Here is a 72,089-nt window from a genome sequence, read left to right as displayed (position 1 = left end):
CGATATGGAATATCGGAAAAAAAATCGAAGACTTGTCTTTCTTGCCTGCAACTTAAAGGATAACTCCACTATTTTGGGAAATTAGCTTATTTAACATCTTCCCTGGAGTTAGACAAGAAGATGCATACCTTTTTTGTCTCTGTGCGTGCATTTTAGCTTTGGGAATAGATGCTCCGTTAGCATAGCTTAGCTTCATCACTGGAAGTGAGGCAGGACAGTAGCCTTACAGTGCCTTACAGTGTATTGCAAGGTCTGACATTGACCAAACTTGATATGCATGACCTTGGTGGGCTCTAGGTCAACTCCTGAAAAGGGGGTCAATGTCAGACTTTGCAATCAAAAGTTAGGGGGCTAATAACCCTTGCCATAATTTCAGTGCGCCCCTAACTTTTGATTGCAAGGTCTGACATTGACCCCCTTTTCAGGAGTTGACCTAGAGCCCACCAAGGTCATGCATATCAAGTTTGGTCAATGTCAGACCTTGCAATACACTGTAAGGCACTGTAAGGCTACTGTCCTGCCTCACTTCCAGTGATGAAGCTAAGCTATGCTAACGGAGCATCTATTCCCAAAGCTAAAATGCACGCACAGAGACAAAAAAGGTATGCATCTTCTTGTCTAACTCCAGGGAAGATGTTAAATAAGCTAATTTCCCAAAATAGTGGAGTTATCCTTTAAAGTAATGGCTTTGCTTGTCCAAATGACAATACTGACCAAATTGAGATTTATTTTTCTCGTCCATTTATTTTGTTTGCTTTCTAATTTAAAATACAGTTTGAAACCGTCTGTACACAGTAGGCTATGTGTGCTAGCAGAGCTAGTCTCCAGTCACGAGTCACAGTGCACATGTGCGGTGGTTTGTCCACCAAAAAAGCGCCAAAAGATCGAAAATTAACTAGCAGAGCCAGAACTGTTCAACTCCCCTGGAGCCACAGCCAGCAGAGAAGCCGGTTTACTTTTAAACCAGCTGCAGCCTGAGAACTGGAGTGTGAGGGGATGTAACACTAAAGATGGCGGCAATGACAAAGAATTGCTGCAAAATAAACATACATGTTATTTATTAAAAAAATTAAAATAAAAAAATAAAATTTTACTTATAACAATTTCGATAATTATCGATATCGAGAAATATGATAACATTATCATATCGTTATCGCGATATGATTTTTTGCCATATCGCCACATTTTGCGGAGATGCTCTCTGATTGGCCACTTCATGTGACATGTCCGCCCAATCGTGTGACGCCTGTTTCTACACCGGTTAAGCTTAGGCACTCTTTCGAAGTTGGTTAAAGTTAGAGTTTGTCTTAGGCCCTGTCCACACAAGCGCTGGATTTAATGTAACCGAAGTTTGAAAAAAATAAACCTCTGTCCACACAGGTGAACAACCGCATATAATTGCGTACTCACGCCGGCTGGAAAACCAGCAAACCGATACATGTAGTACAATGTCAAAGCGATACATGTCTGAACAAAGCGATGTTGTTCAGACATTAAGGCCATTTCAACCAATCAGAAAAGGTTGAACGCTCACTACACTTCCTGTTTAGAAACAACATCTTTAAATGTCATTTTGCCAACGGAGGATATATTTTTCAGCAAAGAAAGAAACTGCAATAAAAGTGCAATAAACAAACGGATACATTCACTGTGTGTTCTGCCTCTCATTTGTTGATGAAACAAAAGCATCAGCAACACAATTTACCACCAAGAGCGGATAGTTTAGTCTCACAAAAGACCGCCGGTGTTGTTAGCTACATGCTAATGTGAATGGCTATATCTATGTATAGTATATAGCTTAAATGCTAACGTAATGTGGTAACGTTACCGCTATGAATGGATGCAAACGTTATTTAACACATTGCAGAATGGGTACAATACAATACGGCTCAATACAAACAATTGTTAAGGGGATGCAGTCTGGACTGGGTTCCTTATACAATAACTTGACAACACATGAGTTTAGTTTAGCCGCAGCTACATGTTTACTCTGAGCATCAGGTCAGGAATGCGACAACAGACATCAGTCGATCACAACACTCTTCAACACAGACGATACGTTTCGAACAAAAGTTTGTTACAATCATTTTCATATAACGCTACTTGGGACAGCTCTGCTGTAAACACTGGTGTAGCTGGCTCTGCTCTAATCTCTCTACCCCGCGCTCGGTTGATAACTTACTATTGTTTGACAGTCTGCCGTGAACATGGGAAATAATTGCGACAGCTCTGCTGTAAACACTGGGAATAACCTCGGTTGCTATGCCCACACACAACTGCAAAACCGCAAAACTTCACCCTGGGCTCCGGTTTTCAAGACCGCGTTGCAGTGTAGCAAATCCCCGGTTGTGTGTGGCCGAACAGTGCAACTGCGCACATACAATCATGGTTATATTAAATCCAGCGCTCGTGTGGACAGGGCCTTAGAGCAGGGCGATAGAACACCAGCCCTGATTCCAAACTCTAACCTTAACCAACTTCAAAAGAGTCGCTTAAGCTTAACCAGTGATATAACTACTAGGCGTTAGGTAGTTTGCAGGCTGTTAGAGGCGGAAATGGGCAAAGACACAGCTCGTCACGCGATTGGGCGCACATGTCGCTAATAAAATCAAATGTCAGTGGCCAATCAGAGAGCGTCAGTCAGTGGCCAATCAGAGAACGTCTCCGCAAAATGCGGCTACGAAAAAACGCATACCGTCTCTCTCCATCACTTCCTGTCAATAGTTATTCTAACTGTGAGTCTCTCTTCATAATTCCCTGTCTCTAGTTAATCTAACCGTTAGGCTTGGGCGGTATGATGGTATACCAGGGTATTTCAAAATCCCGTCGGTATGATTCTCAATACCGTGACGTCACAGACTGTGCGCCAAATCACAGATGCATTGCTTGTAGTGCACAGCACGTGCAAGCAGAGGGCAGGGCAGGGCAGTCAGATTGACTTAGTCAGAGCTCAGCAGAGCCACGCGCATGTAACTTTGGGTCTTTCATCTTGCATGTGTGTATTAATCTGCACGACAAATAAAGACTTATTCTTCTATATAGAATGCGGTTATGGACCGGTGGCCGTCCGTTTATTAAGGTTGAATGGATGGACCATGGGTCCACTTCCAGACATTGGATGATTGAGGAATCTGGAAACGGAGCATTTTTCTAACATTTTGAAATGGTTTCGTGCATGAATGTGGACTCTGGGACACGTTGTTTGGGTACCGGTAAGTAAGTTATGTTATGGTTAAGCGTATGGAAGATGAACGTACGGTACGAGTTATGAATGCCGGGAGTGTATGTTTGGTAAACGATTCCAGTTCGACTGTGTGTGTGCGTATTGGCTTGGTGATTCACTACAGGGGTTTAACGGCTTAAGCTGGGTTTTGATTATCAGTTAATCAATGCAGAATCAATTTTGTGCGTCTGTAGTTGTGTGAGTTTGTGAGTCACATTGGTCTAATTTCAGCCTCCGTTATACGTTATTTGTTCCGTATGACTCGTTTCATATGTGTGTGTCTCGAATGTGCGCGCTGATTTGTTTAAGTTGGTAACACAGGTCGCTAAGGAATTTAGGTTTGAGGTTGAAGAAAGTGCACTTTTAGGTTGAAAGAATGGCCCTAATGTCAACGTGTTTCAATATAAGCGTTATGTATGGTGATGAAAAGTATATTGTTATTTAACTTAGCTCCGCTCCCATGCGTTTGCGGTAATATGTCAGCAAGGTATGACTGTATGAAAAAAATTATACCGCCCAAGCCTACTAACCGTACATTTCTCTCCATTTCCCATCTTTAGTTATACTAACCGTACGTCTCTTCATAATTTCCTGTCCCTAGTTATTCTAACTGTACGTCTCTCTTCCATCATTTCCTGTCTCTAGTTATTCTAACCGTACGTCTCTCTTCATCATTTCATGTTTCTATAGTTAATATGTCAGCATGTCAGAAAAATTATTAGTACCATGTTTCAATATACTGAATTTTAAATGTTTCTTTTTTAGACCATTTCTTCCTCCAATGTAAAAATATTGTACAAACCAGGATAAAATACCATCTTCCACGTTTGGAAAAATACAAACCGGAGAGCAGTAAGCAATAAAGGGTGAAACTAGCTACAATGCTGATGGAAATGATCAATGGTAAAAATTAACCAATCGTCAGAAAATATCATGTCATGTTAGTAGGGGTGTACCGACCTCATAACGATTTACGATTATTCAGGCAACGATTCAATGCATCATGAAATCTCTTCATTTGACCACGATTCGATTCGATTAATTTTCTATTAATTTTCTATCAGTTAATTCCCCAAAAAATGTTGAATACACAAATGTGGCTGGGGGAACTGATTCACTCAGCATGAATGGACTATAGGTCAATAAAAACAATACACGCAAAAAAATAAATTTAAAAATATATATTAAAAAAAATAAAAATCGATTATAATCGATTCGAACATATTCATCAATGCAGTTGAATCGTCACATTAGAATCGATGCATTTTGATTCATCAATGCATCGTTAGTACACCCCTACATGTTAGCGTGTTGATTTACCCATTGAATGTAATACAGAATACAATATGGTTATAGTGCACCTGATACATTTCAACTACCAACATAAAGACTGATGGAATATAACTAAGCCACAACGGTGTGGTGGGTTCCAATTTTTGGGCACAGCTACCTAGAATTTCTGAGGTTGAATAGAAGTGCCCTCGTCCATAAAACTACTACCAAGTACCAACTACTACAGAACAATTGATTGCAAGAATCTGGAATTGTACACATCTCGAGTACTGCTATGTGAAGCCTTTATACAGCCAAAATAAGAATTATGAGGCATCACGTTTTTGGACCATACAGGACAGCAACTGGGGTCAGTGGGATTAAATATGGAAAACGTGCATGCCAGAGTCCAAATTATACATATAATAAACGACAAGACAAAGTAGTAAAAGGGTTGATAATCTTGCCATCTTGTGCCTTGCTTCAGTACCTAGGACTACTCAAATATTAATAATCAAGAAGCGTTGTGTCATAGAACTCCATACAGAATTGTAGGGTAAAACTGTGTATTTGTGTCAAAACTAGGTTACAGCTGCCTACTATGCTGGTTAGGGAGCTAGTGTTATTTACTTTGTCCAGAAACATCACTCACCATGATAATTGATTCACCTTTTTACTTTTCTCTACCAGTATTTTCTGACTTGTTTATCAACACAAGAGTTGATTCTTCACTGTGCATACTACATATGGCAAATAGTTGATCCAGAGAGGTCCAGTCAAAAAGGGCTGAATACTTGTGGGCCAATTAAAACAAGCTCTGAAACCACTAGAATAATTTAACCCAAAGATAGGCATTGTATTATGCAGATCAGTTACTATTAGTTCATAATTTCCTTGCACTACTACCTGATATACCTAATAAATCCCACATATACCATCACAGATGCTATATGGCCAATAGATTCACATTTGTGGCAAAGGTTAGGTGACACTAATGCTTAGCCCTATGTCAGGGCACACTGCCTGACGCCTGTGCAGCGACAAGCAAGCCATGGCGAGCCTGACCTACCAACAGAGCAATCACATCACCATCTTGCCTTGTTGGAAAGATAACATTAGAGCTATATTCATTGAATACGGGGCTCAACCAGGCATTCTAAGCTTGTAACATTATGCATGAGCTAACGTTAGCATGTGTTGGTCCAAATTTGAGCCATATTTGTGCTGTGTGCCAGTGTGACTTGGATTATACTTCACCAAAGTTGACAGCTACCCAAGTTAGTTATAGACTGCTAGCTAGCGAACAAGATGTTCCCCCAACCAACCTAGCTGGCTAGTATGTCAGGTAGAGAGCTTGGTGTTGCCAAAACAACCAGATACAGCAGGAGTTGAGCCAGATAACGTTAGCTAATTAGCTATTTTAACATGAGCTGGGTTGACGTTACATATCAACTGTGCCAAGTGTTGCTTTATTATTAAGAGCAAACGCTCGTCACTCAAGTTATAATCTAGTTATTTAAGATAGATATGTCGCTCAGAACACCACCACAATGGGCCTTCTTCGCGTACGAAACGGGTCGTGTCAACGTGCAAAAAAACAGTCACAGTCTGGCTGTATTTGTGATGCATTAGAGTCGAGCGCGTTCCAGAGAGCAGCTAACTAGCTGCTGGGGTTAGCATTAGCATACCAAGCGTCAGCTGTCTGTGGTTAGTTAGCTAACCAGCTAGCTCGTTGTAACGAACACGAAGTAGCGAGCGAGCTTGGTTAACACGCCAACAAACGTCTAAAGCGTGTATAACATATGAACCAACTGTGTACACAAACGAGCCGTGGATAAGATTCCGGCTTCATAATGTCGAGGTAAAAAAAATCTATTAGGCCTCTACGTAGGGTCTCAGCAGGCCAAGGGCCAGGCCAAGTTAGTACCGTTAGCTTCTTAGCTAACACACTAGCTAGCTAGCCGAGAGCTAGCTGTGCGAACCGTTGCGTTTGTTGCAGAGCGAGGGGAGAGACGCTTTATGAGCCACTGACGTTACTCTCTCTTTCTGCCTTTTAAATCGTGCCGCAAAACGTCGCTTTCTCACACACCGGCATTCTCGTCAAACAGTATCGGTGTTAAAAGCAATGGAATTTGTAAAGAAACCGTGCGTTTGTGACCTTTACATAATAAGAACAAGGAGCTCATACCCATTAGTTCACTGCCTCTGCTGGTTCTCCTAGATTGGGATATTGGAAGATGATGGAGCCACAGTGCGCATGCGCGGCTAGAGCACAGATGGGAGAGGGGATGTGTGTGTGTTGCCCCCCAGTACTGTCTGCCTGCGATGATGGATGAAGATCTTCATGTCAAAAGTTGCGGGGATTAAATATCTAAGTGGCATGAAGACGACCTCACGTTGTCTTTGGAAAATGTAATAGGCTAAAACGATCTGAACGACAAGCACACCATGGCAACAGGCCTGTCAGTCAGTGGGTGACATGTAGGGCGGCACACGCTGTCCCATTAGACATTATTACATAAGCATGCCATTAGTTCTTTCCAAAATGCCCCTTCCAGGCCATTCGTTTCCCCCAAAATGTGCCACCAAAGATGATTTATCAGCTAGGGCCCGGGCTTCTACATAACTCTAAATTATGGGCAAAAATGGGCATGTTCTTGGATGTTCTGTGCAAACATTGGCCTTGCAGTGGACATCAGACTTCATCCAGACTCAACTGCAATTTGGTCTGTTGCCAAAATCCTTCTTTGCTCTGGGAGACCAAATGCCCCCTTCACATTTCCGAAACATCTCCTACACATGCAAAGACAGACAAGGAGCTTTTACCAAAAGGTCACACCTGAGGGTCCGTTTTGTTGTTATTGTGTACGGCAGGGTCGCTCGATTATGGCAAAAATCATAATCACGATTATTAAAATGCATATTGAAATTGTGATTATTAGACACAATTACTCATTGATTTGAGAACATCATACGATGACTCAATTTGTTATACCTTTAAAACGAACTGGAGAAACACGCTGTGGCTCCCTCCTCCCTAGTCTCAACACAAGCTGAAACTACTGTTTGGGCTTGGGGGAGGAGGGGTGGATTGCACCGCTATGAAGGAAGGGTGCGCTGCATTTAACATGCAACACAATAATAGTTTTATCTCGATTATCTTGTTAATTAAATTGAAACTCGAATAATCGCCCATCCCTAGTGTATGGGGCACCATAAAGGACACTTTAGTGTTTTTTTTTACAAGGGCAAACACAGTGTTATTTGTGTAGGCCTATATGTGGGATGTTAGGAGTTCCCTTTTAAATGGACTGCATTTATATAGTGCTTTTATCCAAAGTGCTTTACAACTTTACACCCATTCACTCACACACCGACGGCGGAGGCAACCATGCCACGTGGCAATCTGCTCATGGGGACCAGTTTAGGGGTGAAAATGGGGAGTAATGTTGTCATGGAAATCAGTGTTGGTTTCGTGGGTTCAACCCTGTAATTTAATAATACTGTATGTCCTGCTATACACAGTATTTAATAGTAATTAGGCTGGCAGTGTTAGTGCCATGCTATACCCATTGAGCTACACAGGGAATGGAACCCCTAACTCTGGCAGTGTTGGTGCCTTGCTCTACCCATTGAGCTACACAGGGAATGGGACCCCTAACTCTGCAGTGTTGGTGCCATGCTCTACCCGTTGAGCTACACAGGGAATGGAACCCCTAACTCTGGCAGTGTTGGTGCCATGCTCTACCTGTTGAGCTACACAGGGAATGGAACCCCTAACTCTGGCAGTGTTGGTAAAAAGGTCACACCGGAATTCTGACTTATGAGGAAAAATCTAATAAAACGTCTCGTCAACTCAGAGTTCCTAGTCGCAAACTCGGGTATGATTTCTCAACCCCCAGTTTAAGCCTCTGCATAATTTTACGTCTTTTCAACACGGCCACCCACATCATATAAACATTAATGTTGGTATTAGCTGTTTTAATGCTGCATTCAATTATAACTTGGAGGTAGAAAATTCTGACTTCATACTAAGAAAACTAAAATAGAATGGTGCGTCAACTCAGAGTTCCTAGTCGCAAACTTGGGTATGATTTCTCAACCCCCAGTTCAAGCCTCAGCGTCATTTGACATAATTTCAACATGGCCACCCACATCATATACATTTGTAAGTATACTAAAAGTGTCCATTTGTAAGTATATTAGTTATATGTCACTGTCTTTGTGATTTGTAGTTCATGCAAGACAAGAACTGCCAAAAAAGTTTAGCGTGAGCATCCATGTTTTTCCAGCTTTGTAGCTCGAACACACGTAGGTCAGAGATGACGTGTTTCCCACTTCCAACGTCCCACCTCTGACCAGAAACGAATGCAGCAATAGTATTTGTGTGAACATTTTGGAAAAACATGGACGCTCATGCAAAACTTTTTGGTAAATCTTTTCTTACAATTTTGTCTTGCAAGAACTACAACTCACAAAGACAGTTCACAGCGACATATAGCTAATATACGTACAAATGTACTCTTAACACATCCACCGCCGGAAACGCTTTAAAGCGTTATTGTCCGCCATGCTTTGACCGCCAGATCGCGCTGTACAGCGTTATTGAGATCAATATAAAAAAAATTCGCCATGGCATTCATAATTCATATATACACCCGCAACGCTGCAGCTGGACCCTAAAGGTGAAGGCAACGACGCCTGGTGGATGGTCGGGCGAGTTACACTCGAACAACAGGAAGTGGGGGCTGTGTGTCGATTAAATTCATCCGGCCGTCAGATATTGTTGCATGACTCCCGACAGACACAATGTACATAATGGATCGCTTTATAAACTTAATAATCAATATGATTTCAGCAGCCGTCATCACCCACATAATAAACCTCTCCATAAAACAGGGACACATCCCCAAAGACTTAAATTGCGAGAGTGACCCCTGCACAAAAAAGGCAGCAAATTAGACCCAGGCAACTACCGCCCTGTTTCTATTCTTACCTTTTCTACGAACAGGTCGAAAAGTACCTCAACGACCACAACACCAGAGGGAGTACCACAAATCATGTTCAAACCAGATTCGGCTCTAACAAGGGACTAAACACGTTTTGCAATTATGCCACAACAATGTGGAACGCCCCCCCCCCCCCCAATGTACAGTTTCCTCCCAATCAAATGTATATTCTATTTTAGAAACTCTGTCTGTAAATAAACAGTACTTTATATTTGTATATCTTGTATGTCATAAATGTCTGGATTTAACAGTACTGTATATCTGTATGACATGTATGTCATAAATGTTATGAATTGAAAATCGGGGACCCTGATGTAAACAAGACGAAAGTCTTTCTCTCGTCTTCATCCCCTTAAGAGTCCAAGGTTACTAAATAAAGGTCCTATTGAAGATATAACGTGTTGTAATGCTGTTTGCTGGAGCCACTTCACCCACAACAGCACACCCGGGTCAGAGAGCGGACACAGACACCAAAGAACAGTCCTTTGTAGTTTAATGTTGGTATCAAAGGATCAAAGGATGATAGGGTTTCTTCAGTACAGGTGATTTCCATCCAGTTCGTAAGGCTGAATGAAACAATGAGCATCCACACAAGGATGAGAATGGTATTGGGTGAATCTAGCCAATTATTGAGTGAGTGGTTTTCATCCAGTTTGTAAGGCTGGATGAACAGTGAGGAATTGAGTGAGTGATTTCCATCCAGGTTGTAAGGCTGGATGAAGTAGTGAGATATTGAGTGACTGAACGAGTGGTATTCTGCAACAGATAACCAGAACATACAATAATTAACAGAGGTACATACTTACTAATCATAACCTGAACACACACCACTAAAGATGCTATCTAGCATATTAGCATTAGCATTGGCTCAATTAGCTGCATGGACCAAACTCCAAACATAACACAAGTAATTGGCAGAATGCAATGGCATCCAGAATACACACAACTGAAGAGATGCTATACCATATTAGCATTAGCATAGCTCAATTAGCAGCATGGATCAACACAACGTAGGCAGCAAATCAAATCATAGTCACACATGCATGTCACAGCATCTCAACACACAAGGCAGGCTACATATGACATGTATCTATCATTACCATAGGCACTATATTTGTAGGCGAGCCCCAGGCCACTGTCCCGCGAGCCCCAGACCACCGCCCCGCAAGCCCCAGGCCACCATCCCGCGAGCCCCAGACCACCGCCCCGCGAGCCCCAGGCCACGTCCCGCGAGCCCCAGGCCACCGCCCCGCAAGCCCCAGGCCACGTCCCGCGAGCCCCAGACCACCGCCCCGCGAGCCCCAGACCAACGGCCCCCGCGAGCCCCAGACCACCGTCCCGCGAGCCCCAGACCACCGCCCCGCGAGCCCCAGGCCACCGTCCCACAAGCCCCAGGCCACCATCCCGCGAGCCCCATGCCACCGTCCCGCCACCCCAGGCCACCGTCCCGCGAGACTTGTTTCCCGTGCGCCTAAAATTCTACCTGGTCTCGTCCCGTGGGGCTCGCGGGGCGGTGGTCTGGGGCTCGCGGGACGGTGGCCTGGGGCTCGCAGGACGGTCCACACACCGCTATCAGTGTTCTTCTTCCCCGCCAATGAAGTATTCACCCAAAGACCCAATACCGTGCAGACCCGGCGCCATGGGCGGGCATTGGGGGGCCTGGCCCGCCCACTGAGTCAGCTGTGCCCACCCTGAATTTTTTTTTTTTTTTTTTTTTTTTCAATCAAAGTCGACTATCCAAATGCTTAGTCGGGGACAGCCCTAGTGGGCACTGATGTCAACAACAACACTACTGAAGCTAGCACGGCACTCTGTGAGAATTCGTTTTCTACCCTCAAGAACATCTTTACAGAACATCGCCTTAGTATGCTTCATCGACGCAAGGCCAATTTAATTCAGTGGCATTTGAGAAGGACTTAACAAAAAAGTTCAGGAATGAGTGGAGGGCCAGTGTTTTAAGAAGATTTCACTCTGTCCCCAAACGCCGCTTGCCGCTCTACTAATGATGGTGAGTAGCCTGTGGAGGAATTTTGTTTGCTTTTTTATGCACTTTTTTTATGCACTTTTCAAAGATATAGAATAGAATAGAATAGAAATGTATTATCCTGAGGGAAATTTGACACTCCAAATCACTCAACATTAAACATTTAGACAGAACAAGTCACGAATAAGAATAGAATACAATGAAATAGAATAAAAATAGAATAAAAGATACAGTAAATAAATACAGTAAAAATATACTGAAGTCTACAGTAGGTGTAATATTGCACAGTGCTGTTTAAAAAGTAAGAGTCCAGGAAGATGGTAACTGTCACTCTGTGCTCAGTGATGCAGTGAGGCACAGTGATGCATTGTATAGTCTGATGGCTGTCGGAATGAAGGACTTCCCGTGCCGTTCAGTGCTGCATTTAGGTAGTGTGAGCCTATAACAATACATGCTCCTCCTGTCAGCCAAGTCTGTGTATGTATAGTGGGTGGGAGGGGTTTTCCCTGATGGCCTGGAGCTTAGCAAGGCTCCTCTTCTCCGCCACCCTCGCTAGGGCGTCCAGCTACACCCTAACCACGCTACTGGCCTTCCTGACCATCTTATCCAGCCTGTCTGTGTCCCCTGCTCTCAGTCCGCTGCCCCAGCAGGTCTGTTATATATATCCGTTCAGTCTGTTTTCGTATAAGTGAATGTTCTTAAGATAGAGAAATTAGATTTTTCAATTGCCTCTCTGCTGTTTAGTTCAGCACCGTGGGCAACGCCAAGCAAGCCACAGCGCCGTTGTCCTAGCTGAAATGTATAAAAGGGAACCTGTGTTGAAAAACCATTGTGCCCCCTCGAGAACATTTTATGCCCCCCCACTAATTTGTTTCTGCAGCCTGGTCTGATACCGTGGCAACAACTACCGGTAGAATAAGTGCCAAGAACATTGAACATTTATGTTGTGTTGATGGAATCACGTTAATATAGAGAGATGAAAACAATACGTTATGTTGAATATAGAGGGTGTATGTATGGTTGTAACTGACTGTAATTGCTCTCTACTGCCCTCATGACTGCATGTATATCTGTGTCCACTGGAGGGCGCTGTAGGCGGAGCGTCTACTGTCTACGCCAGGTTGGGACTATATAAACCTACTGTTCCTTCTTCTCACTTCTGCCCCTCCCGGAGAGGAGATCATATGTGCTGCTGTATTATGAGACAATGTGATAAATAAACCGCTGCCTGCAGAGCAAGGCCAAAGATAGAATACCATGCCTCTTGTATATATTATTGTCGCCCCATAGCCAAATCTGTTATCATGTTATTTCGATTGATATGAATTGGATAATGCTAGCAGGCTGCATGCTGTTAGAGGTGTTAGAGGCAGAACTAGCGTAACGCGCTGTTTGGGCATAGAGAGAGCGTACGTCAGTGGCCAATCAGATCGCAGAACCCGAACGCGGAACTGCAAGTTTGTTGGTAAAAGACTACACGCGGCCTAACAAGCATGTGGTGAATTGTGAATTATGATGAATTGAAAATGGGGGACCCTGATGTAAACAAGACGAAAGTCTTTCTCTGGTCTGCATCCCCTTAACAATGTATTGAGCTGTACTGTACTGTACGCGTCTATGCCTTCTACAACGCTGTTCGGTTTCCGCGTTGCCGTTTTGCGCTCTGATTGGCCGAGCGCGCACATGCGCATGAGCCGCGACGTGGCCCTCAGCCGTGCTGCGATAAGGCTTTCGCCAGCGGGGAGAGGGGCGCCGTGAGCAGCATCGCTGCGCTCATCAACGACCCTCCGTGCTCTGGCTTTCAACAGCGGGGAGAGTATTATGGGGCTTATGCCGCGAAGCAGTAACACACATAGTTGCAATGCATCTGTCAGTCGTACTTAACTATGTGTTCACTCACTGTTGTGTTACTGCTTCGCGGCATAAGCTCCATAATACTCTCCCCGCTGTTGAAAGCCGGAGCACGGAGGGTCGTTGATGAGCGCAGCGATGCCGCTCACGGCGCCCCTCTCCCCGCTGGCGAAAGCCTTATCGCAGCACGCTGAGGGCCGCGTCGCAGCGCATGCGCGCGCTCGGCCAATCAGAGCGCAAAACGGCAACGCGGAAACCGAACAGCGTTGTAGAAGGCATAGACGCGTATTGTACGCGTCTATACTTTCCACAACAAATTTGTGTTTCCGCGTTCGAGTTTTGCGCTCTGATTGGCCAGGTCATGTGACATGTGCGCCAATCGTGGGACGGCAAGTTTTGCGCCTATTTCCGGGTCGAACAGCCTGCAAACTACCTAACGCCTAGTTTATCACTGGTTAAGCTTAGGCGATTCTTTCGCAGTTGGTTAAGGTTAGAGTTTGGAATCAGGGCAGGCGTTCTATCGCCATGATCTAAGACAAACTCTAACCTTAACCAACTTCGAAAGAGCGCCTAAGCTTAACCATCCAAGCGAATACTGACTCATAACGTTACCCCGTTTCCAACGTTAAGTCGAGTTCATTCATACTACACTAGTACACGTATGATCAATCCAATAATGAACACATATATATATCTTGTCATTTTAAACAAGTTACCATTCATTCATTCCTCCATTATGCGTCACCTGCGGCGAAATTAAATGTTATATAGTTCAACAACAACACGCTGTGTTGAGAGAGCGAGAGAGAGAGAGCGAGAGAGAGAGAGAGTGAGAGTGAGAGTGAGAGTGAGAGAGAGAGAGAGAGAGAGAGAGAGAGAGACAGAGTCGGCGCTAGGACCAACTTAATGGGAGGGCATATTGTACCAGCGGGGGGGCATACATAAATAAAATATAGGCGTCAGAAAACGAATTTCCCGCGAACCAACACACGTTTCAAAACATGAGTGCGCATAAGAGATAAGACATGTCTCTCTCTCTCTTTCTCTCTCTCACGTGACGTCACAAACACACTCACGTCTCACACACACAAATTAAACAGTATGAAATAGCCCGAGGCTGGGCTTAAATTCATTAACAAGTGAAAGTATTATTAATAATAACAAGGGGCAAGGCGGCTTAAATTAAACAGTATGAGTCGTACTGTATGACTTACCCATTAGAAGAGTTGGAGGCGGCGAGTCGTGGCACTGAATCTCCTCAGGACGGTGTCCCACTTTCGCGTGAGGTCTTTTGCAACTTCAAACTCTGCCTCAATTATAGGCGATCCATTATATTATCCATTATTATTATTATGATGACATATTATGATTATAGACCACGCTAGCTTCTGCTGTGACAGATGCAGCTGCAGCGGCAGCACCGGGCGCTTCTTGGCAGACTTCGTCTTCATGACGCCTCACTTACCGAAAGATCTTCAACGTTAGATGTTGGAGGACCGTCACCAGGGAGGAGGCCGTGAAGAAGCCTTAGGTGCTCCCCCTGCCCCACCATGCATGGCATGCAACCATTTTCGTATATATCCATTTTATGTCCGTCTCCAAGTGTTATATTTTACCCACTGACTCTATTGTACTTTTCACGCTCACTCAAGTCACGCAGTCACGCTCTGACTACCCTACCCATCAACTCAACGTGACCAATTACGCAATAACAAATTCAAACACACACACCAATCAGCGTGCGCTCAAACATACACTTCTTTTAAGACTTTTTTTGTTTAATTTCGTTTAATAATAGGCTAAATAGCCTATTTATAAAGGAAAACATCTGACTTTTACTATAATAAAAAAAAATGTATGTTTAATTATTTAATTTTTTTATAACAATTGCCCATGACGTTTGGAGGGGCACAGTGCGCCATCTGGGGGGGCATGGCCCGCGAATGACCCCCCATGGCGCCGACACTGGAGAGAGAGCGCATTAACTCACTTTGTTTAGTTGAAACGTGGTCCAGGAGGGCTTGATAAAGTGTATATGTCCACTGTCCCACAGTCCCAGACTGTTGATGTATATCCACTGTCCAGACTGCATCCAGCTAGCCAAATAGCTTCTTGTTAGCCAGGTTAGGCACCACAACACAATCAATTACTGTGATGAGCTGTGTCTTTGCCCATTTCCGCATCGAACAGCCTGCAAACTACCTGGCGTTCTATCGCCATGCTCTAAGACAAACTCTAACCGTAACCAACTTTGAAAGAGTGCCTAAGCTTAACCGTCGAAAGAACTTGCCGTCATGCTCTAAGACAAACTCTAACCTTAACCAACTTCGAAGAGTAACTAAGCCTAACGAGTGTAGAAACTGACGTCGGCCAATCAGAGAGCGTCTCCGAGAAATGCGGCTACGGAAATTATAGACGCTGCTTGCTTAGATGATATAGATCGCTTGAAAACGCGCCCGGCTTCCATCATATTACATCATATTTCAACGCACAGTGCGTTACGTGCGTTGACCTATTTGATTGGCTGCGAGGATACAGCGATGAAACCAGTGCACGCCCTGCTGTGCGCGATATGTCTCGCCCCGGCCTGAGAGGTAGTTACTAGTGACTTCCTGTGAATGAAAAACGATTATTTATATTTGATATATTAACGTTATATTGTGCATTGGAAACACAAACATACTTAAAATGAGTAAATATTATTCATTTTAAACATGTTTATTTTATTTCTAGGGCTCTAAAAAAAAAAAAAAAAAATCTTCTTCTCTCTTTTAACTATGGAGGGCGGCGCTCTAGCGCCCACTATCGGCCGGCCGCCACTCGTTCCGAGTATATTTGCTTATAAAACGTAATTGTCTAATTCAATTATTTTTTTTATTTCTCCACGTGGTAAATACACAGGTCACAACATGTTTACAGGAACGTTTTGGAGTTGTATTTGGCGTGTATTTGGTGACTGTAGGACTCTGTAGGGAACGTCAGGCTATTGCCCCCCACTTCCAGTGATGAAGCTAAGCTACACTAACGGAGCTACTGTTCCCAAAGCTAAATGCACGCACAGAGACAAAAAAGGTATGTATCTTCTTGTCTAACTCCAAGGAAGATGTTAAATAAGCTAATTTCCCAAAATGTTGGAGTTTTCCTTTAACCAGTGTAGAAACAGGCCAATCAGAGAGCGTCTCCAAGAAATGCGGCTTGGTTTGGTATTCACGGTTCCATCCTAGAGGCTAATCTTTCCTGTGACAAAATGGCATCCAATGTAATCAAAAAAGTCAACCAACGAACGCGATTCTTGTACCGGATCTCCTCTCTGGTAAACAAGAATACCCTGAAGACTCTAGCAGGAGCACTCATTCAAGGGTACTACGACTATGCTTGCACCTCATGGTACCAAAGCACCTCAAAGGCACTAAAAAACAAATTACAAACATCTCAAAACAAGCTAGTCAGACTACTACTTGACCTGACTCCTAGAACCCACCTCACCCCTGCCCACTTTGACAACCTAGGATGGCTTAGAGTAGACGACAGAGTACAGCAACTTGCAATGGGCCTGGTCTACAAGATACACTACGCGACCAAGGTACCCATGTACATGTCAAAATACTTCCCAAAGGTCAGTGAATACCACGATCACAACACCAGAGGGAGCTCCACAAATCATGTAAAACCCAGATTCGGCTCAAACAAGGGACTAACACGTTTCGCAATTATGCCACATCAATGTGGAACGCCCTGCCTAAAGCTGTAAAGGAATGTGAATCACTACCCACCTTCAAAAACACTCTCAAAAAACACCTACGTGAGACTGCAATTCGAAACTGGCCCCTACAAATGTCCTAACCTAGTTGTACAGTAAATGACCAAGTAAGGCTTTGTCAATATTCCAATGTACAGTGTAAAATGTGTGTGTGTCCCCTACCCAACCCCCCCCCCCCCACCTCCAATGTACAGCCCTCACCCAACCCACCCAACCCCACCCCACCCAACCAACCTCCTCCAATGTACAGTTTCTACGCCAAATGTATATACACTCCTTTTCTGGACACTTTTGTATCACAAACAGTACTGTATTTGCAAATCTGATATGTCATAAATGTATAGATGTAGCAGTACTGTCTATCTGTATGTCATGTATGTCATATATGAATGAATGAATGAATGAATGAATGAATGAAAACTTTATTAACAGATTGCAGAATGGGTACAGTGCAGTACAGCTCAATACATACAATTGTTAAGGGGATGCAGACCAGAGAAAGACTTTCGTCTTGTTTCCACCAGGGTCCCCCATTTCCAATTCATCGTAACATATATGACATACATGACATACAGATAGACATATGTTATGATGAATTGAAAATGGGGGACCCTGATGTAAACAAGACGAAAGTCTTTCTCTGGTCTGCATCCCCTTAACAATTGTATGTATTGAGCTGTACTGTACTGTACCCATTCTGCAATCTGTTAATAAACTTTTCAATCAATCAATCAATCACGCAGCTAGAGAGGGTCTTTTCTTCTTCGCTGTACGCGGCCTAGCCAATCAGAGAGCGTCTTCGCAAACAGAGGCTACGGAAAAAATTCCAGCCAACCAATCAGGGGGAAGTTAGCTGCAATCCAATCCGGAAGTGTTATCTGCCTGGTATTCGCGCGAAGATTGAGAGCACCCAGAGCTGTCGAATGTAAGGCACACTTTACTTGTAATTTATATGCTAAGTAGATTTAACGGGTTAACGATACATTGTTGATTTAATTGCAAACGGAGAGCCCCAGGCTTGCACACCGCAGTCACGAAAGGGGCTACCGTTAACGTTGTTTTGACAGCATGGTGTTTTTGCTCTAGATTGCAGTCGTCATGAATAAACGGAAGGCGAATAAAACACAAATGCCACTAGGAGAATGCATCACACAGGTATGTGTTAGACAGACAGCCCTCTCTCTCTCTGAATGAACGAATGAATGAATGACGATTTTATTTAACAGATTGCAGAATGGGTACAATACAGTACGGCTCAATACACACAATTGTTAAGGGGATGCAGACCAGAGAAAGACGTTTGTCTAGTTTACATCAGGGTCCCCCATTTTCAATTATCTCTCTCTCGCTCTCGCTCTCGCTCTCTCTCAAAGCAAGGGACTAACTGTAAATACATTCAGATATCACACATTTTATTTATTTGTCAACATAATATCGGACAAGGCAAAGAACAAACCATGAATGCATTCAGATATCACACAAAGCAACTTGATGGCAACTCAAGGCTATAATTGCATGATTTCTTGTTTCACCTGGGCCTGTCTTCACCTGCAGGCGCAGAAGATACTTAGGGAACGGCTTTGCCACCAGCAGCTCCCGGAGAGGCCAGAGGGAGTGGAGTCCCAGCAGAAGTAGGTTGGCTTCATCCTTTCTTACTGTGTTGCATGCTCACCACATTGGGTGGCAAGGTGGTTAGCACTGCTGCCTCACAGCACGAAGGTCCTGGGTTCGAACCCCAGCAGGGGGCCTTTCTGTGTGGAGTGTGCATGTTCTCCCTGTGTTCGTGTGGGTTTCCTCCAGGTTTCCTCCCACACCATAAAGACATGCATGGTAGGCAGGGACTACAGATGAAAACTAGCTCATTAGCTAATTCTGGCACATTTACATGGAAACTGAAGATGTTGATTAATGTATTGATCCAGGTGTTCTTGGCTATAGGTTAGAGCCTGACCATATGGGTAAAAATATCATATTCATTTGAGAGATTTTGCAATTACAATATGAATATTTGAAGGGATGGTATCTTACACCGTCATTCTTAAAATCTTTGTTGAAAAATGTCTTAATGTTTTTTTTTTTTTATTATTACAAAAATCTTTTTGAATGCTACTTTGCCATTATCACATATCGCAGCCTCCTGTGATTTGGATATTGCACTAGCCCAAGGCCAGATGTTTGGTTTCAACACTAGGGGGCGGGGGGGCACTTGAAGTGAGGGGTCTGGGGGTCCTCCCCCAGGAAACCTTGGGCGTCAAACACTTAATTTTCTGCATCAATTTATGGTGGAAATGTCTATGTAAAAAAAGACAACATTCAGGTAACCGCTGACACAAATTGACCTCTTCTACATGTCCCCTGCACCCCCCCCCCCCCCCCCCCCCCCTAAAACGATGCCTATACACTAGCCCCTGTTGCGATTTCAATAGAAATGTAGATGAATTGTTCACGGCTGCTGCAGGTGCATTGGAAGGAAACGATAGTCAACTTGAAGAAAACCCTGCTCGCTGCTCTCTAGTACGACACTTGCATTTGTTTCAATTGATTTCTTTAGGCCCCAGCTGGACCTTCCTCAGAATACATATTGAGAATGATTTTGAGTTCAGGGACCTCTCACAATCTCCCACAGAGGGATATTAAATGTATCGCCTTGTTATCAGACGATAGACCACTGCACTTCCGCGTTACACTGAGCTCATGGGAGAGAGAGCGGGGGGAGAAAATGAATGAATGTGGATGAGAGCCTTGACACTCCCGAACTCCGCATGCGCAGATTGCCCACGGAGTCTCTGGATAGTCCAGAGTTCTAGGTTTATCAATCTGCGCATGCGGATTTCGGGAGTAGGTGCGGAAAAGTGACTATAGCTCGGCCGAGAAAGGGTCGATCGACTTGGGACTGATCTCTCCGTGTTCAGGAGACTCTGGTGTATAAAAGTCTATTGGATCATGTCTCCAGCACCCCCACAGCCGTAGCTACAACCACTTAATGTCGAGGCTCTCATCCACATTCATTCATTTTCTCCCCCCGCTCTCTCTCCCCCATGATTTCATAATACCGGAAGTGTTGTGGTGGTCTATGCTCTCTGTAAAATGAGCATCATGGGTATTGTAGTCCAGAGTGTGTTTATGTGTTTGTGTTTGTGTGTGTGTGTCTTTGTCTGTGTGTGTGTGTGTACATCCAGACACCTGCTGGAGCTGTTGAGGAGGACTGCTGTGCACGGGGAGAGTAATTCTGTACTTATCGTCGGGCCCAGAGGAGCGGGGAAAACCATGGTAACACAATCTGGCTTCATGCACCACAGACGTGGATAATGGGGCTGCTCGATTATGGCAACAATCATAATCACAGATTTGATATTGAAATCACAATTATTAAACACGGTGGCAGCTGGTCCATAGAGGGCGCTAGGGCGCCGCCCCCCCTGGTGGAAAGAAGAAGAAAGAAGTGGTTTTGGATTTTTCTATAATAGTAGATTTCAATTTTCGATAAATAATAATTACTAATTTTAAGTGTTTGTGTTTAAAATGCACAATAACGTGTAATATATAAAAATCATTGTTTGCGCAGACTGATGACAACAACAATGATTGTTGCAGGGACTCAAGACGAGACAGGATTACAGTTGTCGTCGTCATCGGAAATTGATAATAATCACAAGATACATTCAGACAGTGTTGGATCTAACGAAATGGATTTATATGGACACATTTATGGAAAGTTCAAGGCCGGACCACAAAGCTTCTCAAAGGGTTCGCGCGACACACGACGGCTCTTCCAATTCGTACGTGATGTTCTACCGCAGCAAAAAAAGTTAGTCTCTATAACACACACCTTATCTATGTTTTCTAAACTGCAGCTTCTGAACTGTGTCTTGAGGGATTTGCTGGACGTGAAGGACGTACAAAAGAATGTTTTACAGGTTAATCTCAATGGTAGGTGGGCATTCACATACCCCTTCTATTCTATTTATGGATTCTATTCGAAGGCTGATGTTATTCTATCCGGTTATGATCTGTTCTATTCTAATTATCTTCAATGGCTGATATAATTCTGTTGTATTCTATTGTAAGGTAGACATAACTCTATTCTATTCTAACAGTTCACGTGTTGCTCTAGGTCTCTTGCAGACAAACGACAGAATAGCTCTGAAAGAAATAACGCGTCAGCTCCACCTGGAAAACGTTGTCGGTGACAAAGTGTTTGTAAGTATTATAGAGCACCAAGGGAGTTTTGTTACTTGACTTCTCCTAGAATTAACCCCTCATTAACTACACATATAAATCTGTATGATAACATGTACAATAGTACTGTATATATACATTTATATATTTATTTTTACTGCATATATATATCTGTCTGAATATACCTGCATATAACCCTTCTATATACATTACCTACTTATACACCTGCATATAACCCATATAACTGTATGATAGCATGTACAATAATACTGTATACTATACCGTATACATACCGGTATATTTATTCTTACCCTTTATATCTATCGACATCCGTCTGTACATACCTGCATATAATCCTTTTTACATATTTGTATATACTATATCTGTACATATCCCTTACCTACTCTTACTAGTTACGCTGCTGGCCAGTATGACTTACTATCATAGTGTCTTTATACCTGTCTCACTGTACATATTAATACTACATCTCTGTAAAGACATCTGATTAGCACTATTACTCAGTAGTACTCATTTATATATCTGGGACAGGCATATTCCCAGATCGAATACTTGTGTGAATTACTCAAGTAGTGCTCGAGTAATTGTTTAGGGAAAGACATTTTTAGAACGCATCTTAAAGTGCATGGCAGCTAGGGATGGGTACCTTTTCACATTTGAACCGATACGGTAACCGGTACCTGTGAATCGATACCGGTACCCAACGGTACCTTTTTTCTGTACTTTAGTCTCAAAAAATGTAATTTACCTACCTCAGTCGTAAAAAAAAAATCCAAACTTCAATACTACAATTTCGACCGTTTTCGGCTTGCCATTGCTCCGACTGCTTTGTTGTTGAATCAAGTCATATCCTAGGTAAGCATATATTGTGCGTGTGAACGTTGACATGAAAAGAAAAAGGGTAACATTTTTTATTTTAATTTCTTTTGGTATCTCACTTGAATCGATACTCGGTAGTACCGACGTGTTTCGGTTTGGTACCTTAAAAGTACCGAATTCGTTACCCATCCCTAATGGCAGCAGCAATAATGAGATATTGCACCAGAGTCAAACACATTAGCCTAGCTTAGCACAATGAATGGGCATTGTGCGTACAGTACCAGTTAGCCTTCGGGAGAGGTGTTAGTTGGACAATGCCTATTTTGCCTAGGCTAACCGGCACTGTCCACTTCCATTCATTGTGCAAAGCTAGGCTAACGTGCAGCCAGATAGCTTTCTACTGAACGCACAGATAGGAAACTGGTATCTATCTTCTTGTCTCTCTCTGGAGAAGACGGTAAGCTAATTTCCCCAAATGTTGGTGTGTTCCTTTAACAATGCACAGCAATATACCTGATGCTTAATGCGTATTGTCAGTCAAAGCAGTCAGTTACCATTTGTAATGATTATATTACCTCCACTGTCTGCAGCAGGGCTCTCCGCTCATGGAACGGCATGTCGGTATCAATAGTCTATGAACGATACACAAAGTGGGCGACATGTTGTTGGCACAATTTGGAAATGCACAAACACAAACCACTGTTTTTATCTTTAGGATAACGCTAATCTAGCTTTCAACGCGACAGCGTTTTTATGGTACTATCCATGCTCCACAGCTGACCAGTATTGTCTTCCTCTCAATAACTCATGCCTCGCTCATGCCTCTGTTTCAGTAAAAAAAAATAAAAGGGAATCGAGCACCCTCAAAAACCACTAGAATTCAGTACTCGAGTAATTCATTATCATGCCCATCCCCATTATATATCACCTGTACATTGTATATTACTATTGCACTTTACTGTTACATTTGCACTCTGGTTGGATGACAAACTTATTTTCATTGTACTGTACTTGTGCTGTTTATTTGAATCTAATCTAATCCAATCTCAGTTTGTTATTATTTACTCATTAAAATGTCTGGCCAACCCTTTCTCGATCTGTTTCAGGGCAGTTTTGCAGAGAATCTGGCCTTCCTTCTTGAAGCACTGAAGACAGGTCTGTGTTTCCAGCACATTATCCTCCTTATTCAAAGAGAAGTCGCCCCCCCCCCCCCCCCCCCACACACAGTTAAGGCTGAGATATGCTTCAACGTCAGCTACCGCCAAAATTCCAACGTGCTGGTTGCAATTAGAGATGTTCCGATACCATTTTTTCCTTCCCGATCCGATTCCGATATCCGATACCAGTGCATACATTAAATAAAAATAAAATATATATATATTATTTAAATTATAAAACGTTATTCTTTTTTGTTTCTTAAATTTTTTTGTTTTTACAGCTACTGTTTTATATATACTGTTTTTTAGTAATAACTAGAAAGTAATGCACAACAGGTGATTGTATAGATTAGTATTAGTATCATTAATTGACAACTATGCTCAATGAGTTCACCCACGGAAAGGTTGTTGGGACATTGGTTCCGCGCGGACGTTATACGTTGTTGCACTTGCTAACCAGGTGCTCCGGTTCAGTTAGCTAGTAGCAGAGGCTCTGTTGTGATTTTTAATGCACAATAAATATTCAACATTCTCTTTTGAGACTCCGCCTCAGACTCTTATCCTTTGGCACTAAAAGCTAAACATTGTCACCGGTATGGCTGTCCGCATTATGTCATTAATTGCGTGCATGTGTGGGAGAGGTCGATCAGTGACGACACTTAGGTTAGCCAGTTAACGTGAGCTAGATGGAAATAATGTAACGTTAGTACGTTACTGGTAAAAAAGTGATAATTACCTTGGAATACTCCTTTGCCAACTTGCTGTAATTTGCTTGCAGGTCTGCAGCCATTATTGCTGGATTATGAATAGCTCCAACTTTAGCCAAGGTAACGTTAAGCTAAAACTAGCTCTTCAGCTAATGCTAATAACACCAGCAAGTGAACACATCGGAGCTCCCCGTCAACGCCGCTCTGTCGGGACGATGGCATTTAAGAAAGTATCTGCTGTTAAAATGACAAAACAGCATTGACACTTTAATTCATGGTCGATTAAAAACACATTTGTTTTATAATGCTCGCTCTCAGCAGGAGGATACTGCATGTGTTGTTGATAAATTACGTCATATGGGATCGGAGCATAGATTTTACGTGTACTTGCCGATACCAGCATTTTAGGCTATATCGGAGGCATTTCCGATACTGGTATCGGTATCGGAACAACTCTAGTTGCAATAGACCTGTTCGCTGTTTACAAACATACCGTCTTACAAACATAACGACTTCCGTACGTGGGATACCAGGGCCCTCATTTATCAATAATGCGTAGAAAGTGTTCTATTTTCATTGCTAAGCACGGAATTTAGAATGTCTCTACGCACAGAAAAATCGGGATTTATCAACCGTGCGTGCACAGGTCATACGCACACTCCGCGTTGATAAATACCAATGTTCTTACCGTCTATGCTCGTGCATGATTTTAAGCATTTGCATACTGAACCGCCCTTAATGAACCATATATGGTAATGAAACACCCCCATGCAATGTAGAATAATGGACTAGGCGGACTTGAAACTTCACTGAGAGTGAGTCCTCCGTGATCAATCTCGCTCTCAGTGAAGTTTCAACGGAGGTCATCTTCTAATCAACAAAAAATTTAAGCTAGAAAGCATTTCGTTGTGGCCAATCTTATTTGGAAACATGACACAAAATAATAGTATGTCGCTTTTTATTTGAAACAATATTTAATCGCGTTTGGAGGTGGGTGTTCTGCGCCTGCCCCCCGTGCCAAACAAGCAAGCCAACCTCTTGTTCGCGCATGAGCCCGTTATAATTACACTACTGTTGCTATTTCACAATGAACTATAATGAATTACGGTTCATACAGAACACGCGCCAGTGTCGGGAGTAATGCACAAAAGCTTATTTCCGCGTTGAAACTAATGCATGAACTGAGGAGCGCATATGCCGTCCGTCTGCAGTAACGATATTCTACCACGGGGCGTCAGCTACCCATGCTCCGAGCTGTGCGTAGATGTAAGCACAAAGTCAAGTTCACGTTCAAATTGATAAATCACACACTTTGCTTAGAAATTGTCGTACGCACGGGTTAAGCACATATCTGTGCGTACGCAACGTTGATAAATGAGGGCCCGGGTCTTTAGTGAGTCCCCGTAAATGATGTCATCACACCTGCTGACGAGACATGGTGTGCTTTTCCTTCCCTCTTCCTTTCCTCTTCCTTTCCCCTGTCTGCCGTCCAGGTGACCGCAGCAGCAGTCGCCCCGTGCTTTTCATCCTGGACGAGTTTGACCTGTTCGCCCACCACAAGAACCAGACTCTGCTGTACAACCTGCTGGACGTCTCCCAGTCTGCCCAGACCCCCGTCGCTGTGGTGGGCCTCACCTGCCGGCTGGTAAGCTTCACCGCTCAACCCTTTCACTACCACACTACCAAATGGTTAACCCTTTCACTGCGACAATACAGAAGGTTAACACTTTCACTGCGACAATACAGAAGGTTAACCCTTTCACTGCCACACAACAAAGGGTTAACCCTTTCACAACCACACTACAGTAGGTCAACCCTTTCACTGCCACACTACAGAAGGTTAAATGAAGATCGATACCAATTTCCTCTCTCTGTGTTCAATAGAAAGATATCCGGCTGCAAGCTAGCCTAGCGTAGCACTTTTACAATACTTGTAGTATATATTCAGATTCAAATTCTTTATTACCTATATTTATTGTAATGTATAATATAGCCAATAGTGCATACAGGCCCTCATCTGCACCTTTGTTTACGCTGTTTGTTTTTCTCACATTAACTCATTCGGGGCCATCCACGTAATATTTCGTGTTTGCCCGACAACCGTTGCGTGCCAGCCACGTAATATTACGTTTTTGGTTCGTTTTTCTTTTATTTAGATATTAATATCCTATTCACTGTCACAGAGCTGTATTTTGGCTGGAAAAGGCATATTGGGACTCTGAAAGTGCAGTACCGGCCAGATCCTGGTAGTGGCGCTGTCTCGAGAATGTAGTAACCCCCGTTGCAGACCTGGTGTCACACTGTTTACGCTCCGGGTGGACTTTTTTGTTAGTCTGAAGCGAGGACTTCACTCGATCGCATGGAATACTTCTTGGGATGCCGAATTCATTATGCAGTAAAGTATTATGGCATTGGTCAGTGGACATATGATCTACCAGATGGCGATCAAATAATTGGAAAATCATTTTTGGAATCCAACCGGCCAAAGGTAAGAGCAATTTGACGTCAATTTCAGCTTGATCATGCAAGGATTTAATAGCCATCCCCCAGATCAGCCTATGTTGTGGTAATAACGAATGCCGTTATTGGCGATCAATTAATCAGAAACGACTTCCCCCCCCCCCCCCCCCTTTCATCCATTCATGATGGAACATAATACCGATCATATGCATTTGGATTTTTAACTCTAGCGTGTGTATGGACGTAACGCCAATGGATTTAACGTTATTAGCTTAGCGCCTTATAAATAGCCTTGCAGGAATTATCCCAGATCATTCCGATATAACACTCATATTCACCACGGTATAAAACGGGAACATATTGATGAATTTATTTTTCTTTTATGCATCTTTTTTTTATCCACTTTTTCTCCTTATTTTTCTATTTTTCTCTCATCCCAATTTCGTGTTTCCAATTCTCCCCTCCCCTGTCTTGAATGTTGCTCGACTATGCCCCCCACTGGTCGGTTGTAGGGAGGATAGAAGCCTTGCATCACGTGTCCCCTCCGGTACACTAGGAGGCAGCCTGTCACATCTTTTCACCTGCCAGCGCGGACTCTCAGTGGCGAGGTGTAAGGCATGGGAGGCTCACACTACCCCCGCTACTTCCTGTCTCTGCTGTGCAGGCGTCCCCCAAGGGCTGAACGATTAATCGATTTTAAATCAAAATCGCGATTTGGAATGATGCAATTATCAAATCGCAAAAAGAATTTAATCGCAAAAAAATAAATATATACATATTTTTTTTATTTAATTTTTCTTAACCAGGAAGTCCCATTGAGATACAAGATCGGTTTGGGAGAGGGAGGTAAGGGGTTTTAGATTGTGTGTTGTGAAGTTTAGACTTCAGAGAGGGAGAGTAAAGTACAGAAAAAAAGGTACTGTTGGGTACCGGTATCGATTCCCAGGTAAAAAGAAACATTTTCAGGCTCGGTGTCCCGAAAAGACCCATGCGTAGGCCATATGCAAGCCGCATTTTACAATAAACCTCTGGGGCTGCTTAAAAGAAATATTATTATAATCGCAAATTTTATCGCAATTGCAATATCTGTCAGAAAAATCGCAATTAGATTATTTCCCAAAATCGTGCAGCCCAACCGACCTGTAGGAGTCGCTGTCCACAACGTCCAGATTACCACCCATCGACTTCCACCCTCTAACTCTGCCAATTGAGTTAGTATGACGGCTGGCCCAAGCCGGAGGCAATGCTGACTAGGGATGGGAATTGATAAGATTTTATCGATCCGATTCCATTATCGATCCGATTCTTTATCGATTCCTGATAATTTATAATTTAAATAAATAAATTGGAAATGCAACAGAACTAAGCTGGTTAGAATAACAACAGGCAACTTGACATTACTGATTGTCATTTATTGTTGGGCCCCCATGTCAGAAAAATACAAAAACTGTAAAAGAAAATGTATTCTTAAACTAATTTAATCTATTGAATAACGACCTGTTCAATGCAACTACAGTTCAATATCTTAAACTAAGGTTAGCTCCGTGTGGCTAACGTGGAGCTAACGCTAGTTTACCCCGAATTAAATGAATGACTAGGTTGCAAAGCATAGTCATTTTCACTGCACATAGAAGCAGTCAAACAGCTGGATCATTTCTGGAGCATATGACCAAAACCCAGGCAATTTTGAGCCCTTAAGGAATCAAATAGTCTGCTCTATGGCTGCATGCTAACGCTAACGTTATTGTTTTTAAATGCGCAACGGTCGGGAAAACATGGCAGCGATAAGAGGAATCGATAGTCACGGAGGCATGCGATTCCAGGAATTGGACAATTAGGACGGGAACCGGTTTTCGATTCCCATCCCTAATGCTGACACTCGGATTCGAGACCGGAGTCTCTTGCATTGGTGACGAGCGCAATCTCCGCTGCGCCACCCAGCTGCCCTTCTTGTATGCATCTTGAATGGAAGGTTTTTACTGTCAATTGACAATGATAGTGGATACATAGCTATAATATAAAATATAGATTTAGCTCTACAAACAACGTGACACACAGTGAAAAGTTGTAATGGAAAGCGGGCCCAGTCTAATAGCCCGGGGCTGATTGAGTTAATTAAACAAATACAATTGAGTTAATTAAACAAATACAATTGTATTGCCTATCTTTCTACCATTACCCTGTCCATACCTGTACCCCCGTTCCCCCTCCTCCATGCTGCTATGATGCCCCGGATTTCTCGAGGGGATCAATAAAGGGATATCTTATCAGACAGAGAATTCTCCATAGCCGCCCCTAAACTGTGGAATAGCCTCCCCCTCCACATCAGGTCAGCCCAGACCCTTGAGGTCTTTAAGTCCCAGCTTGAGACTCATCTATTCTCCCTGGCCTTTGACCAGAGCTGAGCCTGCCTCCTAGGTCGTTACTTTTAGTCCTTTTATGCCTTATATTTGTATTCTACTGCACTTTTATTTCTTTTATTCTTTTTTTGTTATTATATCTGAACCCCCTGCACTTAATTGTATTTGCACCTTTTGCACTATTATATTTATATGTATTGTATATGTATTTTTTCTTTGCTCTATGCTTTTATCTGTGAAGCACTTTGGTACAGTCACAACGGTTGTAAATGTGCTATATAAATAAAGTTGATTATGATTGATTGATTATAAGTAGGGATGTCCGATATTATCGGCCTACCAATATTATCGGCCAATATTGGCATTAAAATGTAATATCGGAAATTATCTGTATCGGTTTTTATTTAACCTTTATTTACCCAGGCACGCAAGTAAGAACAAATTCTTATTTTATATATTGTCAAAAGTATGCATAATGTTATCTTAATTCCACGACAAGAGATATGTAATGTTAATTACCTGAAATTATTCTGTTTTTCGGGGGGGGGGGGGGGGGGGGGGGGACGACGACGACGACGACGACACACTGCATATATCGGTATCGGTTGATATCGGTATCGGATATTAAGAGTTGGACAATATCGGTATATCGGTTAAAAAGCCAATATCGAACATCCCTAATTATAAAGGGTTAAAACTATGTTGTACCCGGTCGGTCCGTGCCCACAGGACGTGCTGGAGCTGCTGGAGAAGCGGGTCAAGTCCCGGTTCTCCCACCGTCAGATCCACCTGCTGAGCGGCCTGAGCTTCCAGCAGTACCTGGAGAAGGTCCACACGCAGCTCCGCCTCCCCGACGGCTTCCCCGACGCCACCTTCAGCCAGGAGTGGAACGACGGCATCAAGGTGAGTCCCCCTCCCCCCACAGGGGCCGGTCTGTGGTCAGTTTGAATGATTGATGGAACATTTTATTAACGGATTGCAAAATGGGTACAAATACAGTACGGCTCAATACACACAATTGTTAAGGGGATGCAGACCAGAGAGAGACTTTCGTCTTGTTTACATCAGGGCCCCCCATTTTCAATTCATAACATTTATGACATACAGATATACAGTACTGTTACATCCAGACATTTATGACATACAAGATATACCAATATACAGTACTGTTTATTTACAGACAGAGTTTCTAAAAGAGAATATATACATTTGAGGGGGAGGAAACTGTACATTGGAGGGGGTTGGGGGGGGGGGGGGGGGTTGGACATTTACCGGGGCCAGTTTCGAATGTTCGTAGGTGCTTTTTTAGAGCGGTTTTGAAGGTGGGTAGGGATTCACATTATTTTACGGCTGTGGGTAGTTTAGTTTACTCGGTTTATTTGATCAGGGACCGTGCATATCAATCAACAGTTATACATTTATGAATTAATATACATTTAAAAAAATAAATGTAAATATGCTAACATTAGCAGGGTTGCTAGTTTTCAGTTGTAGTCCCTGGGCTAGATGTTTAAGCCAGAAAAGAAACGGAAAAATAGAAGGACATTAAAGCTAATATAAAAACAGTTTAAAACATATTCTATACATTCACTCACTAGGCATTCGTGCATCTATAAAAAAAACTGTACAGGGACAAATCAAAGCCCATACATGTATAAGCACCGTATAGGCAGGCACACATATGGCAGGCACAAATATACATAATCATAAATCACATAACCACATAATCACAATCGGGACAGTCAGGCTAGTGGGCAAGCATACAGGGGCTGGGCAGCTGGACTGCGACGTGACTTGCTAATGGTCACAGACCTGATTTTGTAACAGCCATGCTTTGAGTGTGTGTGTGTGTGAAGGACCTGAGTGTATTAGTAGGGCGTTCCACATTGTTGTGGCATAATTGCGAAATGTGTTTAGTGTGAGCCAAATCTGGGTTGGACATGATTTGTGGAACTCCCTCTGGTGTTGTGGTCGTGGTATTCACTGACCTTTGGGAAGTATGGGTACCTTAGTGGTGTAGTGTATCTTGTAGACCAGGCCCATTGCAAGTTGCTGTACTCTACTCTGTCGTCTACTCTAAGCCATCCTAGATTGTCAAAATGGGCAGGGGTGAGGTGGGTTTTAGGAGTAAGGTCAAGCAGTAGTCTGACCAGTTTGTTTTGTGATGTTTGTAATCTTGTTTTTAGTGCCTTTGAGGTACTTTGGTACCATGAGGTGCAATCATAGTCGTAGTACCCTTGAATGAGTGCTCCTGTTAGAGTCTTCAGGGTATTCTTGTTTACCAGAGAGGAGATCTGGTACAAGAATCTTGTTCGTTGGTTGACTTTTTTGATTACATTGGTTGCCATTTTGTCACAGGAAAGATTTGCCTTTAGGATGGAACCCAGGTATGTAATTTCATCTTTCCTTGTGACAATATTGTCACCCACTGTAACAGAGAATCTGTTGGCCTTGCTGAGTTTGTTGTTTGATCCAAAGAGAATGGACTCTGTTTTACCCAGGTGTAATGATAGTTTGTTATCAGCGAGCCAGGTTCAGATTCTGCCAAGTTCAGAGCTGAGGGCTTTTTCAACCTGTAACTTGTCCTTGTCGGAGACCAGCAGGGCTGAGTCGTCCGCGAACAGGAACAAGTTGCAGTCACAAGCTGATGACATGTCATTTGCATAAATTAGGAACAGTAAAGGTCCTAGTATGCTTCCTTGTGGAACACCACAGCTCACTGGGAGGGGGGGGGGGGGGGTAGTGTACTGTTTACCTCCACAATCTGTTCTCTCCCCTCTAGGTAGGATTGCATCCAGCTCACTGATGAACTATCAACCAATCGCTTTTAGTTTGTCAATCAGAATGGAGTGATTGACAGTGTCGAAAGCCTTTTGGAGGTCCAGCATGACCATGCCGCAGTATTTGCCCGCGGCCACCTCTTGTTTGATGTGGTCGTTCAAATAGAGAAGGCATGTGTCAGTGGAGTGGGATGTTCTAAAGCCAGATTGGAATTCATAGATTCGTTTTTTTTCTCTGCAAGGTACTTTTCGACCTGTTCATAGACTTTTTTTTCCATGACTTTCGAGATGGAGGTAAGAATAGAAACAGGGCGGTAGTTGCCTGGGTCTAATTTGCTGCCTTTTTTGTGCAGTGGGGTTACTCTCGCAATTTTGAAGTCTTTGGAGACGTGTCCCTGTTTTATGGAGAGGTTTATTATCAAATCAAATCAAATTTATTTGTAAGGCCCGACAACACACGTAACGGGGGGGGGGGGGGACAGAGGTTAGAGAGTTCCCATGTTTGTACTTTGCTGCGGAAAAGCAGAGATGGGAAAAAATAGACATCCTAACTAAACTAGACAGATTAATCTAAAGGTCAGTCCCCGACCAGGTGAGATCAGGGTAGGTTGAAGGAGAGAGAGAAAAGATGGGTCTTAAGCAGGGATTTAAAAGCTTCGACAGAGCAGGCGCCCCTGACGACGGCAGGTAGTTTGTTCCACAGGTATGGAGCGTGGTAGACAAAGGCTCTGTGGCCTGCGGATTTCTTTTTAACCCTAGGAATCGATAGAAGCCCCGCATTTTGTGAGCGCAGAGCACGAGCGGGCGAGTATCGGGAGATGAGATCGGATCGGATAGATAGAGCGGTGCAAGCCCATTTAAAATTTTGTAGGTGAGGAGTAGCACTTTAAAGTCAGATTGGGCTTGAATAGGAAGCCAGTGTAGGGCGGACAAAACTGGTGTGATGTGATCACATTTTCTAGTTCTAGTTAGTATCCGTGCAGCCGCATTTTGCACGAGTTGAAGATTTTTGATGCTTGAATTAGGTAGGCCTGAAAAAAGTGCATTACAGTAGTCCAGACTCCAGACGTGATGAGACAAAAGCATGAATCAGGGTTTCAGCATCAGCCAGAGTTAAAATGGGGCGAATTTTTGCGATATTACGAAGATGGAAGAAGGCAATTTTGGTGACATTTTTTATATGTGCATTAAATGAGAGGGAGGAATAAAAAATTACTCTTGAGGTTTTTTATGGTGGAGCTCTGGGATACATGACAAGTATCAAAGTTGAGGGAGATATCCTGAAACAGGCCTCTGTGGTTTGGGGGGCCAACAATTAAGTTTCAGTTTTATCTGCATTAAGGAGTAGAAAGTTTTGCGACATCCACTTTTCGACGGCAATCAAGCAGGCATCAAGGTTTTGTAATTGGGAGGAATCATTTGGCTTAATAGGTAAATATAATTGGGTGTCAGCGTAAAAGTGAAAGTTTATGCCAAATTTGCGTATTATATTGCCGAGGGGTAGCATGTAAATAAAATAGTAATAGTAAAGGGCCCAGGACAGAGCCTTGTGGGACACCACATTGCACAGGGAGGGTCTCAGATGTTAAATCATTATAGACCACGCAGTGTGTTCTATCAGTTAAATAAGATTTAAACCAAGCTAGTGCGTGACCCCGAATGCCAACATGATTCTCAAGCCGACCTAGAAGAATCGAGTGATCGATAGTGTCAAAGGCTGCACTGAGATCAAGCAATAATGAGCACAGAAGTGAGGTTTGAGTCAAGAGAGAGCAGTAAGTCATTTGTGACTTTGGTAACCGCCGTTTCGGTGGAGTGTAAGGCTCTAAAGCCAGATTGAAAAGATTCATTAAGATTATTGTTTGATAAGTGGTCAGTAAGTTGCGTTGCGACTATCCGTTCTAACACTTTGGATAGGAACGGAAGATTGGAGATGGGTCTGTAATTTTTCAAGATTAGAGGGTCGAGGTTCGGTTTTTTAAGTAGTGGTTTAATGACTGCTGATTTAAAGGCCAGGGGCACCACGCCAGTAGACAAGGAGGTGTTGAAGATATTGAGTAGGGCAGGGCCTAGAGTTGGGAAGAGTTTTTTGATGAGAGTTGCTGGAAGAGGGTCAAACAGACAGGTTGAGGGTTTAGCCGCGCCAACCAATTTAGAGAGGGCACTAAGTGAGACATTTTCAAGGCAGCATAGCGAATGGCTGGATTCAAAATCAGGGGGAAGGCCCATCAGAGGTTGGGTTGGGAGGGACTCTGATTGTTGAGTAAAGCAACAATTTCATCTCTAATGAGGTAAATTTTCTTGGTAAAGAATTTAATGAATTCGTTAGCCGAGAACGCATGGTTTAGGGCACTTGGTTGTTTCTGAGTAAGTTTTGCAACTGTGTCAAACAGAAACTTTGAGTTGTTTTTGTTTTCATTCATGAGCCTGGAAAAATATGAGGTTTTGGCAAGTGAGAGTGCCTTTTTGTAGTTACGTAAACTATCATTCCTGGCAAGGCGGAATACTTCGAGTTTGGTCGAACGCCATTTATGTTCAAGTTTGCGACAAGCCTTTTTAAAGGAGCGTGTTTCCTCTGTAAACCAGGGAGTTTGTTTTTGCGGAGCACGTTTAATTTTAGGCTTAAGAGGAGCGACAATGTCGAGCGTGCTACGAAGGGCAGCGTTAAGCTTGTCTGTAAAGATATCAAGGGGGCCAGAGTAAGAGAGGAAGGGAGAGAGGGTGTCTGGTAGGGAGTTAACTAGAGTTGGACAGTTGAGGTGTTAATACGACGGCTCATGTAGGATTCTACACTGTCTGGGCGAGAAACCGTCAGATCAATTTGAAATGTGAAATTATGTGTGTAATGATGACTGGGGTGATGGCGGCTGCTGAGTCTGAGGAATTTGGAGGGGATATTGTCATGGCCAGTGGCCTTGTTAGGTTGGAGGGCGCTCAGTTTTTTTAGTACTTCATCTGTTGTTACCATTTCAAGTTTGAAGTCGTCTTTGCGGACCCCTAGGTTTTTGTAGAAGGCTATGATATTAACAAAGTGACGAAAAATCGTTCTTCCATCTCAGAAATATAGCAAAAGTGCGACCATTTATTAATCAAAACAATGCTGAGAAGCTAATTCATGCATTCATATCTAGCCGGTTAGACTACTGTAATGCACTTTTCACGGGTCTCCTTAAGAAAACCACAGAGAGGCTTCAGTTAATCCAAAACTCTGCAGCCCGACTGCTAACTAGAACCAAAAGGAGAGAGCACATTAGTCCAGTCTTAGCTGCTTTACACTGGCTTCCTGTAACATTTAGAATTGACTTTAAGGTCCTTCTCGCTCTAAATGGACAGGGACCTAGCTACATAACCAACACTAATAAATTACAGGCCAGCAAGAACACTGCGGTCATCAACTGCTGGACTACTAGAGGCTCCCAGAAACAGTAAAATCGGATCGGTAATGCAGCCTTTATCAACTATGCCCCAAAACTATGGAACAAACTACCCCAAAACATCAGGGAAGCCAACTCCCTAGACATCTTCAAAAGACAGCTTAAAACCCATTTCTTTGCTCAGGCATTTAAATGTGCATGTTGATGAATTTATGACTGTGTGCCATTATTACTATAAAATGTAATAATTGTGGAATATTACTATAATGATGCACTGTAATTTTAAGAGCACTACTCTGTTGTAATTCAAAATTGAACTATGTTATCACACTTTTTACTTCTTACTGATGCACTGCTCTATTATGTGTTAAATACCCTGTTGTATGTCCATTCTATTTTTATAATTTTTAGACTATTTTTAAACTGAATCATTTTTTTTCTTTTTTTATTGATATTTTCCCCCCTCCATTTTCCAATGTTAGTCGTATGCCAATTCCCAATCCCCTTCCTGGTCGCTGCGCACTTACCCCCCACAGTCAGATCATCTGGGAGCGTGGAGGCTATCACGTGCTTCCTCCGACACACGTCCAGCCAATCAACCGCTTCTTTTCACCTGGCAGCGCGGATCCTCCCTGAGAGGGCGTAGCGTGTGGAAGGATCACACTATCCCATTCAGGTCCAAGCCGCGCTTAGCAGGCGCCCCGACCGAACTGTAGGAGTCGCTGTTTACAACGACCCGGACCCACCCCGCCAGCTTCTCCCACCCTCTAATACAGCCAATTGTATTAGTGTGAACGGCCAGCCAAGCTGGTGACAACCCCGGAGCTGTGAGCTGGATTCGAAGCTCCGGCGTTGGTGACGAACGCAATCTCCGCTACGCCACCTAACCGCCCTAAACTGAATCATTTTAAACTTTTTTTAATTTGTATTACTGAATGAAACTGTAAACAGAGAACCTATTGGGATACTAGATCCTAATGTGAAACACTGTGATTTACCTTACCTTGCTACCTCTATCTTTTTCATGCTCGCTTATGCCTGTATTTTTTACTGTTGTGAAGCACTTTGAACTGAAACTTCTGTATGAAAAGTGCTATACAAATAAAGTTATTATTATGTGTTCTACTACCCCAAAATGCCCTGAGTGGGAGGGTAGTTTATTAACCAGTGTTGTGGCTGTTTGTAAAGAAAATATAGCTGTCCCTTTCTTTCAGATGATGAGGAATGAGAGGATCTTGCTAGGTCTCTGGGTAGATCAGAGGTGTATTATCGAGGATCAATATTATTCAGTTAGCCAGATATCTGTGGAAATGATCATGAGATAAATGTTCCTGATTAGAGATTGTGATGGGAACATATTATCATGTCATTATAGTTCTGTTTTAAAATACATATTCTATGTCGATAGCATTGACTAGTTAATATAGGTTAACTAGCTACAGCTCAAAGACACTAGGCAACAGTCTTAACAGTGTTCTTATAACAACAGCCAAAAGGGCCAGGAGATATGAGACGTCCTACAGTTTCACTGTTTAGCTAATTTGAAATATTCCACAACAAGATCACTGCTTGCTATGGCTGCGGGATATTAGGTGAAATCTGAGCCTATACTAAGCTGTTTACGGTATAAACAATAACTGGGTCCAAAAGAAACAAATATTTGGTTCCGGTTGCCGACCGACCTTGCTGATTTAGGTTTCGGCTGTCCTAACTGGGGTGGGTAGTTCATTCTACCATTGTGGGGCAAGGACTGAGAATAGGCGACTTCTCTTTGATGACCCTCCCGGAGCTTGGATAGGAGTAGGTCTGAGGCGGCCAGAAGATGCAGAGCGTAGGGGTCTTGAGGGTGTGTAGTTAGAAACCATTGACCGGAGGTAGGCGGGAGCGTTTCCCTTTGCCGCACGGTATGCTAGGTCGAGGGCCTTGAAGCGGATTCGTGCAGCAATTGGGAGCCAGTGCAGGTCCCTAAGAAGTGGGGTGACATGGGCCGACTTTGGTAGGTTTGAGATTAGGGCTGGGCGATATAACGATAACGATAATTATCGCCATATATTTTAATAATCGATATCGAGAAAAAAAATATATCGAATTTTTTTTTCTTTTTTTTTCTGACCTGCAACAGGGCAGTTTTAAAACCAGAGACGGTGGACAGACTTGTCTTTCTTGCCTGCAACTTAAAGTAATGGCTTTGCTTGTCCAAATGACAATACTGACCAAATTGAGATTTATTTTTCTCTTTTATTTTGTTTGCTTTCTAATTTAAAATACAGTTTGAAACCGTCTGTACACAGTAGGCTATGTGTGCTAGCAGAGCTAGTCTCCAGTCATGAGTCACGGTGCACATGTGCTGTGGTTTGTCCACGAAAAAAGCGCCAAAAGATAGAAAAGAAACTAGCAGAGCCAGAACTGTTCAACTCCCCTGGAGCCACAGCCAGCAGAGAAGCCGGTTTACTTTCGCTTTCAAACCAGCTGCAGCCTGAGAACTGGAGTGTGAGGGGATGTAACACTAAATATGGCGGCAACAACAAAGAATTGCTGCAAAATAAACATACATCTGTTGTTTAAAAAATAATATATATATTTTCTTTTAATATATTCGTTTTTTTTTTTTTATTGTTATCGATATCACAATATCATTTTTGGCCATATCGCCCAGCCCTATTTGAGATCAGGCGGGCCACTGCATTCTGAATGAGTTGAAGAGGCTTGGTGGCAGTGGCCGGGAGGCCAGCGAGCAGTGCATTGCAGTAGTCGAGGCGGGAGATGACTGTTGATTGGACGAGGAGTTGGGTGGCTTCTTTTGTCAGGAAGAGGCGGATCCTTCTGACGTTGCTCAGGAGGAATCTGCAGGTTCTGGTTGTCGCTGCGATGTGAGCAGAGAAGTTCAACTGGTCGTCGAGGACAACACCAAGGTTCTTGGCGGTGGGGGACGCGGTCACAGCTGCATTCTCGACTGTGATGGAAAGGTCGGTCAGGGGGGAGGATTTGGCCGGCAGGTGGAGCAATTCTGTTTTGCTTAGGTTCAGTTTGAGGTAGTTAGTCGTCATCCAGGCGGAGATGTCGGACAGACAGGCCGAGATCCACTCAGAGACGTGGGTATCTGAGGGAGGGAAGGAGAGGAAGAGTTGAGTATCGTCGGCATAACAATGATAGGAGAAGCCATGAGACGTGATAATGTTACCCAGTGATTTAGTGTAGAGGGAGAAGAGAAGGGGTCCTAGAACCGAGCCCTGGGGGACACCCGTCCGCAGGGGGCGGGTGGCCGACAGGGTCCCTCTCCATGACACTTGGTAGGAGCGGTCATTGAGGTATGATGTCAGCCATGTCAGCGCAGAGCCAGCCACTCCCATTCCTGCGAGGGCCGCGAGGAGGATCTGATGGTTGACTGTGTCGAAGGCTGCAGATAGATCTAGGAGAATCAGGACAGAGGAGAGGCCTTTCGCTTTTGCTAAGTGAAGTGCCTCTGTGACCGCAATGAGCGCCGTTTCTGTGGAGTGGCCAGTCCGGAAGCCAGACTGATTAGGGTCTAGGAGGTAATTCTGTAAGAGATAAGCAGTAAGTTGGTTGGATACAGCACGTTCAAGTGTTTTAGAAAGGAAGGAGAGAAGAGAGACAGGACGATAGTTGCCTATGACGGTGGGGTTCAGGTTTTTTTTTTTATGAGTGAATGAATGAATGAATGAATGAATGAAAACTTTATTTAACAGATTGCAGAATGGGTACAATACAGTACGGCTCAATACATACAATTGGTAAGGGGATGCAGACCTGAGAAAGACGTTTGTCTTGTTTCCATCAGGGTCCCCCATTTTCAATTCATATAGACATTTATGACATACACAACATACATGACATTTATGGCATAGGGACATATAGGTATTTAGTACTGATACATTTGTGACATAGGCGGTATTCAAATATACAGTACTGTTACCCCTAGATCCTGACAGAGTATATACATATGATGGGGAGGGGACTGTACATTAGGAGGGGGTGGGTGGGTGGGAGGGAAATATACATACGGCGGGGAGGGAATATATACATGCGGTGGGGAGGAGACTGTCTATTAGGAGGTGGTGGGGGTTTTGGGCATTTATGGTGGCCAGTTTCGAATTGCAGCCTCCCGTAGGTGCTCTTTAAGGGCGGTTTTGAATGTGGGCAGGGATTCACATTCCTTTACAGCTTTGGGTAGGGCGTTCCACATTGTTGTGGCATAATTGCGAAACGTGTTTAGTCCCTTGTTTGAGCCGAATCTGGGTTTAACATGATTTGTTGAGCTTCCTCTGGTGTAGTGGTTGTGGTATTCACTGACCTTTGGGAAGTATTTTGACATGTACATGGGCACCCCGGTCGTATAGTGTATCTTGTAGACCAGGCCCATTGCAAGTTGCTGTACTCTGTCGTCTACTCTAAGCCATCCTAGGTTGGCAAAGTGGGCAGGGGTGAGGTGGGTTCTGGGGTTCAGGTCAAGTAGTAGTCTGACCAGTTTGTTTTGTGATGTTTGTAATTTTGTTTTAAGCGCCTTTGAGGTGCTTTGGTACCATGAGGTGCACGCATAGTCATAGTACCCTTGAATGAGTGCTCCTGCCAGAGTCTTCAGGGTATTCTTGTTTACCAGAGAGGAGATCCGGTACAAGAATCTAGTTCGTTGGTTGACTTTTTTTATTACATTGGATGCCATTTTGTCACAGGAAAGATTTGCCTCTAGGATGGAACCCAGGTAGGTAATTTCGTCTTTCCTTGTGACAATATTGTCACCCACTGTAACTGAGAATCCGTCGGTCTTGCTGAGTTTGTTATTTGAACCGAAGAGAATGGACTCTGTTTTGCCCATGTGTAATGATAGTTTGTTATCAGCGAGCCATATGCAGATTTTGCCTAGTTCCGTGCTGAGGGTTTTTTCAACCTGCAATTTGTTCTTGTCAGAGACCAGCAGGGCTGAGTCGTCCGCAAACAGGAACAAGTTGCAGTCACAGGCTGACGACATGTCATTTGCATAAATTAGGAAGAGTAGCGGTCCTAGTATGCTTCCTTGTGGAACACCACAGCTCACTGTGAGGGGGGGGGATAGAGTACCGTTTACCTCTACCATCTGTTCTCTCCCCTCCAGGTAGGATTGCATCCAGCTCACTGATAGGCTATCAAAACCAATTGCTTTTAGCTTGTCCATTAGAATGGAGTGATTGACAGTGTCGAAGGCCTTTTGTAGGTCCAGCATGACCATGCCGCAGTATTTGCCAGCGTCCACCTCTTGTTTGATGTGGTCGTTCAAATAGAGGAGGCATGTGTCAGTGGAGTGGGACGTTCTGAAGCCAGATTGGAATTCGTAGATTAGGTTTTTTTCCGCCAGGTACTTTTCGACCTGTTCGTAGACTATTTTCTCCATGACTTTCGAGATGGAGGTAAGAATAGAAACAGGGCGGTAGTTGCCTGGGTCTAATTTGCTGCCCTTTTTGTGTAGAGGGGTCACTCTCGCAATTTTGAAGTCCTTGGGGACGTGCCCCTGTCTTATAGAGAGGTTTATTATGTGTGTGATGACTGGGGTGATGGCGGCTGCTGCGTCTCTGAGGAATTTGGAGGGGATGTTGTCATGGCCAGTGGCCTTGTTAGGTTGGAGGGCGCTCAATTTTTTGAGTACCTCATCGGTTGTTACCATTTCAAGTTTGAAGTCGTCTTTGTGGACCCCTAGGTTTTTGTAGTATGCTACTATGTGTTCTACCCCATAATGCCCTGAGTGGGAGGGTAGTTTGTTTACCAGTGTTGTGGCTATGTTTGTGAAGAAGATGTTTAAGTAATTGGCTACATCCAGCTTGTCTGTGATGAGCGTGTTGTCCGTCTTTATGTTTATGTTTGAGAATCTGGTTTTAAGTTTTTTACTGCAGCCTAGTTGATTATTGAGTAATTTCCAAAGTTTGCGGGGTTTGTTTTTGTTTTCCTCAGTTTTGTCGTTGATGAAATTTCTTTTTGCGGTTCTGATCATGGTGTTTACGTCATTTCTTAGTCTGTTTCTTTGGATTTTTAGTTCAACCACGTGGGCTTGGAGTTCACTGTTTGAGCTTTTGGAAAGCTTTGTCTGACTTTTATGAAGTTCAGAGCATTTTTTGTCTCTGGTTTTCATAGCGGCCAGTATTTCAGTGTGCATCCATGCCTCAGCGCGATTTTTAACCCTGGTGGTTCTTATCGGTGCCATGTTGTTGAGTATTGCTGTGAATTTGGTTTTGAATCCAAGCCATGTTTCTTCAACCTGTGTACCACTGAGCTCATCTGACCAGTCCAAGCTCCCCAGTTCTAGGTTAAAGGCCTCTCTAGAGTAAGTTTTGAGGTCTCTAGATGTGACTGTTTTGTGACAGCCGGCCTTCTGTTTTAGCTTTTTGCGGGTACAGAAAATCATATAATGATCACTTAACCCGCATGCTATCACCCCTTTACTGGAGATCATGGACTTGTCAGAGGTCAAAATGAGGTCAATGGTGGTTTGTGTCGAATCGCATACCCTTGTGGGTTGTGTGATTAGCTGGCTGAAACCGTGCAGGTCAGAAAATCTACTGAAGGCCTTGAAGACGGGTGCTGATTTACGCAGCATATCCGTGTTCCAGTCCCCAATAAGAATTTGTTCTACCCCCTCCACCCCAGCTAAACACCCATCAAGTGTGTCATAAAAGCCACTCTGTTCTGGTGGTCTATAGATTGTGCCTACTAGTACTGGTTTCGCCCTGTCTAATAAGATTTCAATCCAAACAGTTTCAATTTCATCATGGTTAAGGTCAGTACGGTTGATGTATTTGGTATCCTTGTGTATATACACACAGACGCCACCTCCATACTGGTTCCTATCCCTCCTGACTATTGAGTAGTGAGCGGCGGCGTGACTCTGGCTTGTTTTAGGGAGGTGGGGACCAGTTAAGGCTTGTTTGTCGCAACTATCATTGCACACTGATGAAGGCCGGATGGCTGAAAACGTTTTGTGCTTATACAAATTGTGCATATTAAAATAAAAACAACGACTTTCCTCGAGTGCGGTCCCTACTCCCTTTTGTGTGCGGGATATAAGAGGCATAAGAACTAATATCCCGAATGTTAAAGATTATTCTAAAATGTCAGCCGGGTCTCGCACATGTTAGGTTCCTGCAGGGTCTTAAAAAGTCTCAATTCTTTGATGCATTCTAATAATTGTAGGCCATAAAAAGGTATTTAAATATGAGTCTTAAAAATGTATTGGATTAGGAAGTTACTTCCATGTTGCGATAACCTCTCTGTATCTCCTTTAAATGTGTTTGGGGGGAAATGTCAGCCCCCCCCCCCCCCCCCCCCCCCCCCCCCCCCCCCCCCCCAACAATTCATATGGAATTACTTCTTTCATTGTCATTTTCCTTAATAAATTTCTCCCAGTATGGCCATGAAATGGGTATTAAATTAATTTCAAAGTGGTCTTAAATGTAACTTGTTGAAACCCTGACAGGGAAGACTCCTGCAATTTCCTTTAGTCTCATAAATTGCAAGTAGCTTCCAGAAGCAGCGTTGGGTTAAACTGATAAAGACACTGATGTAAGAATCGAAAACCTTTACATGGAGCACTTTTTGGACCTTAAATGCGGCTCAGGGCCACAGGCAGCCATTTCTGGAACAATGGAAGAATTGGAAGTGCAATCATTTCAAGTTGTTTGTATTTGTGTATTTCCTTAGATGTTATGTGAAGACAAATCAGTGGCGGATGTTTTCCAAAGACATTTCAACTCCAGCAAAGACCTTCGCTCCTTACACATGCTACTGGTAAGAGCAGTAAAGAGCTTAGCTCCTTATACATGCTACTGGTAAGAGCAGTAAAGCGCTTACTGTAGCTCCTCACGCATGCTACTGGTAAGAGCAGTAAAGAGCTTACTGTAGCTCCTCACGCATGCTACTGGTAAGAGCAGTAAAGAGCTTACTGTAGCTCCTCACGCAATCACGCATGCTACTGGTAAGAGCAGTAAAGAGCTTACTGTAGCTCCTCACGCATGCTACTGGTAAGAGCAGTAAAGAGTTTAGCTCCTTACACGTGCTACTGGTAAGAACAACAAGGTATTGCATACACATCTCCATTATGTTCATACACACCTAATTAAACAACTAATAAATGTTGAATAATATCATTTAAACATAATGATGATATTGTTAACACCTCCCTCCGTAATTGTTCAGTCCCCCAGTGTTTCAAACAGTCCACCATCATCCCTGTGCCAAAATCCAACAATATCTCCTGCCTTAACGACTACAGACCAATTGCCCTCACATCCGTAGTAATGAAATAATTTGAACGCATCATTCTCACCCACCTCAAAACCAGCACCACCCCCCCTCATGGACCCACATCAATTTGCCTACAGAACCAACAGGTCTGTGGAAGACAGTCAACACAGCCACCCATCACCTGCTGCAACACCTGGAAACCCGCAACTCCTACGCCCGCATTCTGGTCATGGACTTCAGTTCCACATTCAACACAATCATCCCAGCCAAACTCATCAATAAACTACTGGACATGAACATTGACCCCTGCATCTGTCACTGGATCCACAGCTTCCTCTCCAACAGACAACAGAAGGTCAAAATAAACAACATCACATCCCACCCCCTATATCTCAGCACAGGAGCCCCCCAAGGCTGCGTCCTTTCACCCTGGCTTTTCTCCCTATACACCAACCGGCTCATATCCCTCCACAACTCCGTCAAAATCTACAAATATGCAGACGACGCAACCCTTATAGGCCTCATCACAGACAATAATGAAACAGAATACCATACACAGATCAACCACACAAGCACCTGGTGCACAGACAATAACCTCCTCATCAAAAACCCAAGAACTCATCGACTTCAAACCCCAAAACCCCCATATCCATCTCCGGCAAACCCATAATCACCACAGACTCCTTCAAATTTCTCGGCACCCACATAAGCAATAACTTAAAATGGAAAACCAACACAGACCAGATCCACAAAAAAGCCAATCAAAGACTCTTCTTCCTCCACCAGCTCAAAAAATACAGAATCAGAAAACATCTCCTGCTCCGTTTCTACCAGGCCATCATTCAAAGCATCCTCACCTTCTCCATAACAGTTTGGTACAGCAGTCTGGACACTCACTCCAAAAACAAACTCTAAAGAATAATCAATAAATCCTCCAAAATAATCCACACCCCCCCTCCCATCTCTCGAATCACTCCACCGCCAAAGCACAATAAGAAGAGCTAGACATTTTTACTTTGACCCCACTCACCCAGCACACCACATCTTCCAGCTGCTGCCCTCCAGGAGGCGCTACAGATCCCTGACCACCAAAACATCCCGCTTTAAAAACAGCTTCTTCCCCACTGCCGTACGGACACTGAACTGTAACAACCCCCCCCGCAACCCCCCCTACCTCTGTTGCTATGGACATGGACATAAACTTTGATATTGTGGTCTTGTAATTATGTATTTATGTATTTAACTGCATGTAGTATGTACGTATTGTAAGTGATGTTACATGTTCTATGTTGGAACAATGCTGTAACAATGCTGCACTGAAAACAAATTCCACCAGCCTGGCTGGGTGGTCATTAAAGAATCTAATCTAAAAATCTAATCTAAGTTACAATGCATGAAGTCCCAATACAGTTTATTTGACCACATACATGTAACTCAACTTTACAATCACATTTGTAAAACGACTTCACAAAAACTTTGTTTAGCTCATTGCGTAATAGTCTGTTTCACTCCAGTACCGCAGACTCATTTCTTTCATTTGACCACAGTAAAAGCTGAGTCTGCCTAAGATGTCAAAATCTGTTTATACATCTATTACACAAATCAATTACTCAATGAAAATCACGGCATTTCAGATTTACAAGCAGCCAAGTCAACCTTGTTTTTTCCCCTTCCAAGAGATTAAATCATTTTAAATATGAAATGTTTTTGTATTGAAGTCGTTGTTTTTTGCGGGGCTACCGGGTGTGTACCGCAAGTCCAGTATGCTAGTATGGTCGTGAAATTGGTATAAAATGTAGCTCTAAGTGGTATTAAAAAGGTCTTAAATGTAACTTGTTGAAACCTGCAGATACCCTGGCTAAGCTCTTCATGGCCCATCCCTCTGTGTGCTTCTCCTTCACAGATGTTGACTCTGAGCCGCGTGACCGTAGCTAAACCTGCCATTAAACCCGTAGATCTCCTGGAAGCCAGCCGCGTGTGTATGGCCGACTCCAACGCTAATATTCTCCATGGTAAACGGATGTTCTCAGATGTTTGAAAAGCACAACAGCAAACAACATAACGAGAAATAATAAAAAGAACAGAAAACAAGAGTTAACATTTGACACATTTCTATTTTAAAGGAACGTGCCAACATTATTAGCGTTAGCTTAGCGTCTTCTCCAGGATCCGACAAGAAGATGGATATCAATTTCCTCTCTGTGCATTCAGTAGAATCTGGCTGCAAGCTAGCCTAGCTAGCACAAATGAATGGAATCGGATACGGGCTGGTAGCTGTTGGCCAAAAACACCTCTTCTGGAGTTTTAAGCTAGGCAAGTGGTCCGTTTCTGCTTCTTGTCTGACTCTAAGTGCATTTCCCATAATGTTGGCGTGTTCCTTTTTTAAATGCTGAATCGCTCAGGCATACTTGGCAGTAGGGATGTCCGATATTATCGGCCTACCGATATTATCGGCCGATATTGGCATTAAAATGTGATATTTTTACATTTCTATAACCTTTATTTACCCAGGCAAGCAAGTAAGAACAAATTCTGATTTTATTTATTGTCAAAAGTATGCATAATGTTAGTGTTAATTCCACAACAAGAGATATGTAATGTTAATTACCTGAAATTATTCAGTTTTTTTGGGGGGGGGGGGGGGGGGGACCCTGCATATATCGGTATCGGTTGATATCGGTATCGGAAATTAAGAGTTGGACAATATCGGTATATCGGTATCGGTAAAAAAGTCAATATCGAGCATCCCTACTTGGCAGTGATATTGTTTAGTAAATATAGCAGTTATTTTATTTTGTCCCCACCCATCCAGGTTTATCCATTCTGGAACTGTGCCTGATCATCGCTATGAAACATCTCAATGATATCTACGACGGAGAACCTTTCAACTTCCAAATGGTTCACAACGGTACATTTGAATACTTGAATCCACAAGTAGGAATGATGCCACTTAAGAGCTTTGTGTGACGTGTCAGATATGGACTGAAATATCAAAGCAAAGTGACTTGGTTTTATGCATTTTCTAATTAGATTTAATGGAGAAAAACGTATTACTTCTCAAGTGATTTTTGTCCAGTATCCTCAAACTCAGTCGATTAGTCATATCCTTTTTTTGTTTAGTTTTTTCTAAATGAGTATGGACAATTACTTCCTGAAAAATTAAAAGCACATTGCTTGTATTAAGAGATTTAAAGAGGTGCTTTTGTGTTGTTGCATGTTGGCAACTCAAATTTGACGGATGAATCAATTGTAAATTAACCAATATGTCCTTGACTCTTAGTTGAAGAATGTCTAGTTCTTAGTCTACACTGCTCACATTGAAAGTAAGGGATCGGTTCAGTACTGGTACTTTATACTTCATACCGCTACCTTCCTTAACTGACCCGCATGCGCAAATGAACAATATAGATAGAAAGATAGAAAAATGTCAATCTAGAGTACGTAAAAGTAGCATGACTGTTCAGACTGAGGTCGCATTGCAAAGATCTGACCTGTATCTGATTTAAGACCACATATGAAAGTGGCCCAAATTAGTATTGAAAAGATCACAAAAATGTGATCTGAGTCACATATGACAAAGAAATCAGATTTGGGCCACTTTGGTCTGCAGTCTGAACATAGTTAGAGTTTAGGACGTTATCGGCAGGGAAACCATGTGTTATCCATGCATCCTGCACAGCTGCTAAATGATTCTGAGATTATTACATCTTTCGTAACATTCCCCCCTCACTCCATCTGTTTTCCCAGAGTTTATGAAGTTCCTCCAGAGGAAATCACATTCCATACACAACTTTGACAAGCCTGTTGTCATGAAGGTATGGAGTTTACTTTTACTCTTATTCACAGTATATATTCAGATACAAATTCTTTATTGCCTATATTTATTGTAACGTATAATATAACTGATGGGGCATACAGAACAGACCCTCATATGCACCTTTGCTTACACTGTTTATTTTTCTCATATTTTTATATTCAGATCTAATATTATTGCCTATATTTATGTCTTTCTACTAATACCCTGCCCATACTTGCATTTTCAAATAGTCATTCAATTATAAAGAAATCAATACTTAATCAATATTGTGCTGTCAAAACAGTATTGTGCGTGTAGGTGTAAGTATTTACCTACTTTGTTTAACAACCACGAAATGACCAAGAGGATGTATTGTAGTTGAATTGATTGTAGTTACCGGTAATATGATCACATGTACTTGGGGCTACATAGTGATTCTGAATGTTCTGTGATAAAAGTATCGTCATTGGATTGAAGTGATTTATCACTTTCTTTCATTAGACCACAGTAAAAAGCTGAAAAATATTCCTTTTTCTTTCATTTGACCACAGTAAAAACAGGGAATCTGCCGGGTATTCTATAAAACTACATCTTTAAAGGTTTTTAAAAGTATTACATTCATAATTCTCAATTTAAGGCCTTTAACCTCTTAACTGGCGCCCCCAAAAGTGGCCATTTTTAAACTTGAACTTGAGGACTGCATACGTTTTTTGCAAACCAAAATACTGTACTTTATGCTTATAGCACATGCATGAGCCTGGTTTCTTTTGAAAGATAACATTCTGAAGTTTATGATACAATAAAGAAGATTCACTTTTAGTGCTAATGAGATAGAGTAACGGGTCTGAACTTGAGTTGTAGAAAAACGTGTTACTCACGTTCTTCTGTAGTAGTTGCAATATCCAGAAGTAGTATTTTCAAAATAATTGGTATTGTATAGTACATGTCCAAATCTCATAAAAATCCGTTCAGAAATGAGTGATTAGGAGTGATTTTGGAAAATGTCTCTTCCTGTTTTTGCTCGTAACTTTTCACCTAGATCCCTGATTTGCTCATCCCCATGTCGGGTACCATTGGAAAGCCCCACTCATTGGTTACAACCCTGTCCAATAATTTTCGAGATCGCCAAATGATTGATGGAGCTAGAGCGCCGGGAGTGGTATTCGAAAAAATTAAAAGCAATTGACAGGCAACAAATAGGGCTTTAATTCGATATATATATTGTATTAAAAGATATGCACACGCGAGCCGCTAGAGGTCTGCAAAGTGGCCCGTCACACCAGTGGTCAAATCGTCCTCAAGAGGACCTGTATACGGGCCGTTGCGTATTAAAAAGTCTTAAATGTAATTAGCACAGGTATACAATTTTTGGGGGGGCAACCTGGCTGTCGGGAGATTAAATATATTAAATGTTTTTGTATTCAAGTCATTGTTTTTTGCGGCGCTACCGGGAGCTTGGTGTGCGTCTGGCGAGAGCTTAAATAAAATTTCAAGTGCAGTTCGGTGAGTCTAGTGTTTTTTTTTTCTTTTGTTTTGCTAGAAATAGTTAAAAAAGGTCTTAAAAAGTCTTAAATAAAATATTTGGAAACCGGCAGATACCCTGAAGAAAGCTGAAATTAATTTTCTTTCATTTGACCACAGTAACTAGCTATGCCTAAGATGTCAAAATCTATTTATACATCTATTACACAAATCAATTACTCAATGAAAATCTGCATTTCAGATTTACAAGCAGCCAAGTCAACCTTGTTTTTTCCATTTCCATGGTATTAAAAAAAAATTATTTTTATTTTTATAATTTTTTTTACATATCAAACAAATCAAAATGGTAACGCATCACACAACAACACATACTAAAGAAAATTTGGTCTATATGGTCTTTCATTTAAATCTCTGAAGTAGTAAAATAAAACCATAGTGGCTGTAATGTATTGATACTAGACCGGCAGGGGGAAGTGTTGGATATTTGTACCGCAGAATTTCTCAAAACTATGGGTCTGAACCCAAAACAGGCCACATGTTTGTTTCTTTTGGGTCCTCCACATGACCAGAATACTAGTATGTTTTAATGTCTGGGTCCCGAGATTAGATCAAATTACTCGATTTGGGTCCCTGGTTGAAATCATCGACTCAACCCAACCAATACCACCCCCTTCACACTCACTTGATTGTTACAGATTTTAAATGTGTTTGGGAGGAAATGTCCGGGCTGCAAAGTAAGTCCTTCATACTTTTTTGCCCGCTATGGCCGTGAAATAGGCTTTGGATTCTATTCAAAGTGATCTTAGAAAGGTCTTTTAACACATCGAGTGCCGTTCAGCAGGGGGCGCTGTGGGCCGCGAGTGCCAGCGTTCTGTTCAATGGGGATAAATGCCGGTTTTTGCAGTGCTAAACCTATATTAAATATTATAGCTATGGATCTAATAACAACGTTGATTGTCAGAGTTTCTTCCGGTCAACATGCAAAAAACAGATAATCTTTTCATCCATACATTTCCGTTTTATTAAAAAAAAAAAAAATCCCCCTCCTTTTTCCTCAGATTTTCTCCCATCCCAATGTTAGTCGTTATGCCAATTCCCAATCCCCTTCCTGGTCGCTGCGCACTTACCCCCCACAGTCGGTCTGGGAGAGTGGAGGCTACCACGTGCTTCCTCCGACACACGTCCAGCCAATCAACCGCTTCTTTTCACCTGGCAGCGCGGATTCTCACTGAGAGGGCGTAGCGTGTGGAAGGATCACACTATCCCACTTAGATCCTATCCGCGCTTAGCAGGCGCCCCGACCGAACTGTAGGAGTCGCTGTTTACAACGACCCGGACCCACCCCGCCAGCTTCTCCCACCCTCTAATACTGCCAATTGTATTAGTGTGAACGGCCAGCCAAGCTGGTGACAACCCCGGAGCTGTGAGCTGGATTCGAACAGGTCAATCCAGCCGCTCCGGGGTTGGTGACAAACGCAATCTCCGTTACGCCACCTGACCGCCCCACCATACATTTCCGTTTTATACCATGGTGAATATGAGTATGGTTTTAGAGTGATCCTGTGTAATCCCAGGAAACTCCAGCAAACAGCGCTTTACTGCATTTCATTATAAATCGTGGCATTTCTCACCTGATTATTGAATCAATCTGACATCAACGCTAGATTATCAATATTATGTTTCCTCATGCATGCACGAAAGGGTGGGGTGGAGATAGTTTTTCTATGCTTCAAGCGCCACCAACGGCATACATTACACAGTACATTACAGACACACGCTGCGATCCCGGGAAAAAAAAATATCGGATCAACGCAAGATTACCTTGTCTCTGATGTACTGCAAAAAGAATAATCCAATTATCTGATCGCCATTCCAAATACTCATCGCGATCGTTTGTCCAACGTTATCCAGCATTGCAGATGAACGGGCGGGCGGGGACCCTCGTCGAGGCAACTGTGGTGACCGCTTGTCTTGCCGGAGTGTTCAGACCCCGCCCCCATGCCGCAGCTCGGCCAAGAAAACAAACCACATCGTTTCAAATGGAGTGCAATAGCGGCCGCAAGGCTTTAGGCGGCGGTATCAGACCGTTGCGGTCTCAGACAGACTGCTACATATTGCCACAGCACAGCAGGATGAATTATGAATGGAAATAGCGAATAAAAGGAAAAACGACACAGAAACGTAGATCCACGTTTCCGGCACTCAACCGCTGGGCCACAGAAACATAGATCTACGTTTTTGGCAATCAAAGGGTTAAAAAAGTCTTAAATCAAATAAAATCGAATTTATTTGTAAAGGCAGAAATTACAAGTTAATGTTGAAGTCAAGAAGAAACATCACAATAAATCAAGAACAAAAAACCCACCATGAAATCCAAAATAAATGTAAAATAAATAAAGGCAACACTCCCAGACATACCCCAGCGAAGGTAAGGAAAAACTCACAAAAAACCTAGCAATAGGAAAAGGGGGGGGTCCCCCTTCTTGGATGTCGGTGATAATAGTGTTGCTATGGATGGTCGATGGAGAATAAAACAGGCGAATTAGTTGGTATTCATGTACATATGTGTAATAAAACACAAATGTACATACAATAGCAACTGGGGTACATAAGAATATCTTAACTTGTTGAAACCTGCAGGAACCCTGTGTTATCTTTCCCCTCCTCAGGCGTTCGAGCACTTGCAGCAGTTGGAGCTAATCATGCCGGTCGACCGCGCCACGGCCAAGACCCAGAAGGAATACCAGCTGATCAAGCTCATGCTGGACCCCAGCCAGGTCATGGAGGCCCTGCAGAAGTACCCGCAATGCCCCACTGATGTCAAGCAGTGGGCCGTGTCCTCGTTCGGTTAGCGCCCCGTCCGTCCGCCTACATCTTTGGGAGTGCGTTGACACAATGGTGATGTTAATGATGATCTTTTCTATGAGAACGAGGAAACGAATCTCACCTGTACTTTATACATTCAACAGACATGCTTATAGGGTCTGCACTGAGGAACTGGAACTGTAATTGCCATTGGAATATAATCGGGGTAGTTGTGTGACACACAAAAATAACACCTGAAATTCTGGAGAGAAAATGGACTGCATGTATATAGCACTTTTATCGTAGTGCTTTACAAGTTATGCCTCACATTCAGCCATTCACTCACACACTGACGGCAGAGGCAACCATGCAAGGTGCCCAACATGCTCATCGGGAGCAGTTAGGGGTTCAGTTCGGGAGGGGCCGGAATCGAACCGGAAACCTTGTGATTACCAGATGACTCAAACCTCCTGAGCTACTGACGCCCCCTGAAAAGAAGCCCTGGGAGATCACGCACACACAACCCTACTGGATTTGTTTCAGACTTTGAGATCGATCATATACATTTCTCAGAGGCAAGACCCACTGATCAAGACTTTATGGCCGTCACAAACTCTGACCTGGAGTCAAAATGCCCAGATCAGAGGATTTGGAGGATCAAGAACAGAGGGCCCGGGATTGAGTTAGGTCAATTACTTTTAGCATAATGATGTCCATGTTATTTTGATCTCATGATTTGAAAGGGTTGATCATGAATTGGTAATTGGCTTCTTCTTGTATATTTTTTAACTATTTCTTTTTCAATAAATATCTCATTTTGATATTTGAGTATAGTAAATTAAATATTCCATCGCAAGTCTATTCAGTTGTCTAGAAGTCCAGTGCTGAATGCTGCCATCGAGTGGTTGATTTTTGGAGTTGCCATTGGCCAATAATGTGTCAGATAGAGATGATAAAGACGAGGTTAATTCCTGTAGTTCTACCATGTTCGTTTGGGCCATGGTACGGTGTAGGTCAGCGGAGAGCATGGCACCGACATGGCCAGGGTTACAGGAACAATGCTCATAATCTCACACAGATACTGAAAGATAAACTGTCTTGTATAAAATAAGAACTACTAAAATAATGGGGGGGGGGGGGGGGGGTAGGGGTAGGGTAGATAGCATTAATAGAACAAAATGCAAGTAGTAATGATGATAGTGATAACAGTAGTAGTGAGTAGCAGGATTAGTGATGATGGTCCAAACCAAGTCTGCAGTGTTTATTATTAAAAGTTGTAATGTTTGATGTCACATATTCCAGGAATTATGAAATGCAGCTCAGTGAAATTATGGAATTGAAAACCCATCAAGACGTTAGTGATTTGTATGTCCTGGACCTGCACGCACAGACTTTGATACTTGATACTTTGTCACTGAGCTGCATTTAATACTTCCTGGAATACGTGGCATCTAAATGACATGATAGATGTATTGTTGTGCTTTATGTGAACATTTATGCCTTGAAACATGATGGGTATGTGATTGGTAAACTTAGAGAACCCTTGCGAGCACGGGGAGAACATGCAAACTCCACACAGAAAGGCCTGGGATATACCCCACCTGGGTAACTGGCATCATGGAAACCTGGTCCCCAAGCGGGAATTGAACCCTGGACCTTCTTGCTGTGAGGCGACAGTGTTAACCACTACACCACCGTGCCGCTTATGACATTATGTAAGTTCATTCAGGCCTCCCCTTAGTTCAGTGGTGTATCTGTGTCAAGGCTGTACATTTATACAGCTGTACATTTCCCTGGTTATCTCTGGGCCAGTGTTGGATTGGCCACCGACCACATACGCCTAATCGCCTATGGACAGAGCAGAGCATAAGAAGGAGGGCTAGGGCATTAGCTCAGTCTCTCTTTCCGGTGTCTCCTTTCTGGTGGGACTCCACTCTCTTGGTCTGGAGTCACACGTCCTCTATCTGTGTTTCTGGACTTCTATCTTTAATCTCTCTTTTCTCCATCTATTCTCTTATTTCCTACTATACTTCTCTATCCCCTTCCAGGTTATTTTTTCGTCATATCTTCTGTCATGTCATTAATGTCTGTTTAAGTGTTCCATGGACCACCCTACTGTAAATATGATGTCATTCTAATTCTGATCATTTCAATAAAATACAAGACATATTGTTGAACTCTTTTCCCAGTGTCTAATATTGTATATCCGTTTGTCCTGATTCGAGGAGCAAACAAAATTACCCACATAAGTAACTTTTCTGTAAACTGAAATTATTAAACAGGAACCTCAACCAACAGTGAATATCACCTGGACGTCTACTCAATGGGCCTAAATCACAAAGCGATATAAGAACAGATTTCCTCTTATTTTGTTCTTGACTAGCATTTTTTCTTATTTTGTTCTTACCTGGGATTCAGCAATGGTTTCTTATTTTTGCTTTTCTCTTAGGCAAGCCCAAATTGTAAGAGTGGTCGATAGAACTCTTACCCAGATAATAAAAAAAAGCCCCCAAATATAGTTAAAATGCTAAATGAAAAAATGCAATTATAACATGATGCGACAGAAATAAAATATAAGTGCAAACTGCTACCAGCAAAAACATTCACTGCACAAATCCCATGTATCTAGCAAAACCACCATGTGGTTGATTAGCTTGGTGCTATATCTATCTATTTATTAATTCATTTATTTATTTATTAATTACCTAAATAACACTAAATAAATCAACTAGAAGAAAAACAATGGATTTTCTTACAGGCATATGTTTCCAAGGCTTAGCTGAGAGAAATGGTGATGTGATCTCTCATTTGCTGTCTTCCAAGCACTAAACAAACTGAAAAACTGCAAGCTCAAAGGATTAAAGGGTCTCAACGGGCAGTACCACCCCCCCAGGGGGCATTCAGAGAGTGTTGTACCACCCCCCAGGGGGCATTAAGAGAGTGTTGGTACCACCCCCCAGGGGGCATTCAGAGAGTGTTGTACCACCCCCCAGGGGGCATTCAGAGAGTGTACGATCCCCCAGGGGGCATTCAGAGAGTGTTAGTACCACCCCCCAGGGGGCATTCAGAGAGTGTTGGTACCACCCCCCAGTGGGCATTCAGAGAGTGTCAGGAGGCACAGGGTGCAGAATTGTTGAAGGGGAGGCATTGAGATGCTCAAAGGGGGTGCTAGTTTATTTGATTTATTATCATTGTTTTAATATCAGGACAACTTGACTGGAACCAGGGAGAGGCCTACAAGCATTCCCACTTCAGAAACGGGAAGACATTTTTAACAAAGAAAGGGGTTACTTTTTGTAATGTTTAATTTAAACAGACTTGGTAGTACAAAAGTGTTAGTTCAGTAGTTAATTAGTACAAATCTGAATCCAGGAGAACATATATAATAATGAAGATTGTATTGGGTCCCATTGTTAGAAGCCTTATGAGCCAAATAGAAACATTAATGGCTGATAATCATAGATACCCATGATAAACAGAAAATAATCATAATTGAGAGCTGAAAATGAGAGAGGGGGGGGGGGGGGTTATGGAACATGGATTTGACCCAAAGAAGGTAGAGAACCCTAGACTAAACTTAAACCCAAATAGCTATACACAAAACTGCCACTAGATGGCCACAATGTCCACAGTGGGCAACCCAGTCAACTTGGGTGAATGAATGAATGAATGAATGAATGAATGAATGAATGAAAACTTTATTAACAGATTGCAGAATGGGTACAGTACAGTACAGCTCAATACATACAATTGTTAAGGGGATGCAGACCAGAGAAAGACTTTCGTCTTGTTTACATCAGGGTCCCCCATTTTCAATTCATCGTAACATATATGACATACATGACATACAGATAGACAGTACTGCTCCATCTATACATTTATGACATACCAGATTTGCAATTACAGTACTGTTTGTGATACAAAAAGAGTCCAGAAAGAGAAGAGTATATACATTAGGCGTGGAAACTGTACATTGGATTGGGTAGGTGGGGGTGGGGGGGGACTGTAGATTGGAGGTGGTTGGGTGGGTGGGGGGGGGGGGGGGGGGGTTGGTTAGGAGTGGGGGGGGGGGTTGGGTAGGAGGGGTGGGTGGGGGACACTGTACAACTGTACAAACAACACTGTACATTGGATTATTGACAAGACCATACTTGGTAATTTACTGTACATTGGAGGGGGTTGTGTTCGGACATTTACAGGGGCCAGTTTCGGGTTGCAGTCTCCCTTAGGTGTTTTTTGAGAGTGTTTTTGAAAGTGGGTAGTGATTCACATTCCTTTACAGCTTTGGGTAGGGCGTTCCACATTGATGTGGCATAATTGCGAAACGTGTTTAGTCCCTTGTTTGAGCCGAATCTGGGTTTAACATGATTTGTGGAGCTCCCTCTGGTGTTGTGATCGTGGTATTCGCTGACCTTTGGGAAGTATTTTGTCATGTACATGGGTACCTTGGTCGTGTAGTGTATCTTGTAGACCAGGCCCATTGCAAGTTGCTGTACTCTGTCGTCTACTCTAAGCCATCCTAGGTTGTCAAAGTGGGCAGGGGTGAGGTGGGTTCTAGGAGTAAGGTCAAGCAGTAGTCTGACCAGTTTGTTTTGAGATGTTTGTAATTTTGTTTTTAGCGCCTTTGAGGTGCTTTGGTACCATGAGGTGCAAGCATAGTCGTAGTACCCTTGAATGAGTGCTCCTGCTAGAGTCTTCAGGGTATTCTTGTTTACCAGTGAGGAGATCCGGTACAAGAATCGAGTTCGTTGGTTGACTTTTTTTATTACATTGGATGCCATTTTGTCACAGGAAAGATTTGCCTCTAGGATGGAACCCAGGTAGGTAATATTTTCTTTCCTTGTGACAATATTGTCACCCACTGTAACTGAGAAGCCGTCGGTCTTGCTGAGTTTGTTATTTGAACCGAAGAGAATGGACTCTGTTTTGCCCATGTGTAATGATAGTTTGTTATCAGCGAGCCATATGCAGATTTTGCCTAGTTCTGAGCTGAGGGTTTTTTCAACCTGTAACTTGTTCTTGTCAGAGACCAGCAGGGCTGAGTCGTCCGCAAACAGGAACAAGTTGCAGTCACAAGCTGACGACATGTCATTTGCATAAATTAGGAACAGTAGCGGACCTAGTATGCTTCCTTGTGGAACACCACAGTTTACTGTGAGGGGGGGGATAGGGTACCGTTTACCTCCACCATCTGCTCTCTCCCCTCCAGGTAGGATTGCATCCAGCTCACTGATAGACTATCAAACCCAATTGCTTTTAGCTTGTCAATCAGAATGGTGTGATTGACAGTGTCGAAGGCCTTTTGTAGGTCCAGCATGACCATGCCGCAGTATTTGCCCGCGTCCACCTCTTGTTTGATGTGGTCGTTTAAATAGAGAAGGCATGTGTCAGTGGAGTGGGATGTTCTGAAGCCAGATTGGAATTCATAGATTCGATTTTTTTCCACAAGGTATTTTTCGACCTGTTCGTATACAATTTTTTCCATGACTTTTGAGATGGAGGTAAGGATAGAAACAGGGCGGTAGTTGCCTGGGTCTAATTTACTGCCTTTTTTGTGCCGAGGGGTCACTCTCGCAATTTTGAAGTCCTTGGGGACGTGTCCCTGTTTTATGGAGAGGTTTATTATGTGTGTGATGACTGGGGTGATGGCGGCTGCTGAGTCTCTGAGGAATTTGGAGGGGTTATAAGTAACCTACCTGATTTGTATTAAGAAGACGAATGAAGAAAAGAAGCATTTATCAAAAGTTAAAGATGTGTATAAAATTATATTGAAAAGGGAGATGAACATTTCCAGGGGTAGATACTAAGTCTGATGATGAAATACAACAGCATTGACTGAGGATTTAGATTTCAAACTACGACATTCATTCATTCATTCGATCTTTATTTAATCTTGAGAAAGATCATTGAGAGCAGGCTCTCGTTTACAATGACGTTGATAAATACAACACATGATAAATACAAAAACAGTATAGAAACAGAAAAGTCAATCAATTAAACTTTTCAGACTGCAGACTGTGGTGAAATGGTTGGCTATTAACCCTTTCACTACCACACACTACAGTTGACAGGTTAACCGTCTGTAGTGTGGTAGTGAAAGGGTTAACCTGTAGGGTGGTAGTGAAAGAGTTAACCTTCTGTAGTGTGGTTGTGAAAGGGTTACCCCTTTGTCGCATGGCAGTGAAAGGGTTAACCTTCTGTAGTGTGGTCATGAAAGGGTTAACCCTCTGTAGTGTGGTAGTGAAAGGGTTAACCTTCTGTAGCGTGGTCGTGAAACATGACAATAAACAATCTTGAATCTTGAATCTTGAAGCTAAAAGCAGATTTTCCTAATTCAGTGCAAATTCTGGGGACTTTTAAGTATAAGCCAATCACCAAAGTGAGTATGATAAGGTCCTGAGTTCCAGTGCAGTAATGAAGTGATGTAGGGTGGAAGATCATAAATAATGGCTTCAAACAGAAACAGATGCCAGTGCAAGTCACGTCTCTCTGACACAACAGAGTGTACACAAATGTAGTGATCCATCAAATTAATACAATTTTAATTGACGTTAATTGAAATGTCGGCCAGACTTTCGTGCCAGTAGCCATCAGGCTCCACCTCCATGGGCACAGACTGCTGCCAGCAGCTGGAGAGCTAACGGCTGGTGAACTTGAGAACTGTTAGGACGATCTGACTCTTAAACACACATTTTCCGTGGGATTTTTATAAACTTTGGACCTGTATGACTATAAGACATCAGGCTATGGAACCGTTATGTTTCCCAGCTCCTACCTCTCAGCTGGAACCCAAAAACAGGCATCTGGCAACAAGTAAACACAAAAGTAAGGACCAAATATTTTATTTCAGTGTGTTCAAACCTCTGTTTCTACAGTGGTTTTCAAACTGTGGTACGCGTATTAAAAAACGTATTAAAAAAAATTATTATAATTATTTTTTTTGCAGTCAGGCCACTGAACTTAGAAGCAGGCCAGGCCAGTGTTTCTAGTTGTGGCGGCGCGATAGTTAGATAACCTAAGTGGGGAACAACCAGGAGATCACTGTGACAGAGAGTAATGCAGTCTAAACAGTCATAAATCTTTAGTTTTATTCAACTTCAGCCCTGATCATAACCATTTTTATTTTTAGATTTTTTTATAATGTCAGATACAAAATGAAATACTCCCACTTTTCTGAAAAGAGTTGTTGTTAAATCTGACATTACAAAAAATCCATCAAAATCTGTGTTGTTGCTAATCATTGACTAGCCTGTAATAATCCCCCCCAGAAAAATGTACTTTGCATTTGATATATTGAAAATATTTAACTTTTTGTGTGTTTTTTTAACAATAATTTGTGATGCCATCACACAAACTGGCATTTAAACAGTAAAATTTCAAAAAATCCTGCACCAGAATGCAGGAAATTAAGTCTTTGTAACAAAATAATTCCTGGTGGGCGACCCCCACTTTGAAAGTGGTCTGACTGGGGCTATATTTCACACTATATTTCCCAGCCTGAATTATTTGGATAATGGATATTCATATGTAATTAAACAATATATTGAAGCAAAACTGGGGAAGTGAGTGGGGGAAAACTATTCTAGTTTGGTGTTTGTAGCAGAAGTAAAACTGAATATTGATTTATTGGATTGTGTTTTGAGTCATGCTATGCTATATGCTATATCATGCTGAAAAAGGGAAATGTATGGAGCATATCTGAAGCAGTCGTCTGAGAAGATGTCTAGGTAGTATTTGGTAGGAGAGAGGTTTGAGAAGTATTTTGTATAAGTATAAGAAAACAACAACAACATGTACCATTGTCTCCTCTGTGGCACTGCAGCTGTGGAATTTCTCTTCCTATATCAATGTAATTTTAAGCATCATCATTACAATAAACTGTAAGTAATCATCAAATCAGACTTGTTACTAGCATGAATGAGACGAGAATGGTCCCTATCAAATAAGACGTTCTGAGAGTATGATGTGCAAAGATTTGCTAAAGAAGTATCACAGATAGGTGAAGAAACCCACTCCCATTGCCAAAATAATGTCTAACATGCTTATGAATACTTACTATGGAGTTACACACTACAAATGTATTACATGGCCCATAATGGCCCCCAAACAGCATCGCCAACTTCAACAGACACATGCCCCTTTGATGTGAGCTTCAGGTATTGACAATGCCGATGCTACTGTACATACACTACCACATGGCCCATAATGGTCACCACAACTCAATGTGTAGATAGATAGGTAGTGAGTAACCTCGTTCCCAGTTTTATCTCTGTGAGATAAAGCCTGGTAAAGAACTACTGCCGAAAGTGTCTATGGGGTAGAATCTCCGGTGTATGTACTTCCCCTGGAAGCTGCCTCCAAACGGACCAAACTTTTCCCGAATCCTGTCGGCAAACAAGCTAGAACGTCCCGGTCATGTAGTAAATTATTCAGGCAAGGGCATTGCAGTGGCTTAAACGAGGAAATATTGTGACCTTCACACGTTTCTATAATTGTTTTGTCGAAACCGGAAAGCCTGTAGCCTGTACTTCTTGTACTTCCGTTTAGACATTTTAGGAGGCATATCTTTACCAGCCTAGGTAGTGAGAGTCAGCATATCACCAGGGTTATCATGACAGACTTGGACAAACATCCGGCTAACTGATGAGACTACTGTGTTAACATGAAGCCTGGTACATGTACTGTATGTTGTAATGTTAGTCATTTGCAAGAAATTTAGTCTCATCCCTCTTTGTGTTTTCCTGCAGTAAAATATCATTAAAGAAATGCAGCTCATTCAATGTAGTTAATGTTCAGAGTTAGACATGAATGGCATTTGAATTAATCCACCACCACAAGATGTTGACTGTTCTGTAGGATATTCATACACACACAAGAGGCGTGGATATGAAGAAAGACAGAGAAACAAATGTCACTTCCTGTGCAGATTGAGCAACTCCCCCAGACATCTGACAACAGCATATCTGTCATACAGCAACAGTCAGTCTTGGATAACGACTTGACCTGTCATTCTTAGTTTTGACCAACCCTATGTTTTCTGTAAATATCTTAATGTGTGCAGTGTGTGGTCTGGGGAAACATTCTCTGGATGTGACTTTGACAGTTACAGAGGAATCATCTCATCTGTGTTTTTCTTTTTTTTTATCCACTGAATTCCATTATGCTGAACTTCATTCCTGGGTTTAAGGTAGGGCTTTAAGAAAAGTAAATGTTTACTTGTGGCAATAATTTATGATACAATGCTTGTTTTCTAAATGATTAATTCATTTAAAAGGTATTAGGCTACCCACGAGGAGGCTTATTGTATTTTCTTGATGATTTATATCCACAGGATTCAAAGTGTACTTGGCAATGAAAACCAAAAGTTAATTAGAAGAAGGTTTTTGTGTGATTGACCAAACTGTACTATGATTGGATGTTTTATCTCTGTCCAGTGGGTCTCCATAGGGTCACCTTTTGGACAAAGAAGCATGAGTGCAGCTGTTGTAATCCTCATATGCTGTTTACTTCAAGGTGGGTCATTATTATATATTTTTTATCACATAATGAATCTCTCCTTGAATATACCACTTATAACACTAGAAGAAATTATGAAAAAGAGCTCTCTACCCCTAACTCAATTTATGTTCTAACTTTTTAAAGAAAGTGCTTGTCTTTCCTAGGTATCGTATGTCAAGATTTTTCAGTCTCCCTGCCTCGGACCATAGAGGCACTGAGCGGATCCTGTGTGATCGTTCCTTGCAGTTTCCGTGTGCCGTTATCATGGGAATCCCTTCTAGATGATTCGTGTAAAGCTATATGGAGGAGAGGGAGGAGTAGACAGACAGTGTTTGATTCCAGCCTCACTGGACCTGACGCCAACTTAAACACCCTTCAAGGAAACCTAACGGGGAGCCTTCGTCAGAAAGATTGCACCACCATCTTCAACAACCTTCCATCAAACCACAACAAATACTACTACTTCAGGCTTGAATGTGACACAGAACTGAAATACAATTACAGAGACCCTGTCCAAATGACCACAAGAGGTTTTTGTTTGTCATTACTTGGTCTGATTATGTTTGCCTTAGCTAATACCACCAGTTGAGGTTTCTTTCACTTGAGCTTGAGTTATTTTCTCTCCTCACACTGTAGATTCCCTGCCTATACCTACCGTAACAGCCTCCAGAGTGGAAGTGGAGGAGGGCACCTCGGTGATGTTAAGCTGCTCGGCTGCGGCGCCCTGTCCCACTCAGCCCCCAGCCCTGACATGGACCCCTGGATTGGGTGATAGTGAGGAGAAATTGGAAGCTAATGTCGTGACCTCTGTCCTGAACTTCACTGCGTCTCCCCTCCACCACAGACAGAAGATCTCCTGCACTGCTCTCTACAACCGACAAGCTGGATACAGCTCATTTAGAAGCAGTTTGACGACCATCATTGTCCATTGTAAGTACATTTCTGGCATGTTTTTTTTATCGTCAGGGGAAGTTTTTAATTTAGAAGCTGACTGCAGTTTCACTATTCTCTCTTCCAGATCCTCCCAATAACACGTCAGTCAGTCCCATTGGGATAGTTGTAGAGGGCAGCTTCGTGACCCTGACCTGCAGCAGCATTGCCAGCCCAGTTGTGAAAAGTTACACCTGGTACAGAGTCAACGGAGATCAGGTGACATCAGTCGGCATCCAACAGAGGTTTACAACCACGGTCTCTGTTGACAACAAACAGTTTTACTGTGCGGCCAGAAACAGATACGGGACCCAAAACTCATCTGTCATTGAAATCGATTACCAATGTAAGTTATAAATGAAAGGGGGTCAAAGTCAAATGCAGAGCAACGTCTCACAACATGAATTGAACCCATGGCCTGTGTCTCCATTTTCCAAGTTCCCCCCAGGAACACTGTGGTGTCAGTGGATCCCTCTGGACCATTAATAGAGGGTGGTTCTGTGACTCTGACCTGCAACAGCACCGCCAACCCAGTAGTGCAGAACTACACCTGGTACAGAACCAATGGAGATGGTGGCGACATGCTAGAATCTGGACCCACCTTCACTATAGACAGTGTAGATCTAAGCCACAATGGAGAGTACTACTGTGTAGTGACAAATGACCACGGAGAGGAGAAAGCAGCAGCAGTTCAACTGGACATTCACTGTAAGTTTTGCATTTGCACAATAATGACATTGACAAGCCGTAATCCCATCAACAAATACTGTACATTTCCAGTGCATTCACACACTGAATATGGCTCTATGTTCTGAGGTGATGCTTACACAGGTCCAGCTGTGACTAACCACACATGGTTTGGAGCCAACGGCTCAGTCATGGGGCCACACTGGAGAGTCTTCTCACTGATGACAGAGTGCCATTGTCCTGTTGCATGTCAACCTCAAACCTTTTCTGTGTCAATGGCACGTCATGACTGGGGTCTGTTGTAGGTCTACATGTGTGCCGGCGTGTTTATTTATGTGTAGATGTTTGTTCCCTTTTACAAGTTGGTGTCTGCTCATCAAGATGTGATTTCCAATCCAAATCTGTCCAGAATTAAGAGTTTGATTTATTTGACTGAATAGGAATGTCCCCGCCCAAGATGTATTGACTGTTAAGCAGTGCTTGTACAGTGTCATCTGGTTGTAGTACTTTTTTTTTTTTTATTATCATATAGAGACCAGTAAAAAGTAAATGGTTGGAAAAGTTGATTCAGTGTTTTCCCGCTATAATAACTGTAATACTAAGGGCTGCCAGATTTGAGTCTATGACTTTACTAATCAGTTATCAGTTATTAGGGTATTTTAGTCTATGAATTCACTAATCAGTTATTATGGTCTTTTAGTCTGTGAGTTTACTAATCAGTTATTAGGGTATTTTAGTCTGTGAGTTTACTAATCAGTTATTAGGGTCTTTTAGACTGTGAGTTTACTAATCAGTTATTAGGGTCTTTTAGGGGTCTATAGGGTATTAAGAATTTCTCAAGTGGTAGACGCCCTCATACAAAGACATTGGGTCTCATTCTCCAACGGACTTAAAGGAAAATTCCAACATTTTGGGAAATTAGCTTATTTGCCATCTACCCTGGAGTTAGACAAGAAGATACATGCCTTTTTTCTTCTCTGTGCATGCAGTAGGAATAGGAAGACGCGCACCGTTAGCCTAGCTTAGTGTCAGTCACTGGAAGTAGGTTTCTCCATTAGCCTAGTTCCCAATGTCTTCCTACTCCTACTGCATGCACAGAGAAGAAAAAGGTATGTATCTTCTTGTCTAACTCCAGGGTAGATGGCAAATAAGCAAATTTCCCAAAATGTTGGAGTTTTCCTTTAAGGTTATAGCCAACATGCAATATATACCATTGATTGGTACAATGGGACAGACATTTGTCGTTTTATATAGCTACTGTATAACCTGCATTCTTTCAAATGTATAATTAATCAATAAAACAGATATTTAACAAATAATAAATACAAATGCCACAGAAAGCATTAAATAATTATTATTTTCAATCATTTGACAATAATTGCATAATTGTGTTTGAATATCTGAGTAATTAAGTAATTATACATTTGTCCAAAATGGCTGGTTCAGATATGGTTAATCCAGCTGTGATCAGATGAATCCATAGTATACATTTTTCTGACATCAAATGCGTAATTTTTTACAATACAAATATTGTCATATTTATTTAAATTATGATTAATTAATTCCAAGGAGGCCTGTAGAGTTGACATGAAGGAATCACTATGATTCCTCCCAAATAAAGTCTAATCCAAGCTTAGGGACGGTTGGGGAATCCCAAAATCTAAGATGTCTTAAATGGCCCTAAGAGCAAATTTTTTGTCTTAAGTCCGTTGGAGAATGAGACCCCATTGATGTGTTTCAGATCCTCCTAAGAACACTTCGGTGTCTGTGAGTCCCACTGGTTCAGTGACAGAGGGCAGTTCAGTGACTCTGACCTGCAGCAGCATTGCCAACCCAGTGGAGAACTACACCTGGTACAGGGCTGATGAAGGAGGGAAGGAAGCCGTAGGGTCTGAGAAGGACTTTACCTTCAACGTGACCAAGCTTTCAACTGATGAGTATTACTGTGAAGCTCGGAATGACCATGGAAGTGAACTCTCAGAACCTATCAGCGTTGATGCAACATGTAAGTGACTTCCTTCACCGTCTGTTTAGTTTAGTTTAGTTTAGTTTAGTTTAGTTTAGTTTAGTTTAGTTTAGACTTACTAGGCAATGCTATCTCATATGGGGAATGGAGAATGCCCTATCAACTGAAATAAAAACACAAACTGACCTGAAAACTTTTAATGAAAAGGTGAAACACTGGCTGAAACAAAACCAAACCGGCAATCATTGATCACTGATCATGCTCTTCTGCACTCATACATACTGTTGTGAAGGGCCAGATTAAAGCTGAGAATCTACATTTATTGTTTTATATACCTTGTATATTATTTATATATACACGTTATATCCCTTTAAGCCTGCGTTTGAATCCTAGTAATATTCGCTTTCCTTATTGGATAACGCTATCGGCGCCAGACCGCGAGCCACTAAAGTCAGGTTCAAAGGCAAGTCCGGGCATGTTGCAACATGCCTGGAGACGGCGCATTGATTCGAGACGAGAACTGAGGTTCGGCACTAGAAGCCACTTAAGTATATATACGGCGGCAGGTGCGAACAGTAGCTGTTCATCGTTCGCTGTTCATCGTTCATCACGCAGTGTGATTCTAATGTAGTGAGAAGCAGTTTGTCTAACAGAGCGTTGAGAACCACGTGCGAAGTGAATAGTAAAAGTGTCAGATTTAATGCAGTAACGTCAAGTTCGACTTAGCTTAATGTGAAGGAAAGAGTCGTTAATTATTGTGTATCGTGCCAACAGCAGTTCGTTCGTGTGCAGCATTACCCAGCAGTTCGTTCGTTTAGCTAGTGGACCTTAGCCAGGGTGCGTGGACTAAATACATTGGTGCCAGTACCCGAGGAGGCCTAGTCGGAGAACCTACTGGACATGTGCACATTGGAACCGACGGCGGCGATTGCAGAACCAGTATTGGTTGGATTATATTGATTGTGGAACGTACCCTTGGAGAAGAGCATCGTTAATCTCCACTGTCGTTTGGATTTAACCACCTTGAGGATCTACATTCGGGCTGGCCTCATGGACCGAGGCTAGCTGGCTATCATCATTGCTATCGTGCAATTGGATTACAGTTATTGCTTTGATGCTGAGCTTTGGATTACAAGGACTGGATTCTGTACGTGAACCCCCTTCTTCTTCAATTGATCAGACTGAGTATCCGAACATTCCTCTCTCCTCCAGAGCTTACAACTCTGGGAGGAACCCATTGTTTCCAGCGGTACCAGCGTTGCCCCCTATAATTGCCATCCTACGCCAGGCGGCGTTAGCCTAGTACCCCATCGTAGGAATTATTCTATTCCCACTGACTTCTGCTACTGACTGACTTATGCATATTCTTCGCCATACAAGCGCGACCCTAATTCTCATATCTGTACATTTACTGCATAATAATAAATGCCCTCAATGATATTTCTTTGTCCTGTGCCGTGTTATTATGAGTGTCTGCCATATTTAGATGTACTGTCTGGCCAGTAATACTAAGTACATAACTAGCAGTGGTTTAATCTATCACAATCTTTAATACAGTCAGGGTTTTGTAACCCCTCAGTTACACATACACATGGACATGTACACATAGATAGAGGAACAGACACAGATAGACATGTACACATGGCTAGAGCGATAGACACCTATCAACCTACAAACATTATGCACATACCTGTACATGTATATTACCATGAATCAGGGAACTCATACACATTCACACATACACAACACATGTAAAATTACTGTAATGATCATGTACTGTAAAAAAATTCACTATTTATTATGTGCTAATTTTAATTACGTTTTGGTAATGACCACTTTTAACTCATTCAGCGCCAGCCATTATCCTCATCCTTGTAGTCAATGGGCCATGCTTTAAAAGATAGGCATTTTCACCGTGCGTCACAATGTTTGCAGAGCTATATTCTATATTATAGCAATGGAGACAATACTATGGCTCATTTGGCAGTCACTATCTCTCGTCCAACATGTAAAAAAGAGTTTTTTCATGTATACGTTTGTGTGTTATCCCGTGGTGAATATTGTATAGTTTCAGAGTGATCCGGGCCAATTCCTGGAAGCTGAGTTATGGAACGCTATGTGCATTTTGCAAAAGTCGTTCGCGTTGCTCGCCTGGACAAGATATTATTTCAAAATCAAAGATATATAATAGGTATTATATTTCATCATGAAGGCATCAAAGGGGGGGGGGGTCATTTTGTGATGCTCTGATCGTCAGCAACGGCATACGTTTTGAATACTACATACGTTGATCGTTGCGATCGAGGTGGAATCATTGTAGGATAAAAGTAGGATTGATGTCATATAGTCCTTACCTTTGCTAGGAGGTATTGCAAAAAGAATATTCCAATTGTCTGATCGTGATTTCCAGTATTGATGTCCATCGGGTCCCTGACATGAAATGGGACACACTATGCATGAAGTGTGCTGGACGCGTTCCAAGGGGCTCAAATGAAGCCTTTCACTTGCCCGGGCACCATTTCTCCACCCGGACCATATATAATGTAACACACAGTGTGAAATAGGGTTTCAAAGGGTAGGCGATACTGCTACCTAGCAGGATTCGGCCGGCATTGCAATCTCGGCGTCTCAGAATGAGTCCCAATGATACACCGAGGTCTGTGAGACTGTATAGAATAAAAAAATATAATAAAAGAAAAAACTATGAAAACTATCGAAAACCCGACTATACTCTGGTTTTGGCGCTCAGCGCATGGCGAGATAACCCGACTATAGTCGTGAACTCGTGATTGGCTGTGAATGAGTTATGTAGTAGTCTTGTTATTGTAACTTGTTAAAAAATGTATTTGCATTGTCCGAGACAAATAAACGAATAAATACATAAATAAACCTTATAACTGGAACATATTTTGATCTAACCTCTCATATAATGAAGACCATGGAGAGGTTAGTCCTGGAGCAACTCCGCCCGGTGATCAAACCCCACCTAGACTCACTCCAGTTCGCCTACCAGCCCCGACTGGGGGTAGAGGATGCTGTCATCTACTTGCTGAACCGAGCCTACACTCACCTAGACAAGCCGGGGAGCACTGTGAGAGTCATGTTCTTTGACTTCTCCAGTGCTTTTGATACCATAAGTGTAACTGAGGGGTACAATTCCCTGACTGTATTGATAAGTATGGTATTACTAAACCACTACCTCTTGTACTTTAACTTCTGGCCATCCAGTACATGATATAGATATGATGAACACTTTCCCACCTGATGAAACGAAGTCCACACAAATGTACAAATCGAATATTTTATATAGCAAAGGGTATATACAACGTTCACTTGATGACATTTATGATTTGAAATGCACTTGTATGGCAAATGAGTATTCGTAGGTAAATCAACATTGAATGTCCAATCTCTGGTTACGCAGGGAGCAAATATACAACCTGGTTCTTTAGGGAACTATAGCGATGGTACTTAAATGATTATAGCTGGATACACTAAGGGGGGGGGGGGGTCCCGCTGGTTGTAAGACAGTAGGAGGGGGGGTTAGAAGAGCCACTGGCGGTATCCCATCTGGCCGACGATTTCTTGGGAGAATTCAGAGTCCTGAACACGATGCCCACAGAACCTCGGTCCGCAGATGAATACAGCTGGACCCTCTGGTGGACGGTAGCTGCCGGTCCACAGATGAAGAGACGTGAGGCGACCTCACTCGGGGTAGAGCGCCGTCTCACCTGGACTCCTCTCCGGGGGGTAGTTCCAACACTCAGCAGTGTTGGCCGTTATCCATGGAATAATCAAAGCACCCAAAGCATGTAGATAATCCAAGCCGTGGAAGGCTCGCCGTCGTCCGGGTAAAGTAATCCAATGTACAGGTCCACTCGTCCTGGCCCGGAGCTCCTCGGATGCAAGCACCACAAGTGGTCTGCCCAGCCTGGTTAAGACTCCAGATAACGTCAGGAACGATGGGGGTGCTGCTCACTTTATAACTCTAACCGAACGATGCACCATACATAATAGACTATTATTAGCTTAATAGAAATACGTCCAACTCGACGGTATAGTGCCAAACTATGACAATTCAACTATTAATCCACACGATATCTCAATGCCTATTCTGAGGCCAAGTAGGCCTTACTGCACCACACGTGCGTCGTGGGTGAGGCTTCGCGTCTGTTACTCGGTTGGAGGGTAAAGAACTAATGGACTAAAAGAAAGTTCTACTTTACTTGCGCCATATATATATGCGCTGTGAACAAATAGTACCATTCGTATTTCGCCAGACGTATTCCTACGCGGAACCGGGCTTGCCACGACATGTTGGGCGGCACGATTGAACTTGAACCTAGGGGTATGGCTGCTGGCGCCAGGTTCTCGTCCAATGGTAGAATGAAACTATTATGGGCTGTTTAGTAGACTAAAGGGATATTCAGTGCATATTGTACAAGGAATATACAGGGGATATCAAACGATATACAAATACTATTAAATATATATCCATAAATAAATATATATATTCGGTTTAATCTGATCCTTCACAACAGCCGCCCCCTAATTAGTCCCACCTAATTAGCTAAGCAGAGACAGATTAACCGCACTGTCTACCACTCAAGGTCCGCTGTAAGGGTCAGTCAACTCACAAAGTCATGGGGTCATGGTCATCATCGATAGTGTCTGGGAGTCGGGGCAGTTCTATTAGCCTCGCCACGGGTCGTGTGTAAGTTCGCCCTTGGACGAGTACTTCAGCTGCTCGGACCTTGCCATCGGCACCGGTGATCACTTTGCTTACGCGGCCAGCCGGCCACATAGCTCTGGGTAGTGACTGGTCGATAATCATGACGACTGTTCCTTCTGTCAAATTGTCTCTCTCTTTTACCCACTTCTGGCGGGTCTGTAGAGACGGTAGGTAGTGGAGTAGGAAGCTGCTCCAGAACTTGTCAGCTAGCACTTGACTGTACCTCCACATTCTTCGGCCGTTCGCTTCTTCAGGCCTGTACATTGTCTGGGGTAGCGCGGGGTCCAGCCGCCCCATCAAGAGTGTGTTGGGGGTGACTGGGTCGACATCTGCTACATCACTTGAGACGTAACCGAGGGGCTTTGAGTTCAATACTCCCTCGATCTCCGTGAGGACTGTCATTAGGACTTCTTCCGCCACAGTCTGGGCCCCAAGCACGGCGTACAGGGCTGTCTTTATAGAATGTACTTCTCGTTCCCAGGTTCCACCGAAGTGGGGTGCGTTCGGGGGATTAAACTGGAAGTCAATCTGGGATGGAGCGAGGTGGGTCTTAAGTTCTGGGCCCATAGCTTGGAAGCTCTCTCTCAGCTCTCTTTCAGACAACAATGTAGACGGTTTTCCTTTCCGTGATGTGAATCTTCGGAAGGCCATAAGGAATGAGTCTGTGCTCATGGTCGGAAGGAGCTCGATATGTATCGCTCTGGTGGTCATGCATTTGAATACAATACCCCACCGCTTCTCGGTTCCTCTTCCTCTCTTTATATACAACGGGCCAAAACAGTCCATGCCTGTGGAGTGGAATGGCTTGTCGCAGAGTCGGAGGCGACAGGGGGGTAGGTCAGCCATCCGTGGTATGCTGGGCTGCGCGCGCCACTTTCGGCAGTCTAGACAGGTTCGCTGGAAGCGTCGCACCGCTTCTCTTCCTTGAAGTATCCAATAGCGACGTCTGATCTCCGTGAAGACTCTCTCTGCTCCTGCGTGGTGTACATCCTCGTCGTATTTCTTTATGATCAGCTCTGTGACCTTGTGTCGGCTGTTCAAGACTATCGGGTACTTAATGTCATCCGGTAGATCGGGGGCTCTCCGCAGGCGACCACCCACTCTGATGAGATTATGGGCGTCACTCTCGGGTGCCAGGTGGAGCAGTCTGCTGTCTGATGGGACGGGCTTTCCTCCCTGTAGACAGTCTAGCTCATCGGGGAACGAGTCTCTCTGGGCTCGTTGTAGTAGAAGAAGTTCTGCTTCTTCGTAGTCAGCTGCTGAAATGTCAGTGGTGGACTGACTCTCTGGGTGGTGCCACAGGAATGTCTTTAGTTGCGCACTCTGTAGGGTAATGCAGTCATCTATGTTGGGGTCTGTGGAGGCGACTGTGCTCAGTCCACAGAACATAGGTTTCTTGTTCTCAGCCTCCTCGTTACTTGCTTCCCGTGGGGTGGGCGTAGGCCACTCTTCTTCTGGGAGCTTGAGGAATTCTGGTCCGTCACTGTAGATGTTGCGACGGGTGAGGTCATCCAGAGACATTCCCCGGGTGATGACGTCAGCTGGGTTGTGTTTGGTGTCCACATACCGCCAGCTCGCTGCTTCTGTTAACTCTTGAATCTCGGTGACTCTGACTCCCACGAAGACTTTGTATCTACATGAATCAGACTTGATCCATGTGAGTACTGTCGTGGAATCTGACCACAAGATTGTTCTGTGCACCGGAATGGTGAGTTCACGTTGGATTAACGTGGCTAGATGCGCTCCTGCTAGGGCTGCGCAGAGCTCTAGACGCGGGATAGATTGTTGCTTTCGTGGGGCTATTCTTGAGCGAGCCAGGATGAAAGCAGTGTGTATCTTTCCTCCCTTCTCTTGGGCACGCAAGTAGGCCACCGATCCATAGGCTACTTCGGAGGCGTCGCTGAAGACGTGTAGATCAATCTTGCATGTCTCTGGCCTCACTGTGGATGGGAAGTAGCTGCGGCGTATATTGACGCCTGGGAGTGAGCGGAGTTCCGTCTCCCACTCTCTCCATGTTGAGGCAAGGTGTGCGGGTATTGGGTCGTCCCAGCCCTGGTCCTTGTCCCATAGTGCTCGTACAATCATCTTTGCCCTGGTGGTGTAAGGTAGAATACATCCCAACGGGTCATATTGTCTGGCGAGTGTTCTGTACACACTCCGTCTGGTGGTCGGTGTCGCCGTCGACCTTCCCTGCTCTGGGGTCAGGGGTTTGTGTCTATAGTGGAGCGAGTCTGTTTTGAAGCGCCAGACTAGTCCTAGTGTCATTTCTTGGGCTTCTCCTGGGATGGTCGCCATCCAGGTCTCGCTGCTGGCAGCCTTGTCCGCGGGGGAGAGGCTGCGCAATACGTGCGGGTCACTGCTGGCCCACTGCCTGAGATCAAAGCCGCCTTTGATCAGGGAGGCGCGTAGCTTGATTAGGAGAGCCTCGGCTTCTTCTTGAGTCGAAACGCTTTGTAAACAGTTGTCCACGTAGACATCTGCTGCTGGGTCCTCTGCGACGTGTTTCTGTAGTGCAAATGTAGCACAGCACGGGCTGCATGTGGTTCCGAAGGGGAGTACTTCCCACTGGTAGATGGCTGGGTTCTCATCTCCGATCCTCTCTCTCCATAGGAACCGCAGCAGGGGCTTGTCCTCCTCCACTAGTCTCACCTGCAGGAACATCCCTTTGATATCCCCGCTGATAGCCACCTTGTCCTGGCGGAAGCGCAGTAGCACGCCCAGTAGGGAGGGGCCGAGTGTGGGGCCGGGCAAGAGCTCTTTATTCAGATTTTGGGATCCGATCTGGTAGCTGCAGTTAAACACAATGCGATCCTTGCCGTTGTGATGGACCTTGTGGTGCGGCACGTACCATGATTCGGTCGTCTGATCGGCCTCTTTAATGTCAATCTTTGTCACGTGTCCCGCTGTGATTAGCTTCTCAATCTCAGCGCGGTACACACTCTCTTGAGCGGGGTCTTTGGCTAGGCGCCGCTCTGTGTTCAATAGATAGCGCTCCGTGGCGTCTTTCTTTGCGT

The 72,089-nt window shown here is 43.2% G+C and overlaps 2 protein-coding genes across 2 annotated transcripts in view; both read left to right on the top strand.

Moving 5' to 3' along the window:
* The first annotated feature begins 17,947 nt into the window (after positions 1-17,947).
* orc4 (origin recognition complex, subunit 4) lies at positions 17,948-52,083 on the top strand. Its single transcript, XM_084320737.1, has 14 exons — positions 17,948-18,024; positions 18,186-18,254; positions 18,654-18,730; positions 20,279-20,369; positions 20,954-21,029; positions 21,214-21,299; positions 23,222-23,270; positions 25,473-25,624; positions 29,529-29,702; positions 42,637-42,723; positions 45,083-45,191; positions 45,992-46,087; positions 46,927-46,994; positions 51,127-52,083. Exons 2-14 carry the CDS (start codon positions 18,198-18,200, stop codon positions 51,307-51,309), a joined length of 1,305 nt encoding a protein of 434 aa, XP_084176863.1. The 5' UTR covers positions 17,948-18,024; positions 18,186-18,197; the 3' UTR covers positions 51,310-52,083.
* A 7,841-nt stretch (positions 52,084-59,924) lies between these two features.
* Positions 59,925-72,089, top strand: part of LOC311223387 (B-cell receptor CD22-like) — a gene marked incomplete at both ends in the record, with an annotated part of 32,145 nt that continues 19,980 nt past the window's right edge. The window contains 6 exons of the mRNA XM_084308175.1: positions 59,925-59,934; positions 61,042-61,290; positions 61,397-61,690; positions 61,779-62,036; positions 62,129-62,398; positions 64,119-64,382. Coding sequence (XP_084164301.1) covers positions 59,925-59,934; positions 61,042-61,290; positions 61,397-61,690; positions 61,779-62,036; positions 62,129-62,398; positions 64,119-64,382 — 1,345 coding nt within the window. The remainder of the gene's footprint in view (positions 59,935-61,041; positions 61,291-61,396; positions 61,691-61,778; positions 62,037-62,128; positions 62,399-64,118; positions 64,383-72,089) is intronic.

The sequence above is a fragment of the Notolepis coatsorum genome (assembly GCF_963971535.1).
Source record: "Notolepis coatsorum genome assembly, chromosome: 1".
Lineage (NCBI taxonomy): Eukaryota > Metazoa > Chordata > Actinopteri > Aulopiformes > Paralepididae > Notolepis > Notolepis coatsorum.
This window is presented reverse-complemented; position numbering and strand designations above follow the sequence as displayed.

Excerpts from the sequence above, each read along its gene's own strand:
- orc4 (XM_084320737.1), top strand. The coding sequence starts at position 18,198 with ATGAATAAACGGAAGGCGAATAAAACACAAATGCCACTAGGAGAATGC. Across the intron at positions 25,625-29,528 it reads TGGGCCTCACCTGCCGGCTG|GACGTGCTGGAGCTGCTGGA; the intron begins GTAAGCTTCACC and ends CCGTGCCCACAG. Across the intron at positions 46,995-51,126 it reads ACAAGCCTGTTGTCATGAAG|GCGTTCGAGCACTTGCAGCA; the intron begins GTATGGAGTTTA and ends TCCCCTCCTCAG.